The sequence below is a fragment of the Apium graveolens genome, chromosome 9 (genome assembly GCF_009905375.1).
Source record: "Apium graveolens cultivar Ventura chromosome 9, ASM990537v1, whole genome shotgun sequence".
Taxonomy (NCBI): Eukaryota; Viridiplantae; Streptophyta; class Magnoliopsida; order Apiales; family Apiaceae; genus Apium; species Apium graveolens.
Window position 1 is genome coordinate 195,190,558 of NC_133655.1, and position 72,089 is coordinate 195,262,646.

General features: G+C 35.3%; 4 protein-coding genes across 5 annotated transcripts; 2 read left to right on the plus strand and 2 right to left on the minus strand.

The window, feature by feature from the left end:
• Positions 1-24,501: 24,501 nt before the first annotated feature.
• Positions 24,502-25,305, plus strand: LOC141685821 (uncharacterized). The gene has a single exon (XM_074490901.1). It carries the CDS (start codon positions 24,502-24,504, stop codon positions 25,303-25,305), a length of 804 nt encoding a protein of 267 aa, XP_074347002.1.
• Positions 25,306-37,738: 12,433 nt separating this feature from the next.
• Positions 37,739-41,452, minus strand: LOC141685822 (uncharacterized). Its single transcript, XM_074490902.1, has 6 exons — positions 40,723-41,452; positions 40,501-40,621; positions 39,147-40,434; positions 38,619-38,760; positions 38,306-38,565; positions 37,739-38,140 (listed from the first exon to the last, which is right to left on the minus strand). Exons 1-6 carry the CDS (start codon positions 41,450-41,452, stop codon positions 37,739-37,741), a joined length of 2,943 nt encoding a protein of 980 aa, XP_074347003.1.
• Positions 41,453-44,404: 2,952 nt separating this feature from the next.
• Positions 44,405-50,057, plus strand: LOC141682557 (serine carboxypeptidase 1-like). Its single transcript, XM_074487249.1, has 15 exons — positions 44,405-44,509; positions 44,631-44,830; positions 44,980-45,125; positions 46,272-46,342; positions 46,466-46,588; positions 46,745-46,847; positions 46,920-46,957; positions 47,051-47,152; positions 47,545-47,625; positions 47,724-47,969; positions 48,349-48,414; positions 48,581-48,696; positions 49,024-49,137; positions 49,302-49,347; positions 49,803-50,057. Exons 2-15 carry the CDS (start codon positions 44,691-44,693, stop codon positions 49,884-49,886), a joined length of 1,476 nt encoding a protein of 491 aa, XP_074343350.1. The 5' UTR covers positions 44,405-44,509; positions 44,631-44,690; the 3' UTR covers positions 49,887-50,057.
• Positions 50,058-53,140: 3,083 nt separating this feature from the next.
• LOC141683428 (putative protein phosphatase 2C 33) lies at positions 53,141-57,094 on the minus strand. Of its 2 annotated transcripts, none has more exons than XM_074488146.1 (6): positions 56,801-57,094; positions 56,151-56,560; positions 55,179-55,568; positions 54,974-55,091; positions 54,005-54,249; positions 53,141-53,929 (listed from the first exon to the last, which is right to left on the minus strand). In XM_074488146.1, exons 2-6 carry the CDS (start codon positions 56,385-56,387, stop codon positions 53,453-53,455), a joined length of 1,467 nt encoding a protein of 488 aa, XP_074344247.1. In that variant the 5' UTR covers positions 56,388-56,560; positions 56,801-57,094; the 3' UTR covers positions 53,141-53,452. The 2 variants fall into 2 exon arrangements, with proteins under 2 accessions (XP_074344247.1, XP_074344248.1); XM_074488147.1 differs by having other exon boundaries at positions 54,005-54,228; positions 56,801-57,090.
• Between the last annotated feature and the right edge of the window lie 14,995 nt (positions 57,095-72,089).

The following is a 72,089-nucleotide window of genomic DNA, read 5'->3' on the forward strand; positions in this document are numbered from 1 at the left end:
ACAGATGTAGACTCGACGGATGATGAGGACTATCCGTCAGATAACAAAAAGTGTTATCCGTCGAATGATAAAAAATCCTCATTCGTCGGCTGTAAGAAAACCCACTAGCAAAGCCAAATTAATCAAGCTAAATGATAAGTATGGGTCTGTTTCCAAGAACTTTGTTTCAGGAGAGTCAAGTCAAGCTAAGAAAGGGAAAAAGGCTAATGTTGGTCACATGACTGTCAAACAGTTAAGTGACAGACTTGAGAAAATAGAGGTAAAAACAGAGACTAAAAAGAAAAACAATAGGAATGGTAAAGTAGGGATTAACAAACACAATAACTACACACCTGATAAATATGCTCCTAGAAAAATCTGTGTCAAGTGTGGTAGTGTAAATCATTTATCTGTTAATTACAAATCTGCCATGCCTACTCCCATATCTGTACAGCCCAATTTTCTAACATGAATGACATGCCTCCCATGCCTGTTAATGCTATGCCTACATAAAATATCAATGCACGGTTTGCTAATATGCCATTTGCACCTAATCCATATTATGCTGCATACAATATGCCTCAAATGCCATTTAGCATGCCTTACTGGAATAACATGTTTGCACAAGCATGTCATTTCCTAATAGCCATAATATGCATGATAATTATGTTGCATTAAATGGTTTCAAAGGCCCAACCCAAATGACTAAGGAAGAATCTGAAATTCCTAAGTCAAATGAGTTAAGACCTAAGAAACAGAAGAAGAAAGCTAATAAGGCAGGACCCAAGGAAACTTGGGTAGCAAAATCAACTTGATTTGATTTTGATGTGTGCAGGGAAACAGAAGGAATCTTTGGTACTTGGATAGTGGTTGTTCAAGACACATGACTGGTGATTCTACCCTGCTCACAGAGTTTAAGGAGAGAGCTGGCCCAAGTATTACTTTTGGAGATGACAGCAAGGGTTATACTGTGGGATATGGCTTGATTTCAAAGGATAATGTCATCATTGAAGAGGTTGCCTTAGTGGATGGTCTCAAACATAATCTGTTGAGTATCATCCAGCTTTGTGATAAAGGCAACTCAGTAACCTTCAATAAAGAAGCCTGTGTTGTGACTAATAATCAAAACAACAAATTGGTTCTCACTGGTGTGAGAAGAGGAAATGTGTACCTAGCTGACTTCAACTCAACTAAAGCAGAATATGTAACTTGTCTTCTCAGTAAAGTAAGTCAAGATGAAAGTTGGCAATGGCACAAGAAGCTATCCCATTTAAACTTCAAGACCATGAAGGAGCTGGTAAAGAAAGAACTAGTAAGAGGCATTCCTCTAGTGGAGTTTACTAAGGATGGACTGTGTGATGCCTGCCTAAAGGGGAAGCAGATCAAAGCATCATTCAGGAAGAAACTTAATTCAGCAATTGAAGAGCCTCTGCAATTGCTTCATATGGATCTGTTTGGACCAGTCAATGTATTGTCAATTTTAAAGAAAAGATTTTTCCTAGTAATTGTAGATGATTTTTCAAAGTTCTCTTGGACATATTTCTTAAAGTCTAAAGATGAGGCTAGTGAAATCATCATCAATCACATAAGGCAAGTTAACAATCATCCTGATTTCAAAGTTAGAAGAATCAGGAGTGACAATGAAACTGAGTTCAAGAACTATGTCATGAGAGCATTTTGTGAGGAAAATGGAATCTTACATGAGTTCTCAGCAGCAAGGACTCCACAACAAAATGGAGTAGTGGAAAGGAAGAACAAATCACTTATTGAAGCTGCAAGGACAATTCTTGAAGAATCAAAATTACCAACATATTTCTAGGCTGAAGCTGTAAACACTGCATGCTACACTCAGAACATCTCTCTGATTAATCAAGCAAGATGCATGACTCCTTATCAATTGTTCAAGAACAAGAAGCCAACTCTAAACTTTCTCCATGTCTTTGGCTACAAATGCTATATTCTGAGAAATCAAACTGATCAAAATGGGAAGTTTGATGCTAAAGCAGATGAAGGAATTTTTGTTGGATATGTTGTTGGTAAAGCATATAGAGTCTACAATCTAAGAACCAACATTGTTGTGGAATCTATACATGTTGTGTTTGATGATAAAAAGATTGAAGGACTGAAAGATGGAGATTATCATGAGAGCCTCAAATTCGACAATGTTGAGATGGTCAGTGATGAAAGTGATGATGAGAGTGATCAAGAAACAGTGTCTAAGGATAATGCAGACAAATCTACCACCAATGAAGCACAAAACTCAACATCCGTCGAATTGCATAATGCTTCATCCGTCGGAAGGCAATCTGTGTTATCCGTCGGAAGACAACCTACCTCATCCGTCGGTACTCAAAATTCACCATCCGTCGGGTTATCAAAAGGAGCAGGAAGTCAAGGTAGATCACCCATAGAAAGTACCCCTTTCTCAAATTAAAGATCCACAAACTCAGGGGGAGTTTCTAGCAATCAAAACTCAATCACACATCAAGACAACATTGAGGTATCTTCATCTAGAGCTAATCTACCTCAACCAAGGAAATGGACAAAAGATCACCCCTTTGAACTGATTATTGGTGATGTTTCTTCTAGAGTTCAAACAAGGAGAGCAACTCAGGAAGAATGTCTATACAGCAGCTTTCTGTCAAAGGAAGAACCAAAGAAGGTAGAAGAAGCCTTGTTAGATCCTGATTGGATTTTAGCTATGCAGGAGGAGCTAAACCAATTTGAAAGGAATAAAGTATGGAAGCTGGTACCCAAGCCTAAAGGAAAGAATCCAATAGACACCAAATGGGTATACAGAAACAAGATGGATGAAAATGGCATAGTAGTAAGGAACAAAGCCAGATTGGTTGTTAAAGGCTATTGCCAGCAAGAAGGAATAGATTTTGATGAAACATTTGCTCCTGTTACAAGACTTGAAGCCATCAGAATCTTCTTAGCCTATGCAGCCCATGCCAATTTTAAGGTCTATCAAATGGATGTCAAAAGTGCCTTTCTGAATGGAGATTTGGAGGAAGAAGTGTATGTTAGTCAACCTCCTGGATTTGAAGATCCAAATTTTCCAGAGTATGTCTATTATCTACTGAAAGCACTTTATGGACTGAAGCAAGCACCTAGAGCCTGGTATGACACTTTATCAAAGTTCCTTTTGGAAAATCACTTCACAAGAGGTACTGCAGATAAAACTTTATTTTTCAGAAATGTTAATGGCTCTAGCATACTTGTTCAAATTTATGTAGATGATATTATTTTTGGCTCTACAGATGAGAAACTTTGTAAAAAGTTTGCCAAACTGATGCAAAGTAAGTATGAAATGAGTATGATGGGAGAACTAACTTACTTTCTTGGTTTACAAGTTAAACAAGTTAGTGATGGAATATTCATTAGTCAAACTAAATATATTTTTGATCTTTTAAAGAAGTTTGATCTAATGGATTGCACATCTGCAAAAACTCCCATGGCCACTGCAACTAAGCTTGAATTAAACACTACTGAAAAGTCTGTGGATATTTCAAGCTATAGAGGCATGGTTGGCTCACTTCTATACTTAACAGCTAGTAGGCCAGATATAATGTTTGCTACATGTTTATGTGCTAGATTTCAGGCTGATCCTAGAGAATCTCACTTGATAGCTATTAAGAGAATTTTCAGATATCTCAAGGGAACACCAAAACTTGGCATTTGGTATCCTAAATATTCTGGTTTTGATCTAACTGGTTATTCAGATGCAGATTATGCAGGTTGCAGAATTGACAGAAAGAGCACAACAGGTACTAGTCAATTTCTAGGAAACAAGCTTGTGTCCTGGTTCAGTAAAAAGCAAAATTCAGTTTCTACTTCTATAGCTGAAGCTGAATATATTGCTGCTAGCAGTTGCTGTGCACAGATTTTATGGATGAAAAATCAATTGCTAGACTATGGTTTGCAAGTTGAGAGGATTCCTATTTTCTGTGATAACACAAGTGCAATTGCCATCACTGAAAATCCAGTACAACATTCAAGGACAAAGCACATAGACATCAAGTACCATTTCATAAGGGAACATGTAATGAATGGTACTGTAGAGTTATATTTTGTTCCAAGTGAGAAGCAACTTGCAGATATCTTTACCAAGCCACTGGATGAATCCACCTTTTCAAGGTTGGTAAGTGAGTTAGGTATGCTTAATTACTCTTGAATTTATCTGAGTTATTTTGCAAGTTGAAATGTAGCCAGAAATTTAGCTGATTTTTAGTCATGGATGAAATTTTGGCTAAGTCAAAATTTGCATCTCGACGGATGACCATTATCCATCGAGTTGAGTCATCCGTCGATATACTATTTGCAAATAAAAATCAATTACTTTTCTGGAATCTTTTAAAACTCGACGGATAACAGTTTATCCTCATCCGTCGAATTGTCTAAATCTTAACCGTTAATTCCCTGAACATTATCCATCGAGTATACTTACAGTTTATAAGCATTACACGACAGATAATGGGTGGAATTTTTACAGTTTATTTTTAAAACGGCTATTTTAGGCAATTTCTATTGGTTAGTTTACTCTTCTTTATTATTTTTATCCGTTGTTTTTGAGACAGTATAAAAGCTTATTTCATTTCAATTATTTTCTTTTATCATTCTCAAATTCAACTGCTTTTATTTCATTCTCTCTCAAGCAGATATTCTCTTTCTCTTCAAGCTTTCAGTCTCTAACAATGGCACCTGTAGTAAAGATTATGTCTCAGACTGGGTTCATTTATGAGAAGAACAACTTCACTGCTTTGGTCAATAAGGGTATTCAGCAATCAGAAGACTATCACAAGATGATGGACTTTGTGAAGAACTGCAAGTTAAGTTATGCCATGCTTGAATCACCCACAATTTTCTGTGAAGTTGTTGAAGAGATGTGGACCACTGCAATCTACAACTCTACTGATAAAACCATCACTCTAACTATCAAAGGTAATGAGTTCTGTATCAATAGTGATGTAATAAAAGCATGTTTCAAAATTCCTGATGATAATGTAACTTCACCACACAATGACACTGATATTATCAATATGATTAATTCCATGCATTATGCACTTCCTACTACTAAGCTAAGTGATATTAGAAGATTAGGTCTTAGGAAGGAATGGAATTTTATGTGTGATGTTGTGACTAAAGTTTTCTCTGGAAAAATCAGTAATTTTGATTATGTGAACATTTCCATGCTTAACATGCTATACATGCTAGTTACAGATAAATTTTACAATTTCAGTGACCTTGTCTTGTATGAGTTAGGTTTTAAACTAGGTGAATTAGCCAAAAGGGGAAAGAATGTATATTATGCTAGATTTTTCATGCTATTGGCTAACCATCTTTGTCAAGAGATTGTACTTGAGAACCCAAACAACAAATTGGCTTGTTGGGTTCAAGAGAGAAGAATCATTGCAGATTTGAACAGAGCCAACCATCATAGGGATGTGCCAATGTTCTACTTTCCTGTAATGCAGACACCTCAGGTAAGTGAGGTAAGTTCATCCATACCCTCAACTATTCCAATCTCCTCAATTTCTTTGAGTTCAGGAGTAGCTATGGCAACTGTGACAATGACCAAATAGTTGCCTACCAAAGCTGCCAAAACAACTGTAATTTCTAAATCCAAGTCAAAGAAAACCCCCTCTGGTATCTCTTAAAAGGTACCAGTTGAAAAATCCACCAAAGCCAAAGAGGGGAGTGTGAAGGAGGGTCAGTTAGGTGAGGGAAGGGGTGAACATCAAAGAAACCCCAAGGATAAGGTTGGAGAGTTAAGTGAATCCCAGCCTAGCCACACTGCAGTTTCCCAACAAACTGTAGTGCTTAAAAAGGACAAAAGCTCACTTCTAGCTGCATCCTCCCAAAAGGATGTGGCTATTGAACATAGCTCTCATCCAAGAGCACAAGCCAAAAGGGTTAGGGACACAAGCTCACCCCAAACTTACACAAGAAAGAAGAAATCCAAAACCATTGGGGATGCACAGGGCACACACACAGTGCAAACTGGTGCTAAAGACACAGTCCCTGCACTTTCTCAAATTCAGTTTGATGTGGCTCCAATAAATGTGGAGTCACAGCCAAAATCTCTTATAATAGAAGCCTCTTAAACACCATGCTCGCCAACAAACTCTCTGGAAGTGGATATAATAAACACTTTAATTCCTGATTCCCCTTCTTTTACTTTGTTGGGGAAGCCAAAATCTAGTGCAAGTGAGCATCATCTTTTAGATGATTTGTTGGCTCACTTGCCAATTCTTTCAGATACTATTGTGACATCTGTGCCTCAAATAACTTCAATCAACACAGAGTCAACAATAGTTTCTCTTCCCACCTCATTCATTTCTAGTCTCTCGATGGATATTGCTCATCCGTCGAGTAGTGATTGTATCCAGGCGGATAAGCTTAACAGCAGTTATCCGTCGGATAGCTTTACCACTCACCCGATGGATATCACTTATCCGTCGAGTGTCTCTGCACAACTTCAAACTTCAATTATTTCTAGTGTAGAAGATTTAGTGGTAATACAGTCACTCTTAGGACTGAGAGAGGAGAGTGCATTGAGTGAGAAGCTGGGTTGCTCCCAGGCAAAAGGAGAGGAAAAGAGTGAATCTCAGCAATCCATTTATTCAGGATTGGCAAAAGTGAGTGAGAGGAGTCCCACCTTAGTAGGTGAAGGTGAGGGTGTGAGGGTGGGGAGCTAGGGTGAGACCCTGATGCAACAAAAGAGAGATTATGAGAGAAAGGCAGGTACAGGAGAAATAAGGGTGGATCCAGTCATTGCTAGTGAGTCAATGATTGTGGATGATGCTGAAAAGGGAAGACAATTTCAGCAACATTACAAAGCTGAAATTGATAACATTTGCTTGGATGCTGACACTTTTACTCATCCTGTGTCAGCCTATCAATTGTTGGCTGCTCAGGGCAATGTGGAGGCAGAACAGACTTTGAATTTAGTACACACCTCAGAATCTCTTCAAAGAGATAAAGTTGCTGTCAATAGGATGCCTTCTCAAGCTGGTGAGCCTGAAGAATTTGGAGTAAATTCTAATGATGATGACTCTGTTTCTTTGGATGGAAGCATGAACGTAGGGGGAGATGAAGGCCCAAGTTCTGTTTCAAATTTACCTGGATGGGCATGGATAAAGGAATCTACACCAGGACAATTTGGTGTATCTTTGGTCAAGCATGTGATGGTTATTCAAAAGGCCCTTCAGGAAACTTCAGATGCTGGTACCAAGGCTATTCTTCAAGCTCACCTAGACTCTCTACATCTCATGAAGATCCAGCACTTAAGACAGAATCTGAGTGTGGATGAACTAAAAAGAGATATAGCTGACTTGAAAACTTATAATTCTGAGAAGCTGGATTCAGTAATGCCATATGGTACCATGCAAGATCTATTACCGAGACTGAGGAGAGAATCAGATTTTGAAAAGAAGCTAGCCAAGCTGGAAGACAGAGTTCAAGTTATTGAGAATTCAGTGGCTATCCTTCTTCAAAATCAACAGACTCAGACAAATCTTCTCATGCAACTGGCTAAAGCACAAGGTCTAACTCCTCAACTTGATGATAACAAAAGGGGGAGAGAGAATCAAGTAAGGGGGAGAAAGGACCAACTGAGGGGGAGAAACTTCAAGTACAAATCAGCAAAGTAATTGTACCTTCAATTACTGTCTCCAAGCCAACAGTTGCAGATGGTATAGATCTAATTAAAGCAGCAGCAGCAAATTTGAAAGTTGCTGAAAAAGGAAAAATGAGTTTGATCAACTGGAATAAGATTGATGAGGAGATACAGAAAAAGTTTGAACTAGTCAAGGAGCCAGTTAAGTCAGCCATCCATCACTCTCATGTCAAGCCAATCAGTGTGAATGAGATGAGCATGAACTATCTGGAAAAAGGACAATCTTCCTACATCAAGTCTCCAAAGGCTGAAATAATTCTTAAACCAAGGGAAAATTATCCTAAATCATCTGGGAAGAACCCTATGGACACTGTACCCAAGCCTGATGAAAAGAAACTTCTATCAAGATCTATTGTCTTCTATAAAGATCCAGCTGATTCAGCTTCAAAAAGGAGAATTGCTAAGATATTCAGAAATGGAAAGGAAATTTGTGTGGTAGCTGGACATCCACAATTTGCTCAAGCAAAGAAAGAAGAAAAAGCCAGATTAAAGCAAGAAAAGAGGCAAGCTGCTCTAGATGCAAAGAAGTATAAACAAAAGAAAGAACGGATTGCTATCTAGCCAAGCTACAGGCTGTAAACTCTTCTAAACAAATTCCCTCTCAACCATCTGAAGCTGCTGAATCAAAGAAGAAAATTGAAGAACAGAAGAAATCCCCAAGGAAGAAAGAATTGGTTAGAAGAACAAAAAGGAAACTGGATATTGTTGATAAGGAATTGGAAGATCAATTTCCTAAGGAATCCACACCAGCTACAACTCAAGCATCAAAGACCTCTGTGGTATTTGAAGACATAAGGGTGGTGGATCCCTACAGGAACATACATGGTGAACCTATTGTGCCAAAGGATGAGCCAATAGAGTGGGATAACCTACCAATTCCTGACTTCAGCTTACCAATCCTTAGCAAGCCAAAAAGGACAAAGTCAAGGGCAGTCAAGAAAGTGAAGCTGTCACCTCTCAAATCCAAGTCAGAAGTTAAAGCTCAACCCAAGGTCAACAGGGGAGACTACTTGTACTTGTGTGACATCAAAGAATTTTCAGATCTAAATCTTTATCTGGATGAACTGGATGAAGTAAGGGCAATTGATGCATACAGAAACCTACCTGAAAGGTTGGTGTTCAAGTACAAAGGAGGAAGGGAGATTCAGTGGCCACTTCACAGGATTCTTCAAGAAAGCCAAGCTGTGCTGATTAAAGTCTATTCATCCTTCAAGAAAAACTTTGGGTTCAATGTAACTGCAAGAAGACTAGTATTGAAGAAGATTAAAGAGCTGAGGAGTGTTAGAGCTAAATATGCACTCCCAAAGACACTAATCATCCCATATACAGGGAGAAGAGTGCATCTAAGGCCTTACTAGCTGATGGAATTCATGGATGACAAGGGTGTGAGAAGATTCTTCAGATTAGAAGACCAACTGAGTATCTCTAGCAATGAGACTCTCTTGGAAATGCAAGAAAAGCTAGATCTCTCAGAATCTGATGAACTGGAATTCCACAGGCAGCTCCAGAATCAAATTGAGGAAAATAACAGAAAGCTTGGAAGAAGATCCAGACCTTCAAGGAACTAGAAAAATCTGCTCATGCTAGAGGAGCATCTTGAATTGATTGTGAGCCAAACCTTGTACATTTTGTTTAATTGAAGCACTTTCAGTTTATCTACTTATCTTTAAAGATGTATGTTCAGGATGTTTTGTTATCATCAAGTATCTCTTAATTTATGGATACAATTCCAGTAGACATAAATTGGGGGAGATTGTTGTGCATATGTTGTGTACTTGATGATTTCATAAACAAAACATCTAAGTAGATTTTACTTAGCGAAATTATGTAGCACTCGACGGATAAGAATTATAGTCCCGACGGATAACTTATTATAGTCCCGACGGATGATTAACTTATTATCCATTGAGTGAGTAGCTTATGTAATAATAAGTTTGTAGCACAGTTATGTATGCACCTTTATATAAAATCTGTAGTAGCATATAAGTCATGTTGACTTTAACTAGATATGCAGAATAGGTTGATTAATTGTACATAAATGATGTCTTGTAATTCTGCATAAGTGAAATAGAGTCAACTGCCAAAATAGCTACCGACAGATGATTAACAAAGCCATCGACGGATGATCAAATGACTATCAACAGATGTTTAATATAGCAGTCGACGGATGATCAATTAAACCATCAACGGATGTTCTGAAAGTCGACGGATGATCATATGAAGAATTCAAACAGCAGTTGAACAGTGAAAGCTGACACACATCCGTCGAGATGTATACATACACACTGTGGAAGCCCATTAACTGGGTAATAGAGGATGAAAAGCAGCAAAGCTTAAGACTGATAGTTTTTATATTTGTTCAGTCTTTTTGACTTTGTAATCTTGGTATTATATAAACCAAGAGAGTAGCAAATAGAAAAACTGAGATAGCTGAGAAACAAAAACGGAGAAATCTTTGTAAGCAGAATTATTAGCATTTCCTGTATTCTCAGTAGTTCCATTTTGTAAGCAGCTGTGAGCATTCCTGCATACAGAGTCCTCTCGATATATTATATATATCTCTGGTGGAATTGTTTAAATCCACCAGAAAGTTTTTAAAGACTCTTGTTTTAATTACTTATGTTTTGATTCAATTAAGTTTCTATTCCGCATTGTGCTAATCAAAAGATTATATCTATATTCGAGTTGAACATTTTTATTTCGAGAAAAAGGTTCAAGAATTTCATTCAACCCCCTTCTATAATTCTTGCTATATTGTTAAGGGACTAATAGTGGATTTTAATCTTTTGAAGAAAACGAAGACCATGTGCTACTCAGATAATGGTTTTCTTACTTTCCTCGGTGATTTTAAGATAACTCTATGATTCCAGATTATACAGTCACACAGTGGTTTGTACCAATGCTATATTAATCCGGGAATCAATGAGATCATACAGGCAGGAGTTGTGGAGGTCAGAGAGAATAGGAGTTGTGGAGGTCAAAGAGAACAGGAATTGTGGAGGTCAGACAGAATAGTGGGGACAAACAAATATCTCAGTTACATGCATTAAGGTTGGAACCTCGGGACAGAATGTAAGAGTTATTGATAGCTGAATCAGAAGAAACTCGGGTAGAAGTACTTGAGGGACTAGACGTCAGGGCAGTGCTTCACATGTCAGGGAAGTTTGGTCGTATCAGATTCACAAGAAATACATAAGCTATATCCAAGGATCAAGCTTATCTATTCAGAAGCAGAGATTCTTACAGATTCAGTTCAAGAGGTGGTTACAAGACTGAGATTGGGACACAAACAAGATTTGATAGCTACAGGTATGACAAGACATATGTGTCAAGTAACTATCAAGGGTTTTGCTACAACAGAACAAGAAGCTTGACAAACAAGGATGAGTAGGGATTCAGTTGAAGAGTTGAGACTAAGGTGGAATGTTTTCTTAGGGAAGCAGCCAGTCAAAACTTATAGTGCACAGGAAAGAGTTGGGATGGATCAGTTGACGAGAATCATGAATATCTTGCTTTCATAGCAATCTCTGAAGATGGTCCAACTCACATATCTCAGGTTTCAAATTCTTGAACCATTGCAATATTTTGCTCTCAATATGCAATACATGCTAAGATCATAGTGTTTAAATGTTTAACACTCGCACAAGCATGATAGCATCACATATAGATAATGTTGTACTAGTTCACTAGATTATCTTTCTGGGAACTAGGATTGATATTTAACTTGTGCATGTTACATTAGATGATCTTAAATAATTGTTTGAATATTTGTTGAACATGATTAATTGCTTTAGTGAGGTATATGTTTTTCCAGAATATAAGACCTTTATTAATGCTTACTCTCTGTATCCTATTACATTGTGAATTATTCATTTGATCTGAATTGTTTGTTAAGATGTATTACTTTATAATTAGATTGAGATAACTAGATGAGATTCTTCAACAGGATTGGACTAGATAGAATTAGTGATTTATTTGTTAATTCTGTTTGTTCCATATCATGCCTATATTGCTTAATTCTTATGTATAATATTTCTGAATGAATGCCATATATTGTTAACACAATGCTTGCTTATGCTTATGCCATGAATGCATCTCGTAGTACTTGCATTAATTATAGAAAAAGCATGTTTAGGATTACTATAGGGCAAAGACTGCTAGTCCTCCTTTTGTAAGGTTGGAACCAATTTTCCCCTAACCTAGAGACAAATTTGCCAAGGGTATTAAAATGGAGAAAATGGTCAGTCAAAGATAAGAATTAGCATGATAAGGTTGTAGCTGTTATTATCTCTGTCTATAATTAAATCTCTTATCCAACTGGACCCAAACTGATAAGTTGGGTACCAAGAACTGTTAATCCATTTGTGAGTGCAGGACATAACAGGTTAATTGAATCATATGTATTTTTGGTAATTCATACTCAAGGCATATGATCAAAGAAAGAGCCTCACAATCAAATGTGATCAACAAAAGCTATTCCGTCAGTAATCTTTGGAGATGACAACAAAGGTTTTCATTACGGGACAAGCTATACAGAAAAGGGATGTCATCATGGATTCAACAATTGCTATCACTGATAACAACTGATCATTGGAGTCACTGATAACAGTTGAAGCAACTTCTTGCTGGAGAATCAAGGCACAAATCCTCTTATCAGACAGTTCTGCATCAAGGGACAAAATGTCAATTCAATGAAGGATTAGTGTCTCATCTGAAGCAGGAAGATTGAGAATCTTGCTCTGATTAAGAGTAAGTTAGAAGCTCTCATCCTTGAACATCAACACAAGGAACTCTTTTGTAAAAAGGGTTTAGTGAGAGGACTTCCTCATCTGGAATTTAGAAGGATGATAAATGTGAGGCATGTCAAAAAGAGGAGTCAAAGACAACATCACATCAAAGTAAAGATATACCTCAGTGATGGTGGTTGACTACTCTTATCAAACAAAGTTGTTGTTCATGCGTTCTCAAGACAAGAAATCACAGATGGTGATTGATCACATCAAAGAAGATCAAGCTGAAAGCAACTGTAAAAGAAATAATCTTGTGGTCAGATAATGGGACTGAATTTAAGAAGCAGTTCTGATTAATATCTGTAATATCAAGAATATTCTGAGACATATTCAGCACTGGGAGCTCCATATCATAATGGAGTGGTACAAAGGAAGAACCGGAACTTGATTAAAGCTACAAGGGAATGACAAGCTAATCAAGACTTTCTAAATACCAAAGGGCTGGAGCAGTCAAAACAGTTTGCAATAAGTAAGATCAAACCTTGATCTGGATGTATACATGAAGACCACTAATGAGTTAATGGCCAACAGAAGCAAACACTGGATAACCTCAAAGTGTTTGGAGAGAATGTTCTACAATATGAGGATATTCTTCGTGGCTACTCAGTGAAGTCTACGACCTACAGGGCATTTGTGGTTGATCAACAGAAGGTGATAGAATGTCTAAGTACACAGTTCAACAACTCCATGCTCCAAGCTGTTAAAGAAGAAATTAATGGTATTGAATATTCATATCCCAGCAGTGGAATGGCAGTGCATCAACACAACTCATTATTTCAATGAAGCCGGTCAGCAAGGGTAAGGATTTTCAGGAAATCCCAGCAACAGCTTAGGGGGAGCAAAAGAAGGATCAACTAGTCAGACACAACACCACATTGAATATTAGAGGACACTAAAAAACATATCTGCTGAGACAAAGGGTTTGATGTCAATATTATTCCCAGAGTCTAGTTCTTTAAGTGATCCAGATGGTGGAGTAATGATTAGCAGGGCTACTGAGTGCGAATGATTATTTCTCTAGTTTTTTTTGAAGAAACTAAGAAAGTTACAGAAGCTTTGATAGATCCAGATTGATTGGGTGATTGCAAAACAAGATGACCTCAATCAGTCAGCAAGTAGATTATAGGGAAGCTGGTATCCAAACCAAATGACAGTATTGTAATTGGTACAAGGATAACCAGAAGTCAAACTGGATGACAATGGCATTGCTACGAGGGACAAGGCCAAACTGGATGCTAGGTTATTGTCAGGAAGTAGTATCTAACAGATAGCACCAGTGACGAGACTTGAGGATATTACGACATATCAGGCACCCGATGCACATTACACTTGGAATTGGACTATAGTAGATGTGTACAAGTGCACTCCTGTTTGGTGAGTCAAAAGAGGAAGTCAATGTATATCTCTTCTTCACAAGCTCACTTCAGGTTGGTATGAACTAGTATACTACTCAAGCAATCATCAAGGATATGGTATGGCACTCTAACTGAAGCTACAGTCTAATATGAACTAGTAGAGTCGTCATATTAATAACTCTCTTATCACTAGGCACAAACATAATGTTATATATGTGCTCTGATATAATGATAATGTTATATGTTGGTCTACTAACAAAAAATTGTGCAAGATTATTTGCTAAGTAATTGCAGAGTAGGTATGGAGGAGCATGTTGGAAAGGTTACAATTCTTTTTGGAATTACTTCAAGCAGGCCATTAGAATAATTCTTTAGGAGCTCAAGCAAGCCAAAAGAACAATTCTTTTAGGAGCACGAGTAAACCAAAAGGATGATGGCAATATAAGTAAGTATAAGGATCTTCTGAAGATGTAAAATTTAGAAGATTCTGAACATGCCAAGACTACTTACCAACAGAATCCACTAAAGCTTGATCAGTGCAACTCAGGTATATTGACAAGCTATAGAGGTATGACAAGCTCACTCTTTTACTCAAATGCTAATAGACAACATGTAATATTCTCAAGATGCCAAAGTGCAAGGTTCCAAGTGGAACCTAGAGAATCCAAGTGGATCTTAGAGAATCCAATCTTATAGCTATTAACAAGATTATTAGATATCTTAAGGGACTATCAACTCTTGGAGTAAAGTAACCTAAAGATATTATGCTTAACATGTTTGGCTATATAGATACAGATTATGCAGGTTGTAAGAAAGATAGGAGAAGCATCTCTGAAGAAGACAACTTAAGTGACAGGAGAAGCATCTCGAGAAGCTGTCAACTTCGTAGAAGAAGATTAATTTCTTGTTATGATAAGAAACAACTTTAAATCCAACAACTCCGTGGAACACTCTATGACAAAGCACCTTGACACCAGGTATCATTTATTTCGAGAGCATGTCTTTTAGTCAAAGAGTCACTTGCAGAAACATTTATTAAATCACTTGATAAAGTTAATTTTTCAAGACTGGTTTGTAAGTAAGGGATATCATTCATTGCCTATTAGTTGGAAATCCCATATGTAAGGAATTCTTAATATAAGTTCACAAGTATTAAATCTTCAATATTTAAAGGACTTGTGAATTTATTAGTAATCCAGTACCTCGTACTTAGTGCTACTATCTTGATTATCATGATTACAATGTCATATATATTTGTGGTAGTTAAGTATTATAGCATTAAGTTTGAATATTATTTTAATTGATTTAAATTATGATTGTAGACAATTCCATTCTATATCAGTCTCATAATTTAAATTATATTAAAATAATATGCAGCATAGTTATCTGTATCATGTACGAATAATTGTGATACTTTTAGTATTAGTGATATTATTTAGAATTTTTGTTCTAAGTAATCAATGCTTATTTCTAAAATCACTGATATTGAAAGTTAAAGTATTTTCTAGGTTATGTGTATAAAACTCTCAACATTTTATATGCTTAGAAAGTATTTCTAAAATTTCTAATTATCCAGAGAATGATTGCCATGTATATAAGTCATGTATCATATTGGTGATTTTTTAAAGGATGATTATGAAAATATTTAAGTGCTAGTATCTAACTCATAGATATCTAGTATTTATTTATTTAATATTTATTTTGGGTAGTTTGGATTATGGAAATTGAAGCAATTCAATGATTTTATTTGCTCCATAATTCAAACTAACTTAAAATAAATAAGAAGCATGATTGATTATAACCAAATCTGTTAACAATTGATATCTAGTATATTGATTGTAACTTATGTATTATAAGTTAATTATGAGATTTTGATTTTAGTAAATTTAGCAATACTTATATCTCAAGAATTCACTGAAATCAGAATATGATTGTAGCATGATTAGTTGTATGTTAATTTTTTGACTTATTTCAGTTAATGATATTTAGTTAAGAGTTCAAGTATGAACTAATTTTGAAGTATTAGTATTTGTGACATTACTTAGAACTCCTCTAAGTAAACAATGTTTATCCTCAGTCACTTATACTAATATAAAAAGTGTAAAAATATCTCTTGAAGTACAACTATGGTCAATGAAGATTTTGCTTTATTAGAAGTAACCATATGTTGTTCACCTAGAATAATTTTTATATTTATTTGCAAATTCCTAAACACTTTGATAATAGATGCAATACTTAATGGATCAAAGTATATGGAACTTAGAATATTTTTCTAAGATTGCAAACAAGTCAATGTTGGTTAATGTTGTTTTATTTATCGAACCAATATTGTTTGAGATATTACAGTTGTTAGGAGTTAACAATTTTATGATATATGAAATTGAATGTTGATGTCTTTTTGATAGAGAATTGGTATTTAATTCATTAATATCTTATTTTAATATTTAAAATAGGATGCAACATAATTATTGGTATCTAAAGTACTTGACAAGTATCAGTCAATGATATATTGTTAATATTTTGTTGCAGATAATTTTGAGATTTTAAGTTCTTCATGTAGAGATCTAGAGATATCGACAAGTCAAAATTTTCATATAGAAAACTCAAGATGTCGAGAAATCAAAATCCCATGTAGAGAACTGGAGATGTCGACAAGTCATTCTACATGTATAGAACTGGAGATCTCAACAAGTCAAAGACTTATGTAGAGAACTCAAGATATTGATAAGTCATTATACTTATCGATATGTGACATTTCTATAGAACAAAAGAGATCTCGACAAGCTATCTCATAATTCATAATACATACAAGTTCAAGGTTCAAGATTACCCGTCAACAAATAATTCATTCACTGAATTGTAAAGACTACAAAAGCAGCTTGAAGAATACAAGATCAAGGGCCAAGATTTAGTGGACAAAGGATGGTCACATACCTACAAAATTCTGCACAGATTTGCTAAAAGCAGAAAATGAAATGTATAAGATAGTTTTTGAAAGTGTTTTAATACATTTTAGTGCAATTTTGTAACCCCGTGATGTTGGTCTATAGAATGCATGGGTCGTTGTATTCTCTCTCAAGATTTGTAGATGAGTTCTCAATTCTAAGAACACATATTTGTAGCAAAACAAATTTGATTAATACAATCAAGTGAGTTTTTGGTATTTTTTTATATGTTTACTATCAAACAATTTATATGTACAAGTTCATATTTTCTTTGTTCAATTTAAGACAAATACTTTCAAAAGAGAATTAAAATCCAAAAAAACACATTCACCCCCTCTGTCTTATATTTTATTGCACTCAATATCTAACAATCCCCCTTTTTATTTGTTTCATATAATATAGCAGCTCGAAAGCAATAATGACATTGTCCGTAATGCTACGTTCAGGAACAAAAGCAGATTGGTTTTTAGTGATGATACCTGAAATTAAAACTCGAAAATGATTCGATAACACTTTGGCCACAATTTTATAGAGGACATTGAATATGGCAAAAAAACGTAAGTACTTCATTGAATCTGCATTATCTTTTTTAGGGGATCAGGACTATTGTAGTGTCATTCAAATTGGAAGGAAAAGACACCCCATTTAAGCATTTAAGACAACACTAGAAAACTTCTCTGCCCAACAAGTTCCAGAAATTCTGGAAGAAGGCTGGGTTAAGACCATCATGGCATGCACTCTTATCCGGATGCATATGCTTCATCGCAACAGAAAATTCTTCAAATATGAACTCTTCCACCAATTTTAATTTATGTGCCTCTATGATTATAGCTTCAAAATTATCTAGGCTTTCCTTCAAATTGTTATCATCATGATTGAATAACTTAACAAAATATTCCCTTAATACATTACACATACTTTCCTGATCGGTTACTAGATCACCATTATCATACTCCAGCCAAGTGATATTGCTTTTTACTTTTCTCGAGGTAGCAAATGCGTGAAAATACTTATAATTTGAATCCCTCTCCATAAGCCAAAAAGATTTTTCTCTCTGCTTCCAATACGCCTCCTCATGGATTAACAACCTTCTCATGGATTAACAGATCCTCTAATTTGCTTCTTTTCTCAAAATACTGTTTCTGTTTTTTCAGACTAGCAGATCATCTAATTTGCTTTTCTTTCATATAAGCTCCGTTTTTCTCAAAGTTTTTTAATGTTAATGCACAAGAGATACATATTTAATTTTACCTTTTAAATAAAAATTTATTAATTTTATTACTAAATTATATTATGTACTCATATAACTGTCTACGTACTTAAGTGCATTTTTCTCAATAACGAAATGCACTCTAAAGTAGCTCCATATAAGATGCCTAGTCCTGCGCAATTATATTTCTTACAATTTTGAGATCTCCAAATGCTTTGGCACCAATATGTAGTGGTGAGCAACATGTCAGAATTAAACTGAACTTGAACCGTAAGAACCGAGATTCGAAATAGGAAAATTTTAAGAACCGAATCGTACCTGTTTATGAAAGAATCAAATCGGAACCAAATCGTAAACCCTGGAACTGAAAGAACCAAATTACTATTTTATTTTAAATTTGTTTGTTTTGTATATTATTTTTATTCTAATTTTTTAAGTTTGAGTAATTTTGATTATATATTAAAGGTAACTTAGTTTAATAGAAATAATATTTTTATTAGGAATACATCATTTTGCATTTGATTACTTTCTCAAATTTAATATAAATATACATTTGTAATAAAAATTGCAATATTATGTACATTAAGAAAAATGAATGATATAATATTACATCATTTTCGTCTTGAAATTTATTATAATACTATATATGATACATAAATAAAATACATAATATTAATATATATTTATATGTTTTATAATATATTCGGTTCAGTTCGGTTCTTACGGTTCTAGCATGTTAAGAACAGAACCTAACCGGGAACCAAAATATTGAAAAAAATGAGAACCGAAACGAATCCTAGGACCCGGACTAGAACCGAAACTTCGGTTTAGTTCGGTTCCTGATTCTGAACTGGAAAATTCTCACTCCTACCAATATGCATCTAACTTAGTTATGTGGCAGCGTAATTGTGTATTTGTGTATTGATTCATCGAGCTAATTATATATTTATTATAAGTCATATAAATATATATACAAAAATATAATAACTATAGTGGGATATAATTTAATTCAACCGTTATTCCCTTATTTTGATTATTAAAAATAAAAATGAATTTTACTTCCTCCGTCCCGTTTATATTGCCCACATATCTTTTTTCTTCTATCCCGAAAATATTGACCACATTTTCTGATTAAAGCAAATTAAGTATTAAATAAGTTAAGTTTTTCACAATATGTTAACCATTCAGATCAAATTAGGTAACTTTTAGGTGATTTCTAAATACATATTTTTTGATTAATGGCGAATATTAATAGGAAAGAGGGAGTACTGAATTAAATCAATCACTTATTAAACTACTAAATGGCTAAGCTCTAATATCCTCCAAACTACAACCATACCTTACTGTACCGTAATGAACTCCAAACACAGATTCTTCATAATTATTTTTTATTTTTTTTATAATTCTATAATTATTATATATTTATATAAATATATTAAAGATAAAATTATTATATGATTGTATGAGTGTAATATCCAGGGATTTCGAGACTTGTATTCTCGAATATTATATATGAATGTGTGATTTTGTATGAAATTATAAAATAAAAATATATTATGTTATATTTCCGTATGGCGTGCTACTAATTGTTAATGATTTGGAGTTAGCGAGCAAGGAAATGAAAGATGATAATTTATGAGAATTAAAAGAGAAATTAGTGATTTATGATTTTTACGGGTATATATGTGAGTACATGATTAAGTGACTCGTATGTGTTGATGCAATTAAATGAATAAAGTGAAGATGTGACCGATAAAAGATATTGGATTCTTGTATATATAACAAAAATGAAAAAGTGAGAATATTCACTATTTAATATGAAAATTAAATGGAAACATGAAGCTTCTATTGAGGAATGTGTGACTACGTGAGGTTTGACTCGGTTGTGTTCGAGAATTATTTATCTCATTAATTGTTGAGCCGTATTATTTTATATTTCTGCTTTAAAAGGGATTTAATTAAAGATTTATTTTCATAAATATTTATATTATCTTTAAAATTATTTTCATCGTCTTATAATTTCAATAAATATTTATAGGAATTTATAAAATTTAGAAAATAATATTTTGTCAATTAGTTAGCCCTAAATGATTTTCTGATTGTATTTAATTGCAGGTCCAGTGTTAAATTCAAAAATGTTTTGAAAATTATGAAAAATTAATTTTATTAGTTCTTAATTATTTCGAGAATTTTAAAATTAGTTTGGTAATTTTTTGAGTTTTATTTATCTGTAAGTTTGTTCGTTAAAGCACGGAATGCGGGACAGATCAGGGCTTGCAATCGCAAGAATAGACAAGTGGCAGCACCCTTTTATTCTAGTAATATGTGTTAAAATTTTGTATTACCCCATGGTTACGTGGCTTGAGCTGAGAGTTTATAAAAAAAAGCAAAATATATATATATATATATAAATATACTTATCCTCTCCCGTGTCCTTCATCCCTCATCCTCACTCAACCTCTCTCTCTCGACTTGTCTCTCTCTCTCTCTCTCTCTCTCTCTCTCTCTCTCTCTCGCGCGTCTCTCTCCTCTGCCCTGTGTTCCCTTCCCGAGATTGCTTCTATTCCTGGTAATTCTCCTCTGTCGCCGCCATTGTTTTTCAATCGCCATCGTCTGTTTTATTTTGGTTTTCCGTGTGTGTATACGCGCATGTATGTATACACACGTGTTTGTATACACATGTGTGTGTATGTTGCTGTGCGTGTTGTGTGTGTGAGTTGCGTGCGTGTGTTTCAAAATATGAGGTGGTACTACTGTGTGGCAAATCGAATTTTTGGTTTGATTTTGTAAATAAATTCGATGAGACTTTCGTGATTATCAAATTAATTACTTGGTTTTACAGAAATATCGGTGAAATTCGCGTTGGACACCCGTAATAAACGGGCACCACCGAATTTTGCAGCTGTCGACGATGATTTTCGGCGAGCCGACAGTGGACCGTGATGTATTAGATGAATCCTACAATTATAAAAAAAATCATTTCTGGCAATTATTTTTGAAACGTAAATTAGTCGGGTGTAGTAATTAAAATCGTTTTGAATGATTAGTTTTTGGATTGTGATTGGTTGTGTCGATATGAGACTGGTAGTCCGATAAGAGGAAACGCTGCTCGATTTTTGAAAAATTAATTTTGATAATACGGGAATGTATCCTCTAATTATTAGGAATACCAATCGAATATATAATCTTATATTTACAAATATTTTACGAAAATTACTTTCTTATCGTGGTGAAATATTTTGCAAAAAGATTCTGATGACCCTATTTTCTATAAAGACGGTTATACGTATTTCTGAAAATAATTACCGAATCGAATTTCAAAGTACGTGAGCCCTATCTGTTTTGTACGTTAAGATAGTACGTTTAAATACGAGTCGGGGTTTGATATCGTATGGGTAGAATAGTTTAGACGTTCAAGGTGAACGATGACTGACTATAAAGATACTAACATAGTGTCTTCATACGTGTAGATTTGGAAAGTGAGAACGCTAAATTTAGCAAAGGAAAGGCCCCACTAGGTGAAGGGAAAGTAGGTTCCGTGGTCAAGAAAGGAAGCGAATAAGGCAAGTAACATTTCAACCCTTGCCTCATATGTTGTGATTTTATGTTATGATTGAATACCTACTGTCACCCTTTAACTAGCCTTATATATTGATGTAGCCTGTTTCTTTCCTTCCTTTTGAATATTATACCTTATTTCCAATGCAAATGCTTTCAAGTTGATAATACCTTTGATTCTCTGAATGATGATTCTTATGGTATACCCTACCCTTGCAATGTAACAAAGTTTTATGAAATTGAAATTAAGAATGATTTTAGACTTGAAAGAGTCTTAATATTTTCAAAGGAATGGTAAAAATTTTAAAATGAAAAGCATTTTGGAAATGAAGGATTTATATTCATTGATTTTTTTATGTACTTCCAATAATTGAAAGTGTAAGTGGTCGAGTGACATCGCTCCATTATGAAGATCAGTGAGGGCTGATACATTATGAAGACCAGTGAGGGCTGGCATTTGAAAGGATGAATATATAGCCTTATGGGTATCCTATTCACGTCCAAAGGGGCTATAAAGTCCGGTATGGGGATTGTACGTGGTTGATCACCCGTGCAGTCCAGAGGGTCATGCACTCTAATTGAGTAAAAATGTTTTATATAAAGCAATGTTCAGATGATTGAACCATTTTCTTGAAAATAAAATGATTTCATGAATGAAAGAAAAGTGTTGACGAAAAGAACTGTTTTGAAAAGTTTTGCTTTGATAAAGGAAAGTTTATGAAAGTTTTGAGAAAGGAAATGTTTTTATAAAGTAATGGTTGTAGAACGACTAACTTGGAATGAACCCGATCTTGAAACCTCTTTTAAGACCCTTATGACCTTGGCCTTTATCTTATTCAGTTAAATAATTTAGCCTTTTTCTTTAATTTAGTTACTTGCTGAGATTTTGTAGCTCACTTTGTTATTTATCTAACCCTGACAGTTAAGCATGAGGAAGATGGCCAGGCTTAGGCAAGGTTGCTAAAAATATTGATAGTGTTCCTCTTCATACTGTTAGAATCGCTATACCAACTCAGGTAGGGGACATGCATGAATAATAGTGGGGAGTAAGCTATGTTGAATTAGAACGTTATTATCGGTACCTTTGGGTTTGTTTTGTGTAATTACAAACCGGAGTTATAACCATGGCTATTTATTAAGGGTTTGTAATAATTTAATATTGTTCGTTAGTAGTTGTAACTTATTTCATACCATGACATGTTTAAGATCCTTGTGGTATAAAGGGGTTGAATAATTATATTATTATAACGTTATGAATGGTGAGAAGTGACTCTCCAATCTAAACCCCGGATTAGGAGGGCGTCACAGGTTTGTATCAGAGCTACATGTTTTGGTCCCTGAAACAAGTTAGGATAAGATAATTTTAGGGAGACCCCTAAGTGAAGTGCACATTTTCAACTCATATAGAGTTTAGTTGAGATTATCGGATATAGTGTTGACTAGGTTAGTTTACAAGTTTAGTGTGGTGTGATTGGGTAACCTCGAAAATGTTTGGATGAGGATCCGTCGACTAGTTACACGATGACCGAGATTTATAAAGTCTTTAAGTTGAAAAGATGAATATTGATTGTATCTATAAAAAAGATTCGGACCGCCAGTGATCTGATGAAGTTTATACTGGGGCTAAGAAAGTTGGTGAAATTTATGACATATAGTTATTTTATCTTAGTACTAGCAAGATGGGAAAGACTTGGATGGATGCCAAGTCATCATGATGACCTTAGTTGTTTTAAATTTATTATAGTTATGGTGGTAGTTGGTTTGCAGGTGGTGGAACTTAAGGGGATATTTTCCCAAAATTCTTTCCCTTGTTTGATCATGTAGCCACATTATCGTTTTTCTTTATCTTTCATTTCGAACTTGGTTTTGAAAACTTGACCATCATTTTATTCTTCTACGTATTTCTTTCTCATAACATTACTGCACCTTAATGTTCACTTCATACATGTTTACATATCATTTCAAATAATCTTTATGCTTAATACCTATGCTTCACAATAATCCCCTGAGCTCTTACCCTACAATCCCAATGATATGACGAGCAACTTATGTAGCAATAGGGCTGCATGTGCTAAACATTTTAGATATTGGATTCTAAAAATTTTAAGAAGTGAATAAGCTATGCTTAACAGTTACTAATGAGGAAGAAGAAAGTCTATAAGATATTATTTTATGATGTAGTGCCATACTAGCATATTTCTTAATAAGTTGTTTGTCTATTCATCAGAAAAAGATGTCAACTCCATCAACCAACCCAGATAAGGGTAACCAGACTCAAAGTCAGGATCATGAGAATCCTTCCATGACTCAGATTCTCCATCTTCTTCAGCTGCAAACCGCTGATTTACACCAGTAGCCCCAAAATCCTCGAGTCGGAAGCTTTAAAGCTTTCCGGTCCCTTCACCCACCAGAATTTATGGGAACAACAGATCCAATTAAAGAGAAGTATTGGATAAAGGAGATAGAAAAGGCCTTTGCTTTGGCAGAGGTTGGTGAAAATAAAAAGACTGAATATGCAAGTTTCTATTTGAAAGATGAGGCAAATTTCTGGTAAGAATCTGCTAAGACTCTAGAAGAAGATGGTGTAATCACGTGGCAAAGGTTTACTGAACTATTTATGGAAAAGTATCTACCTCAATATTTACAAGATCAGTTGGAAGTCACATTCTTAGAATTGAAGCAAGAAGGTATGACTGTAGCAGAGAACGAGGCAAAATTTTCAGAACTGGCAAAGTTTGTGCCAGAATATGTGGATACGGAACGTAAGAAGGTAAAACGGTTTTAAGTCCAAAACGGTTTTAACAAGGACTTAAAACATGGATACGTAGACAGGTGGAAGTTTTCGAACTCCAAACATATGTTGCAGTGGTTCAGAAGGATATGATTATAGAAGGTGAATGTGAAATGTCAAAGAGGGAGAATGATAACAAGAAAAGAAAATTTCAGGTCCGAAGAAAGTCAAGGGAAAGGAAGTGGAAAGTCGATGGGAAAGTTCAAGAAGGGTTCTGAAAACCTGAGAAATAAGAGATTCCAAGGGTTGAAACTCAGAAATGTTGGACAGGGTAATCATTTTTCCACTCAGAATCAGCAACAGAAAGACAATAGACTCCCGGCCCCAGAATGTAAGACGTGTAGAAAGAAGCATTCTGGAATCTGTAACAAGCGTAACATCACATGCTTCAAGTGTAACAAGAAGGGCCATTATTCTTCAGAATGCACCAGTTCTTCGGACAAGAAAGGTGTGACATGTTTTGAGTGTGGCAAGTTGGGACGTATGTCTAGAGATTGCAAGGAACATATTCAACAAGCAAATGTTCTCAGGATAACTAGACCACCACCACCAGCACCTCCAGTGCAATCAAGGGCTCAAACTTTTAACATGCTGATGAAAGATGATGTTCTGGACTCAGATGTGATTGCAGGTATACTTATTGTGAATTCTTTAGAAGCAAAAGTATTAATGGATTCAGGTGCTACCAAGTGTTTTATATCCAAGAACTTCATTGATACATTGAATTATGTTACTCAACCTTTAGAACCCAACTTGGTTATAGAAGTGGCTAATCAGGAGAGAGTCTCTGTCGATAGAATTTGTCCTAGTTGCGATATAGAGATCGAAGGTCATCATTTCTTCATGAACTTGATACCTTTCAAATTAGAAGAATTTTATATCATCCTAGGAATGGATTGGCTAGAGGATCATGATGCTCAAATTGAGTGCAAAATCAAGAAAGTGAGGTTGAATTACAAGGACGATAATGAAGTCATCTTTCAAAGGCAGAAATAAGAGAATAAGTTTCTGACGATGATTCAAGAAAAAAGATTATTAAGACAAGGATGTGAAGCCTATTTAGCACATGTAATGGATTCTAGTAAAGAACCACCTAAGATAGAGGAAATTCTAATTGTTAATGAGTTCCCCGACGTTTTCCCAGACGAATTACCATGATTGCCCCTGGATTGAGAGATAGAATTTGTGATTGATTTAGCACCCGACACTGAACCAGTATCGAAAGCTCCTTACCGGATGGCACCTGTAGAAATGAAAGAGTTAGCTACGCAATTGCAGGAATTATTGGACAGAGGGGTGATTCGACCAAGCGTATCCCCATGGGGCACACCGATTTTATTCATCAAGGAAAAGGATGGAAGCATGAGGTTGTGAATTGACTATCTTTAACTTAATAAGCTGACCATTAAGAATAAATATCCATTTCCATTGATCGATGATTTTTTTGACCAATTAAAAGGAGTGCTATGTTTTTCTAAGATTGACTTAAAAAATGGTTATTAATAGTTGAAGATCAAAGCGGAAAATATACCTAAAACGGTGTTTCGTACGAGATATGGGCACCACGAGTTCTTAGTGATGGCTTTTGGGCTGACCAATGCACCTGCCACATTCATGGATTTGATGAATAGAGTTTTTAAGAAATATTTGGACAAGTTCATGATCGTGTTTATCGACGATATTTTGATTAATTCTAAAATGGAAGCAGAACATGCCGAGCATTTGAGAATAGCTTTGGGAATTTTAAGAAAAGAAAAGTTATATGCCAAATTCTCTAAGTGCGAGTTCAGGCTAAAGGAAGTTCAATTTCTTGGGCACGTGGTAAGCAGTGAAGGCATCAAAGTGGACCCTGCAAAGATCAAGGCAGTAATGAATTGGTAAAGTCTAGGAGGCCAATAAAAAGTTAGAAGTTTTCTGGGACTAGATGGATATTATCGAAGATTTGTACAAGACGTTTCAAAGATAGCGGTTCCATTGACAAAGTTGACCAGAAAGAACGAGAAATTCGTATGGACGGACAAGTGTGAAGAGAGTTTCCAAGAACTAAAGAAGAGGTTAGTTTCATCACCCGTGTTAGTTCTACCAGATAAAGGAGGTGATTTCGTGATCTACAGTGATGCGTCTCACAAAGGATTAGGATGCGTGTTAATGCAGTATGGAAAAGTGCCTGCGTATGCTTCTCGGCAATTGAAGCCTCACGAGCAGAAATATCCAACTCATGACCTAGAGTTAGCGGCAATCATATTTGCGCTTAAGATTTGGAGACATTAATTATATGGAAAAAAGTGTGAAATCTATACGGATCATAAAAACTTGAAGTACATCTTTACCCAAAAGGGGCTGAACATGAGACAAAGGCGATGGCTGGAATTGATCAAAGGCTATGAGCCAATTTATTGATGTGTATTTTTAGAAGTTCGTTCTCAGGGAAGGACTAATATTAACACCAATTTCAAGTCTTTTATCTCTTACAATTCAGAAGTGTGGAGAATAATTTTATGGGTATTTTTAATTATCCACTAATTTAATCTAATAAAAAAATAAAAGTTATATAATATATATAAGAGAAACAATCCAAGAATAAGGGTTCTTCAACGGCTATCATGAATGTCTAGTTTGTGCCCCTTGTTTTGTTAAAAATTATCCTTCTAATGTTTATAAAATCCTCTCCCAAGGTAGATTATAGTGCCTACAATTATCCCTTGAAAGCCACTCCCATGGTCCTACAAAGTACAATTATAGACTATTAAAAACCAAGGATTACATATTTCACAATTTGCATATTAATCTCCCGATCTAATACTTAAATTGTGTCTATCATATCATGTACTAGAATTACAACTCCTCTCCCGATTCGTTATAATTCCTATAGATACAATCAAAGGTTCGCGACTCCCTCAATTGTATTAAGCCCTCAATGACAGATTAACAATCACAAGAAAATTACAATACAACTAAAGAAACACAACAAGCCAAAGAATACTACCCAACTCTTGGATTAAGGGATTAGATACTCATGATATATGAAGAAAACAAATATATATTAAAACCACAAATCATGAGTTAAGAATTTGAATACAGAGAATACAACTGGAAGAGTTCCTTTGAAATCTGGACGAATCTCTTCGCTACTTCTCCCAATCTCGCTCTCTAGATGCCTCTCTCCCTTCTCTCTCAAGAATAATGGATATCTCTATTCTATTCTACAATACAATATGTTATGGTTCTCTCTATACAATATATAAAACCTAATATATATAATAAAGAGTTTTAATGCTTTTTCCAAAATTAATTGGATTCTGATGTAAAATTCGCAGGCTGTCTTTCAGGCCTGATTCTTGGCTTCTCCAGTTGGATTCTTGATGTTGGACCACTTCTAAACCGTAGATAATTCTGTTAGCTTTGCATGGCCTGTAAGACCACCCAAATCTGATGTCTAGAACTCAAGTTACGGCCCAAACAGTGACGTATGCGCATGCAGCCCAATAAATCCGAATTTCCTTATGATTTAAGTCCAAATAAGCCCAATTCCATCTAAAGTTGGGAATTCTTTATTTCCTGTCATTAAACAATAAACTCTAATTAATAATATCCAATTAATAATATAATATTATAAATATGAGAATAAAATCCTTTAAAATATATATAAATTTATACTCTATCAAATATCTCCACACTTAGTATTTTGCACGTCCTCGTGCAAACTAATATAGTATACTAATAACTACTACCACTTTCGTAAGGTGATCACGGTTGCATTTGGCATATGCAACAAGCCCTTTAAACTCCAAGGCAGCCCTAGTGGACGAGTTAGGTCTCGTGAGGGCCTATAGTGAATGTACCCACAAAATCCATCTAACCCATGTAATATGTGACTATATGAATGCAACTAAATGATTGACAATACAAAAGATCTCAAATATAACAGTTTATGCCAAGTCAGATAGAACCCTCAGCTCATGCACCAAGTTTAGACATATCAAGCTCACACACGATATCACAACATAGTTAACACAAGTCCAGAGTGTTCGTATGTGCTTAGCTTAACAAAACGCTCTCTAATGAACCAAGAACAAAGACATAAAAGTTTCAACATGACAAGTCATGCAAGTTAATAGCCCCAAGTTGAGTATTAGAATAGATCTTAAATACTTCGTTACTTAGAACTAGCCATCGTTCAAGTTTAGCAAGGGATTTTCATGTCTTTCTTTATTACTATAACACTACAACTATATGTACATATGATTTTTTTTACTGCTCGGTCTAAAGTTGGGTGGCTCCTCAGTGTAAGTGAGTTACGACCGCCATAAGACTTCACAAGCTCGGTCTAAGGTTAGGTGGCTCCTCAGTGTAAGTGAGTTACGATCTCCATAAGACCTTGCCATCCATATTATACACGCATATATATAATGATTTATTAACTGTGCAATGGTCGAGATCCCTAAAGATTTATGCACTAATACCCATGTAGCGAGTGTTGGGTCAGCAATCCCAAACCACAAAAGGCTTTAGGTTACTAGGCACAAAGTCCCCTCAGACTTAATTACTCGAGTATTAATGAGCTCAACCTAGTCAATTATAACACTTTTTTTTGCGTGTTATTTATTACTACTATCATACATATATTTTTTTGTTATTTTTTTAAAGACTTGTACACCCCACTGCTTCCCTCAAACTTAAGTGTTTACGTACTAAGCTCAAAAGGGAATAGTCAAAATTCTAATCATCAACAAGAGGATACCCCTCAAGAAACAAGCATATCTAAGTCTCAGTTTAAGAGCACAATAAGTGTGTGTTAAAAAATAAGTTCTGCACTAGTGACACTACGCATGTAACATCTTTAGCATGTGATCATAGCAAGACAGTCAAATATAAGGTACACAAAGTATCATCATAGGTCACCAACTTGAGCTACTACTAATTTGAGATCATGCTATGATATGAAATACAATGCAATGCAACTAGCATACAATGTCACTATATGATATAATGCAATCTATATGATTTTTTTTATTTTTTTATATATAATGCAACTACTGAAAACATATCCCCACACTTAAATGAGTCAATGTCTTCATGACACGCTACACTAATAATTCTACAATATAAGAGAATGAAAGAAATACTCCCCTATGTATATGCTTGAAGTGTTTGATCCATGTCCATCTCGATTGAGTCTATGCAAACTCGTAGCGCTTCTTTTGTTGGTGTAGTTATGTTGCATGAGCATGCTAATAAACTGCACGAGCATGCCAATCCCGCGCATGATCATGCCAATGGCATGCATGACCACGCTAAACCCTTAAAAACAAGTCATGGGTTTTTTGTCCAGCTGCATGGTCATACTGATGAAGTTGCGTGAGCATGCCAAACCACTAAAAAGAAGCCGATTGTGTTTTTTTCTACTGCATGAACATGCCAAAAATCTGCATGATCATGCCATTTTCTTAAAAATTAGCCGAGAGGTATAAGTTGTGATGCATGACCATGTTGACACCCTGCATGATCATGTTGTTTCTCCATTCTTGTCCAAAATCATTCTAAACGCCTGAATCACTTCAAACAAACACATCAAGGCAACACGTGGGAGTAAAAAAAACAAAAAACAAAATCTAACTAGTGTTATAATCTTGGGTTGCCTCCCAAGCAGCACTTCTTTAATGTCATAAGCTTGATGTGTACATACAACTAGCATCATCAATATGGTAAAAAATCAAATAAATGCACATATCTACGAATCAGTATTAGAAATACGATGTGCAAATATACCTTTGAACCATAAAAATATAAGAAGATTTTTATGATCCTCATTTGTATAAGAGACCTCGCAAAATCAAAATAGCTAGAAAAGTCGTCAGAATAATCATCATAACTATGATTCATAAACTCCTCCCAAATTGGATCTTTATATCATAAGCAAGACTTTTAATTTCATCAATCTTAAATCCCTCCTCAATTATAATTGAACACTCATCAATTTTTATCTCGTCTACCAATTTATTAAGCTCAACAATATTCTCTAAATTTGGTAGAATTTTAATTGCATCCAAATTATCGTGATCATGCATGGGACTATCATTAACTAAATAAGTAGATTCATCAGAAACAAAATTATCATCAATTGCTAAACAGAAATCATGGATCGTTGGAAAATTGACACAAGGTGGAACTTGAAGACAACCATCATGCATCACAAATTGAACTTCCTTAATAAAACTATTCCTTTTAGCATTTTCCTCGTACCAACCTATTGATTCTACTTCAAATGGAATATCACCTTTATTAGCAATCTTAAAATTTTGAGACATCAAAGTGTTTAAGAAGTCCCAAAGAAAGTAAAGAAGGATTCGAATGACTCAAACTGTTATCAACACCATTGCATACATATGAATCATCATGGTATTTATTATCAAAAGAATATGAAAAATCTGTGCTAGGAGGGTATGGAGCATAATATGAGTTGTAACAATCAAACGAGTTCACCTGATACGCATTAAAATTTTGAAAAGAATCAAAATTTTGATATCGTTCTTGATTGCTGATAAAATCTTGAGCATTATCTCAACCCAAAATTGTTGTACATGTTGTCTCCCAAACTCAAAACTGTACGTTGTCTACCTCAAAGAAACATCTAGACACACCAAAGAAAACCAAAAAGAAGGAAAAAAACAATATACAAAGATAAAATCCAAACTTCAAGAAATAACTGACTCAAAATCAATATTGCTTCCTTCCCCAGAAGCAACGCTAATTTGTTGATGTGTATTTTTAGAAGTTCATTCTCAGGGAAGGACTAATATCAACACCAATTTCAAGTCTTTTATCTCTTACAATTCAGAAGTGTGGAGAATAATTTTATGGGTGTTTTTAACTATCCACTAATTTTATCTAATAAATAAATAAAAGTTATATATGATATATGAGAGAAACAATCCAAAAATAAGGGTTCTTTAATGGCTATCATGAATGTCTAGTTTGTGCCTCTTATTTTGTTAAAAATAATCCTTCTAATATTTATAAAATCCTCTCCCAAGGTAGATTATAGTGCCTATAATTATCCCTTGAAAGCCACTCCCATGGTCCTACAAAGTACAATTATAGACTATTAAAAACCAAGGATTACATATTTCATAATTTGCATATTAATCTCCCGATCCAATACTTAAATTGTGTCTATTATATCATGTACTAGAATTACAACTCCTCTTCCGATTCGTTATAATTCCTATAGATACAATCAAAGGTTCGCGACTCCCTCAATTGTATTAAGCCCTCAATGACAGCTTAACAATCACAAGAAAATCACAATACAATTAAAGAAACACAACAAGCCAAAGAATACTACCCAACTCTTGGATTAAGGGATTAGCTACTCATGATATATGAAGAAAATAAATATATATTAAAACTACAAATCATGAGTTAAGAATTTGAATTTAGAGAATACAACTTGAAGAGTTCCTTTGAAATTTGCACGAATCCCTCCGCTCCTTCTCCCAATCTTGCTCTCTAGCTGCCTCTCTCCCTTCTCTCTCAAGAATAATGGATATCTCTATTCTATTCTATTCTACAATACAATATGTTATGGTTCTCTCTATACAATATATAAAACCTAATATATAATAAAGAGTTTTAATGCTTTTCTCAAAATTAATTGGATTCTGATGTAAAATTCGTAGGCTGTCTTTCAGGCCTGATTCTGAGCTTCTCCAGTTAGATTCTTGATGTTGGACCACTTCTAAACCGTAGTTAATTCTGTTAGCTTCGCATGGGTTGTAAGATCGCCCAATCCTGATGTCTAGAACTCAAGTTACGGCCCAAACAGTGATGTATGCGCGTGCAGCCCAATAAATCCGAATTTCCTTATTATTTAAGTCCAAATAAGCCAAATTCCATCTAAAGTTGGGAATTCTTTATTTCCTGTCATTAAACAATAAACTCTAATTAATAATATACAATTAATAATATAATATTATAAATATGAGAATAAAATCCTTTAAAATATATATAAATATATACTCTATCAATTGTACGATAAATTATCATCGTGAAAAGGTGAATGTCGTGGCAGATGTCTTGACCAAAAGGAAAGATTGAACATTTTAACATCATCAGAAGAGTTAATGAAAGAATTTGAAAGGTTGGAAATTGACGTACGAATCCCCGAGTCAAGCGATAGCGTAATGTATGCAATGATGTTTCGGCCTGAGTTGTTAGAAAAGATTCGACGATGTCAAGAGCAGGTGATGATTCAAGAAAGAGATAAGTTGACCGGAGAAGAGATAAAGAGTCAAAAGGATAGTGAAGGTATACTGAGATTTTCTTCTCCTATTTGGATTCCTAATGTTACAGAATTAAAGCACGAAATTCTATACGAAGCTCAAAATTCAAAGTATTCCGTCCATCCCAGGAGTACCAAAATGTATAGAGATATAAAGAAAAACTTTTGGTGGCCAAATATGAAGAAAGAGATCGCATAATGGGTAAGAAAATGTTACACGTGTCAAAGAGTCAAAGCATAAAATCAAAGACCAAGTGGATTGCTTTAACCATTGGAGATTTTATGGTGGGACTACCAAGAACTAGAGCTAATCATGATGCTATCTAGGTGATTGTCGATTGACCAAATCGGCACATTTTCTACCGATCAAAGAAATATTTTCGTTAAACAAGCTTATTAAGTTATATTTGGATGAGATCATTATGTGACATGGTGTACCAGTGTCTATTGTGTCGGATAGAGACCCCAAATTTAATTCGAGGTTTTGGCGACAATTCCAAGAGCATTTGAAAACAAAGTTGAATATGAGTTCTGCTTATCTTCCGCAAACAGACGGGTAAAGCAAAAGAACTATCCAGATAATTGAAGACATGTTAAGAGTTTGTGCGTTAGATTTTAAAGAAAATTGGGACGAACATTTGCCTCTGTTGGAATTCTCTTACAACAACAGTTACCACGCGAGCATTAGCATGCCTCCATACAAAGCTCTTTATGGGAGAAAGTGCAGATCTCCCGTGTATTGGGACGAAGTTGGTGAACATAAACTTTCGGGTCCAGAATTGATTCAACAAACCAGAGAAAAGGTGGAACTGATTCGTAAAAGATTGATCGCCGCTCAAGATCGACAAAGAAAGTATGCTGATCGAAACCGAAAAGATATGGAATTCGAGCCTGGAGAGAAGGCATTACTAAAGATGTCACCATGGAAATGATTGTCTAGATTCAGAAAGAAAGGAAAACTGAATCCAAGATACATCGGACCTTTTGAGATATTAAAGAGAGTTGGAATGGTTGCGTATGAGTTGGCTCTACCGCCGCAGATACATCACATTCATAACATCTTTCATGTATCTATGCTTAAAAAGTACAACCCAGATTCAAGTCATGTAATAGAATATGAACCTTTAGAGATTCAGCCAGATCTGTCTTATGTAGAACAAGCGGTAGAATTACTAGACCGGAAAGAGAGGGTGCTTAGAAATAAGATAGTGCTATTAATGAAAATTCAATGGAGGAATCCCAGAGTTGAGGAAGTAACTTGGGAGCTTGAAAGCGAAATGCTTGATAAGTATCCTCATTTATTTACTAATGTGTGATTCTGGGGACAGAATCCTTTTAACGGGGGAAGGATGTAATATCCAGGGATTTTGAGACTTATATTCTCGAACATTATATATGAATGTGTGATTTTGTATGAAATTAGAAAATAAAAATATATTATGTTATATTTTTGTACGGTGTGCTACTAATTGTTAATGATTTGGAGTTAGCGAGCAAAGAATTGAAAGATGATAATTTATGAGAATTAAAAGAGAAATTAGTGATTTATGATTTTTATGGGTATATATGCGAGTACATGATTAAGTGACCCGTATGTATTGATACGATTAAATGAATAAAGTGAAGATGTGACCGATAAAAGATATCGGATTCTTGTATATATAACAAAAATGGAAAAGTGAGAATATTTATGATTTAATATGGAAATTAAATGGAAGCATGAAGCTTCTATTGAGGAATGTGTGACTACGTGAGGTTTGACTCAGTTGTGTTCGAGAATTATTTATCTCATTAATTGGTGACCCGTATTATTTTATGTTTCTGGTTTAAAAAGGAATTTTATTAAAGATTTATCTTCCTAAATATTGAAATTATCTTTAAAATTATTTTAGGCCTTACAACTTCAATAAATATTTATAAGAATTTATAAAATTTAGAAAATAATATTTCGTCAATTAGTTTGCCCTAAATAATTTTCTGATTGCATTTTATTGCGGGTCCAGTGTTAAATTCAAAAATATTTTAAAAATTATGAAATTTTTATTTGACTAGTTTTTAATTATTTCAAGAATTTTAAAATTAGTTTGGTAATTTTTCAAATTTTATTTACCTGTAAGTTTGTTCGTTAAAGGACAGATCTGGGCTTCCAATCGCAAGAATAGACACGTGGCAGCACCCTGTTATTCCAGTAATACGTGTTCAAATTTTGTATTACCCCATGTTTATGTGGCTTGATCTTAGATTTTATAAAAATAAAAATAATAATAAAAGAAAAACAAATATATACAAAAATACTTATCCTCTCCTCTGTTCTTCATCCCTATCCTCACTCAACCTCTCTCTCCCGACTTGTCTCTCTCCCTCTCGCGTCTCTCTCCTCTTCCCTGTGTTCCCTTTCCGCGATTGCTTCTGTTCCTGGTAATTCTCCTTCGTCGCCGCCTTTATTTTCCAATCGCCTCCGTCTGTTTTTTTTGTCCGTGTGTGTATACGCGTGTGTGTGTGTATACACGTGTGTGTGTGTGTTCCTGTGTATGCGTGTTGTGTGTGTGCGTGTGTGTTGCAGAATCCGTGGACAATTATTTCGAAACATAAATTAGTCGGGTGTAGTTATTAAAATCGTTGTGAATGACTGGTTTGTGGATTATGATTGGTTGTGTCGATATGATATCGGCTGGTAGTCCGATAAATAGAGGAAACGCTGCTCGATTTCCGAGAAATTAATTTCGGAAATACGGGAACGTATCGTGTAATTATCGGGAATACCAATCGAATATATAATTATATATTTATAAATATTTTACGAAAACTACTTTCATATCGTGGTGAACATTTTTCAAAAAGAGTGTGATGACCCTATTTTCTGTAATGACGGTTATACGTATTTTTAAAAATAATTACCGAACCGAATTTTAAAGTATGTGAGCCCTATCTGTTTTGTATATTGAGATAGTACGTATAAATACGAGTCGGGATTTGATATCGTATGGGTAGAATAGTTTTAGACGTTCAAGGTGAACGACGATTGACTACAAAGATACTAATATAATGTCTTAATACGTGTAGATTTGGAAAGTGAGAACGCTAGGTTTAGGAAAGGAAAGGCCCCACTAGGTGATGGGAAAGTAGGTTTTGTGGTCAAGAGAGGAAGCGAATAAGGAAAGTAACATTTTAACTCTTGCCTCCTATGTTATGATTTTATGTTATGATTGAATACCTACTGCCACCCTTTAATTAGCCTTATATATTGATGTAGCCTATTTATTTCCTTCCTTTTTAATATTATACTTTATTTCAAATGCAAATGCTTTCAAGTTGATGATACCTTTGATTCTCTGAATGATGTTTTTTATGGTATACCCTACCCTTGCAATGTAACAATATTTTATGAAATTGAAATTAAGAATGATTTTAGACTTGAAAGAGTCTCAATGTTTTCAAAGGTATAGTAAAGATTTTAAAATGAAAAGTATTTTGGAAATGAAGGATTTATATTAATTGATTTTTTACGGACTTCCAATAATTGGAAGTGTAAGTGGTCGAGTGACGCAGGTCCATTATGAAGACCACTGAGAGCTGGCACATTATGAAGACCAGTGAAAGGATGAATACATAGCCTTATGGGTACCCTATTCACGTCCAGAGGGGCTAGAAAGTCTGGCATGGGGATTGTACGTGGCTGATCACCCGTGCAGTCCATAGCTTCATGCACTCCAATTGAGTAAAAATATTTTATGTAAATCAATGTTCAGATGATTGAACCATTTTCTTGAAAATAAAATAATTTCATGAATGAACGAAAAGTGTTGACGAAAAGAACTATTTTGAAAAGTATTGCTTTGATAGAGGAAAGTTTATCAAATTTTTGAAAAAGGAAATGTTTTAATTAAGGAATGGTTGTAGAACGACTACCTTGGAATGAACCCGATCTGGAAACCTCTTTTAAGACCCTTGTGACCTTGGCCTTTATCTCATTCAGTTAAATAATTTAGCATTTTTCTTTAATTTAGTTACTTGCTGAACTTTTGTAGCTCGCTTTGTTATTTATCTAACCCTGACAGTTAAGTATGAGGAAGATGGCCAGGGTTAGGCAAGGTTGCTAAGAATATTGAAAGTTGTCCTTTTCGTACTGTTAGAATCGTTATACCAGCTCAGGTAGAGGACACACATGAATAATAATAGGGAGTAAGCTATGTTGAATTAGAACGTTATTATCGGTACCTTCGGGTTTTTTTGTATAATTCCAAACCGGAGTTATAACTATGGGTATTTATTTAGGGTTTGTAATAATTTTATATTGTTTGTTAGTAGTTGTACTTGTTTCATACCATGACCTGTTTAAGATACTTGTGGTGTAAGGGGGTTGAATAATTATATTGTGATAATGTTATGAATGGTGAGAAGTGACTCCCCAATTTAAACTCCGGACTGGGAGGGCGTCACAATAAGTAAAATCTTAAAATATTTAAATATCAATAAAAACTAGTGTGTCGCACTGATTTAAGCTAATGTATATATATATATATATGTATAATAGATATTGGAAATCACCATCATCTCGAGAAATAATTTCACGGGAATCATTTTTACAAGTTCAACATGAGATTAAGACTTAAGATTAATATGTGACATTTAATTCGGTAGATATTTAAAAAGTCACACTACGGCTAAAATTGATGGTGTACCTTTATAGTCCAGTTAATGCCACAAGCAAAAAAAATATAATTTGATAACTATAATTTACAAACCTGTGTGTAAGTTATTTTTTTTGATGTAAAATGAATTTCATTAAAAGAAAGCATCATACAGTAAAGTCTCCAGCAACATACTTGGAGGAGACGTAAAAATGCTTTGGCAATCTAGCAAACAAGGTAATTTAGCCAACAAATGGGCTGCTTTGTTTGCTTGCCTTTTAGCAAAACTAACCGACAGATCCGGCCTAGACTGAATATTATTATGGCAATCATCTAGGTTAAATCCAACTTCTAAAGAAATATTATGAGGACGGTTGCAGGCCTGGACGGAAAGGAGGGAATCTGACTCTACCTCGACTTGTTGGTACGGTAGAGAAGTGATCCAACGAAGGCCTTCACTGATTGCAACAACTTTAGCCTCGAACACCGAACTCACCATCAACGGCTTCCTGACTTTTCACAGAATAAATTTGCCCTCATGATCACGAAGGATAAGGCCAACAATAAAAGTAGCCTCTCCTAGCTTGAGTGTTGCATCTACATTCAACTTTAAGGAACCCATCACTGGAGGCTTCCATTTATGAGCAGAAACTCTACTTATTTTCGTGCTGGTAGTTGGCGTGGTTACTCTACTCGCCTTTGCTGCATTCCAGTCAGTAAAATATTTCATACTCCATTCTATAGCAAACCTTCCAGTAACCAGCTTTTCGTCCCATACTTTCTTATTACGAAAGAACCATATCCCCCATAATACCCTAGCTATCTGAATTAATTCATCTTGACATGATGTGTTTAGCATTTGGAGCAACCACTCATGAGCATATTCCACTGTGCTCATATCAAACAAAACTCCAACATGCTGCCAACAACTAGTTGCAAAAGGACAAATAAAGAACACATGCAACAAATATTATGTGTCTGAGTTACACATAGGACAAGTGATTGGAAGAGCCACACCTCGGGCTTGCAGATTGTTCCTAACAGGAACATTATTGCGACAGAATCTCCACAAAAAAGTTCTAACTTTATGAGGGACATTTAGCCTCCAAAGAACACCCCAGCCACTGCATTGCACAACTCTCGTGTTACTCATATTGACATCACGCCAGTACTGGTATCCCGCTTTTACAGTATAATTACCATCTGTTGAATGTGTCCACGCAATACGATCTTTAGCAGACCCATATGGAATCCGAGTTTCCAAGATTAGTTTCGCATCATTTTCTGAAAATAAATCCATTACCTTCGGTTCATCCCATTCTCTACCATGAGTCATGATGAAATCTGAAACAGGGATATAGCAACTCCATAGTTAATCATTTGATCAACACAGAAACCTTCCTTCTTTCTTAGCCAAGGATCTTTGATAGTGTTAATGTCCAAGCCATCACCTAGAACCCATCTGAATCCATTACACAATGAATCCTTCGCAGCCATTAAACCCGACCAAATGAAAATTGCTCCTGCCTGTTGGGTTGCCTGTAACAAATGACAATTAGGGAAATATCGAGCCTTATAGATACGAGCCACAAGCGAGTGAGGGTCTTTGATAAACTTTCAACACTGTTTACCAATCAATGCAATGTTGAACCCGTACAAACTTCTAAAACCCAAACCACCTCTATACTTTGAAATGCTCATGTCACCCCAACCAAGCCAATTGATGCCTTTATTTTGTCCTGGGTTGGAGTTCCACCAGTACTTATTCATAATTATCTCAATCTTCTGGCAAAGAGTTTTAGGCAACAGGAAACACGACATGCAGTAGTATGGAATAGATTGAGCTCCATTTTTTATCAAAACAGTTTCCCTGCCTACGAGATAGATTTTATGCGCCAACCTTGGACTCTTTTCCACACTTTAACCTTGACAAAACCAAAAACTTTATTTTTTGATCTCCCCACTAAAGAGGGCAGTCCAAGGTATTTGCTATCATACAGGTTGTTAGTCACCCCTAGAATAGTAGAGAGCTCCATTCTAAGATGTTGTTGGATATTAGAGCTGAAATGAATGCCGGATTTTTGAAAGTTCACAGGTTTCCCTGACCAATTCTTGTAAGTGTTGAGCAACTCTTTAATGGTTTCTGCTTCACCTCGATCAGCACAGAAGAACAAGAAACTATCATCCGCAAACAGGAGATGTGTGACTACTGGAGCTGCTGGACAGATTTGAGACCCATGGATAATCCCCTCCCTTGCTGCGTTACTCAAGCTGTTAGACAGTCCCTCCACACACAGAAGGAAAAGATACGGGGACAAAGGGTCCCCCTGACGAAGCCCCCTAGTAGGTTGAATTGGACCAACAGAAGAGCCATTAAAAGAGAACTCGTATGAAACCGTGGTAATGCAGAGCATCATCCAGTCTATCCATTTTTGACTAAAACCCATTCCTCTCATGCTTACCTTAAGAAAATCCCAATCGACTCTGTCATAAGCCTTGCTAATGTCCAACTTTAAAGCTATTTCCCCATCCTCTCTTGTCTTTTTCCTTTGCATATGATGAATAATTTCAAATGCAACCAAGACATTATCAGTTATACTTCTTCCAGGAACAAAAGCGGATTGGTGTTCAGAAATTAGAGTAGGAAGAATTAATTTTAACCTGTTGGATAGCACTTTTGCCACAATCTTGTAGAGAACATTACATAAAGCTATCGGTCGCAGGTCTTTCATACAGCTTGCATTTTCTTTCTTGGGTATGAGCACCACGTTTGTGTCATTAAGATTAGCTGAAAAAGAGCAATTAGTTAACCATTCCTTACAACAATGAAAAGCTTCGTGGCCTAAAATGGACCAGAGTTGCTGGAAGAAGGCAGGGTTCAACCCATCAGGCCCCGATGCCTTGTCTGGGTGCATCTGTTTAACTGTAATTGTGAATTCATCAAAAGTGAGATCAGCTACCAGATCTGCATTCTGGGTCATGGTGGCACCCCTATTTGATATCAACTCGGGAATATCACTGTGATCACGCTTAGATGTAAATACCTCTGTGAAATAGTCTTTAACCATATGACACATCTTCTCATGCACCTGAATCTGCTCGCCCAGATCATTCTCCAAAAAAGCTATATGATTCGTCTTCTTCCTTACTGATGCAGTAGCATGGAAAAACTTTATGTTTGCATCACCCTCCGTAAGCCAATAATTTTTTGCTCTTTATTTCCAGTAAACTTCCTCGTGAAGCAGCAATGTATTAAGCTTCTCTCTTTCAGTGAAGTACCGCTCCACCCCTATCATATCAGCGCGATCAGAAAGACTAGCTACCATGTCTTTTTGTTTCTTTACTTTATCCCGGAATTTATGAAAAAAATTCCTGCCCCAACGAGCCATGAAGCCAGACACTGAAATAAGCTTTGGTAAAATATTTATAGCAGGCATATTTAACCAAAATTCTGAAACATCCTTTAGAAAATTAGGCTCTCTCAGCCAGGTATTCTCAAACCTGAAGCGAAAAACTTCCTCGAGAAAGAGACATTAACAAGATCTAAGAATAACGGATCATGATCAGAAGCTGAATCATGGTCAACAAATAACTTACAGAGCTGGAAAAGATTCCACCAGGTCTGAGTAGCAAAACACCTATCAAGTCTTTTCTTCACCCACTCTGGTTTACCTTGACACTTCTCCTGCGTGAATTTACCTTCATGAAGATGAAGCTCGGCTAGTAGACTATCATCGATAGCTTTCCGAAACCCCTCCAAAAGACTTCTAGGATGAGGCAAGCGACCCCATTTGTCGGATTCATATAAGAGATCGTTGAAGTCTCCCATAATGTACCAAGGGAGATCAGACTTACCAGCTAACACACGAATAAGATCCCACGAGTTCTGTCTCCTGGTACGTTCAGAAAAACCATAAAAGCAAGAAAGACGCCAAACAGCCACATTATTATGCATAAAATTAATATCTACATGGTTCTGGGAATACCCAGTTATTTCACAGGCTGCATTGTTCCTCCAAAACACCCCAAGACCACCACTGCGACCAATACGATCTACTGTAAAACAATGAGAAAAACCAAACTTTACGCGAAGGTGCTCTATTTTATCTGCTGTTGAAATAGTTTCTGAAAGAAAAAGAACGTCGGGTTTGCGTGATTTGATTAAATCACTAAGGACACGAACTGTACGAGGGCTCCCCAACCCTCGACAGTTCCAGCTTAAGACATTCATTTTGTCTAGCTAGCTTGCTCTGCAAGCTTAGCCAATAATTCGGGTGAAGAAGCTGCAAAATCCCTAAGAGAAAGAACAGATTCAGAGATAGTTGTACTGTGACCACCTTCTACGTCCATAAACTCATTTGCTTCAGCCTCACGACGTCTTTTTCTTTCATCCATATTAAGCCCAATCATTTCCTGAGCAGACGACCCACATCCAGATTTGGCTAAATTTTTTCCCGCCAGCCCATTTGAAAAACCTAGTTGGCAATCTGATCCCGATAGAATAGCTTTGTTGATAGGTTGTTTCCTTATTCCACTCCATGTTTGTTCTTTGACCCCGTCTTTCATGTGAAAGTAGTTGTCATTCCCGGAATTAGCGCCCCACACTTCATCCTTCTCATCACGAAGCCACTTGCTCCGTTGCTGCCCCGCCATGCACCGTGGCGGTGCTCTCAGCCAAACTCCCCACTCCCTGAGAGAATCATTTGGATCCATCCCCATTCTTTGGTTACAGAACCTCTCTGTGTGCATTACCATACCGCACGTGAAACAAAAATCACCTAGCCTCTCGTACTTACATTGCACAATACTTTCAGCACCATTCTTCCTACATATCTTTTTCTTCCTCTTCAGGGGTCGTCTCACATCAACCTTGATTCGAATCCTCATGCACTCACGCCAGATGCTGGTATTGTTATGTGGATCATAGCTCTGAAAAGAACCAAAGAAGTCCCAAATTGTTTGCCATCAGCTTCAGTCATGAAACCATTTGGCAGACCATGCAATTGAATCCAAAATGATAACTCAAATAGAGGAACTTCCAAAGGATCAGCTCCCTTACTAATTATGTTAACAACAAGCATCGCTCCATTATAGGACCAAGGGCCACCAGATAAAACCCATTGTATATCATCATTATGGTAAAATTGAAATAAAAAGATACCCGGTTTCAGATCTTTGATATTGATCCCACGAACAGGACGCCATATGTCAGCAAGCTTCGATTTCATTGCCCTATTGTTGATGTTCTTTTCAGTCAAAAAATGACCTACTAAGCATAAATGATACTTGTTTGATACCTCCTCAACCTCGTCGTCAAAACATAATCCCACATTCTCCTCGTCTTCAATACACATAGTCGCCATACGTACATCTATGTCATCCACCCTGGCCATGCGTGCAAAAAAAACAAAACCCAGGAGAGAAAACTAGACTCTCACAGGGAGAGAAAAAAGTTTTGATTTTTTTTTGAATTTTTTTAAGATGCGAGGACCAGTGTGTAAGTTATTAAAATAATAATTTCTTTGAACTTTTATTTATTAAATAAAGTTCGACTAGTTGTTATTTAATATATTTTTTGGTTTATAGAAAGTACTAATTTTATTTTAGTTTGGAGTTATATAGTATTACTAAATTATTAAATTATGAAAGTTAGGGGTAAAAGTATCTTTAAAATATGTGTAGTAGTAAATTAATCTTGATTAGCTTTAAATTAAAAGAAATAACTGATTTGGGATTTTTTTTAATCGTAGGTATCCGCAGCCACCACCCTTCGGGTGCACATTGGGTAAATCCTATGGGCTCACATAATAGCTTGCAAATCACGTGAATCAAGATAAACCGCATTTAATCTACATGTTCTAGCTCAGAGTCATCATCATAAATGATTTGGAATATATTTATAATTACAACAAAAAATAGAACATATTTATAAATCATTTTTTAAAATGGGACATATTAGAAAAAAATCGAAAAAATATTATAAATAACTTATGTAACCACGTGGTCTATGTAATTAAGTTACATATCCACAGGAATAAATATGCATTTTGGAATGAATTAGTATCTTATTAATTTCAAGATCGAAAATAAAATTAATTTTATTTGTCAAAATAAGAAACGGTTTTTAGTGTGTACATATACATATACTAAATGTGGAATCTCATAAATTTAATTTATTTTAACTATTAGAGTTTTTTATATACAAAAGGTTTATTATTATTAATTAATATGAATTCATTATAATAAACTAAATTTAAAAATTATGAAATTCAGCTATTACTACGTGCCATTGGCACAGACCTAAAAATTAGAATAAGAAAGTATATCATTTATTATAAAGGATATTCTGTTATCAAAAAAAAACCCCAATACAAACTTGTTTCCTTTTTCCTACTGCCGAACAAAATCACAAACGTACGAGCACGAGAATCATTGCCATTCCTACTTCCATTTATATAAAAACTTTCAAGAGTATCAATTAGGCTGGTAAATGACCAAACGAGTTGACTCATTACAACCGGCATGAAATCCAATCATATAAATTAATTTATTCAATATGTTCCCTATATTTCCTAATTAAATTAAAACCCAATAATCTTGAAAGATACGTTATGCCTTCTTTTTTTATCTATCTTAATAATACGTACATATCACTCTAATCACATAAGTCAAATTTATACTCTTTGTCTATGATTACTATAAACTTTCTTGTTTAAACCCTTAATTATTTTGCCCTCAAATTTCCCATCCATATAAGAGATGAGTCAAAATAAATATTGTCTTTTCTGTTTGTATAATATATGATTGAAGAATGAATTTTGTGATGAACAAAAATAGATGCAAGTTACATTGGAAGATAATCAATTATATTATAAACTTTTAATCTATTTTATTAGGCTTATTTTTTGATTAATATGACTTATAACCTTAATATCTGTTCTCGGAATAAAATTTTCAAGACGAGAAAGGAATGGAATTTAATAAATAGTAAATTACTAAATATTTGAATTATCCAAAAATGTTCAATCTTAGTAATACATTAATAATAACATTTCATGTACTTGTTTATTTAGATGGAATATAAAATAATAATTAAAGAAATTACAAAATGATGATGATGCAAGTCCCTTTTATATCTTTGTCAATTTGTATCTTTTTGCCAACTTAATTATTCCCTACTTCTCTGGTCTTCCCGCTATTTATTTCCTTCTCATCTACTATATACCAAACTACTATATACATATCATGTCATATGATATGATATCTTCTCTCTCTTTCCATTTATAAGGTTTTCACCTTTTTCACAATTATTTTTTTATTTTTACATATTTTCTTTCCATTTTTTATGATATTTTCTTGATTCACATGCTGAATTTTCGTGATATACTTGATATATATTCATTTTTCAGGAGGAATATATATTCAAAGGGAAAAAAAGAATTGTACAGTACAATTTTTTGAGCTCTTCAATGGAGAAATTCATATTTTTTACTGTATTATCACTTTTCTTAGTTCTTGATTTTCATCATGTTAGAGCAGCTCCAAGAGGCTCTCGTGTAACAAGTGTCCCTGGCTTTGTTGGCTCCTTCCCTTCAAATCATCATGCAGGGTATGTTATATGTTATACATTGTTGTACATGTAGGCTTTAGTTCCAACTGTTTTGAAATCCTGGTTCCGTCACTAATGTAAGGATGTTTATGTATGCGTCCATGTAAAATATATTAATTGTTTTGGAATGTTGGATCATGGATGAACAGATATGTGACACTAGATGGGAAGCCAGAGAAGAACCTTTACTATTACTTGGTTACATCAGAAAGGAATCCATCAAAGGATCCTGTTGTGTTGTGGCTCAATGGAGGACCAGGTTGCTCAAGCTTTGATGGTTTTGTCTATGAACATGGTACTTCTACATCTATTTAAATTATTATATTATATTTGTGCATATTTAGTAGTATATTCTAATCTTATCATCACTTTGAATACTGGGGTTTTTATTCCAGATTCTCTGTTTTTTTTCCAGTTTTGTTTCTTTACCTTTTTGTACTCTTTACTTTACATTCTCTGTGAAGATTCTGTCAACCAACCAGTTTTTAGTTTTTCATTAGGAAATGCATTGAAAAATCAACAAAAACATTTGTTAACAGCACTGACAAATGTTGTACATCATTTGTACATTTGGCCAATTGGGTTTTGTAGGATACTTTTAAGTAGATGGTTATAACAGCATGTTGAAAAGTTCAGCTCAAATTATGGATCTTAAAAACTTTTGACTGTTTATACTCCTTTACGTATATCATTTAGGATTATACAGTGGCAGAGCCAGAATTCCGAGAAATTCAGGTCTAACAGACATGTACAGTTAATTTTTCGTAGTCATAGGCTGTAAAAACTATACCCTCCTCTGGTTCTGTCACCGGAAATATATAACAATGGTGAATGTAATGTAAGACAGAAGACAAAAACCCTGAACCTGTTTGGTGTCTTTCAGTGATCCCACCTTGTTAAAATTTAAAATTTGACACTATCAAAGCAATGTTGAAGAGGTGGGGATAGTCAAGAGAAGTAAAGTACACATGGGTGGGTGTGTGGGACTTGTAAATGTACATATTAACATGCTAAAAAAGTAAAGAAAATTATAATTGGATATGATTTATGAGAAGAGCATTTGGGGAAAGAGGAACTTGTAATAAATAAATGTCACCTTTACGCAACATGGTTGGTTTCACCATGAAAAAGTCAGTTAGTCATGTGGTGCACCCCCTGGTCGCTGGCCTAAAAGGAAGATCAACTGCACACACAACTGGACACAATATCTACATAAGAATATACTCCTGTAAAATTTTAATGTAACAGACCACAGCATGAACAGATTTTTTAAACAAGGTTCCGGTATATAGTCATACGATGCTAAATTCCGTCTAGATTCTGTTTTTCCGCGACATAACATTAGCTAATCCAGAAAACTAATTTTGTTTGCATGACATAACATTAGCTATTTGATTCAAGAATGTAGAGGAGGTTGATTATGTTACATTACTACTTGCAGGTCCCTTCAATTTTGAGGCTGGAAAAAAGGGCCTCCCTACTCTGCACTTAAATCCATATAGCTGGTCCAAGGTGTTTATATATACTATTATTAATCAGTTTATCTTTTGATCTGATGTTCGTTTTCTCCATTTTATCTAAAGAACTTTAGTTTAATTTGCAACAAAATAAATTAAACATTGACAAAATGTGCAGGTTTCAAATATCATCTACTTGGATTCACCTGCTGGTGTTGGCTTCTCCTACTCGGACAATTCATCTGCTTATGAAACAGGGGACATACAAACAGCTAAAGACACTCATAGTTTTCTACTCAAGGTTTGTATACTGTGTTGATTTCGTTTATTTGACTGTACTAACAAGCATGTGTTGCACAGTACAGAGAACTGTCTTAAAAGAAGTCAATTATTTGCCTACCTTAGTCTATAATATAAACTTAAATGATTCTTACTATAAATTATATGTCGAATTCAGTGGTTTGAGCAATACCCGGAGTTTGTGAATAATCCATTTTACGTTGCTGGCGAGTCATATGCTGGCGTTTACGTTCCAACGCTTGCCTCGAATGTGGTCCAAGGTATGGCATTCTGTTATATCTCTAAAATTCATGAGTGTTGACAATCAAGTAATTAACTGTTCTATATTTCAGGAATTAAGAACGGTGCAAAGCCTGTTATAAAGTTCGAGGTGGATATTGTTATTAGTTTATTTATATTGGTAGTAATTAATCGGAATAGAAAGCTAACCATTTCTATTTGTCTTTAAAATTGGGAAATGCAGGGCTATATGATTGGAAATGGAGTCACAGACAACAAATTTGATGGCAATGCTCTTGTCCCATTTGCACATGGAATGGGCCTCATCTCCAACAAAATGTTCGAGGTATATATTCATAAACCTGGGATTTTTCACAATAAGTAAACTCCGAATGCCTGTGGAATGTATAGATAATTATACAAAATTTTCTTTAAGATCAGAAACTGGTTAAGTGTTCAATGTTCATCATCTCTGCCAACTTAAAGATGCTCTCTTATGACACATTTAATCATATAATATATGTCGACTTCAATTAGGAACCTATAAAGATAATATAAAATTGTAAAAAGATAATGTGGAATTATGTAGATGAATGCCAGACTATAGACTACTTTGGTGTCCTTCTAGTCGTATACTTTGTGCTATTACATTGAAATTATGGCTTTCAAGAATTAATTATTATTCATCTACAATGTTTTCGGCTCCCTTTGTTATATTCTTGTTTTCATCTGTTATAGGACGCTAGAATCAACTGCAAAGAGAATTACAACGATCCAACTACTGATAAATGCTACCAAGCTCTTGATAGCATTGATGTGGTGAGTATTACTTATATGTTAAATTATTTAGCAGGCTTTGGTCACGTATGTGATTTTTTTTCACAGTTGTGTGATGTATTTCATTTGCCTTTTTCTAGGCTGTTGAAGGTTTAAACATTTATGACATTCTTGAGCCATGCTACCATAGTCCCACAACAGAAACAGCGAAAAATTCAAGCGTACCGATAAGCTTTAAACAATTAGGGCAGACAGATCGTCCCCTCACGGTGAGGAAAAGAATTTTTGGGCGAGCATGGCCTTTCCGTGCACCAGTTAAAGATGGACTTATTCCGTCGTGGCCCCAAATAATGGCTGAATCAAAGGCACTTGGAGTTCCCTGCATTGTAAGTAGTTAACAGTTTCCCAGTATGTTTTTGTGTAAAATTGCAGGTGAATTTATTTTACTTGGCAGTTACAAACACAAATATGAATTATATTTTTTCATCAAAATAAAAGCATACAAAAGATTATAAAAGTACACAAGGCTCCTAACAGTAGGCTGGCGAGAGGTCCCTTGTACTGAAGATTGGCCTTATTTCACAAAAAGAAGCACCTTTGTTCTTTTATAGTAAAAAGACTGTTTCTCGTATTCGAATCACTGACTTAGGAGATAACAAGTAGACCCATGACAACCAAACACGATCTTCTAAAATTAAATTGAATTTAAGAGAAAAAAATTGTTCTTTTCTTGATTCTTCTAAATGTTGATATATGCTTGTGCAGAATGATGAGGTGGCAACTACATGGCTCAACAATGATGCAGTTAGAAAAGCACTCCATGCCAGACCAGTATGTCATCTACTTATTTGCATTTATCTTATTATTTTGATAATTAGATGTTGCAAAATGGCATTTTCTGCACAAAATTCAGAAGCATGCATTTTCATGATCTAGTTGTATTGATTTGCGTTCAGAATGTGTTATTATCTTAACATTACGAAAAATATAAATGTAGCAAGCTGGACCATGGGACTTATGCACTAGTAGATTATCTTACAACCATGATGCTGGAAGCATGATTCCCTACCATGTAAACCTTACAAGCCAGGGATATCGTGCTCTTATTTTCAGGTACACGCCTAAACATTTTTAAATTCAGTTTGTGTCTGTTTAAACAGGGTAACACCCAGGAGGGACGATAAGAAATGAGTTTTCATGCTAACCGCCTTTAGTTTCAATTCCATAAATGTAGGATACTCGTTAATTTGCTTCATCTAAGCTTGTGTATGGATCATGTTCACAGACACACACGTTTGGTGATTAGTAGCTTAACGTGTCACTCTCTAACAAATAAATTGGGTGTTGATATAAGCTTTAGCAACTGCATGTTTTCAATTAGAGTTTGTGTTAAATTAAAACAAAAATGTATGTATTTACAAATGACAATATATATTCCAGTGGAGACCATGATATGTGCGTGCCATATACTGGAAGCCAAGCATGGACCAGTTCACTTAAATACAAGATTGTTGATTCATGGAGGCCATGGATATCTAAAGGACAAGTTGCCGGGTATGATATGTATCTTTCAAAGCACAAATTTGGAATCATATTAGGGATGGCATGATTCGAGATTTTTGTTTCAGAAATAAAGAATCCGAATGCAACAATTACAATTCCATTACTCACATATCTGCTTTAAAGTCGAAGATTGACAATAAAAATTGTTTCTGCAGGTATTTAGAAGGATACACAAACAAACTCACTTTTCTAACCGTAAAGGTATGGAAAAACACACTGTTTGTTATTTATTTTTAGAAATGATCTACTGCAAATTAGATACGTACTAGCTAAAATATATTAGTAAGACTTAAAATCTCGGGCTCTTATTACAGAGAGAACAAGGTTATCTTACAGGGTAAAACAAATGCACAAGTACACTATTTTTCTGCAGAAAAGCTTCTGATCTGATCTGCGATCCCAGAAATTATATTATGTAGAAGTGTTTTTTGAGAAACTAAAAGCTACATCATATTAAAAATGAATATTTTTTTTACCTTGGTACGCCTAATAAAGAACACAATCAGTTTCAGAACTTAGAATCTGTTTTTAGAAGTTGTTACAAGTAGTACCTTATGCTTAAATTTCACCGAAGAAGTACAAGTTTAGAGTCAACTAACGGAATTGCATTCGCCTTTCACATTCTGATGTGTATTTTGTTTCATTATCTCCTGCAGGGGTCGGGGCACACTGTGCCAGAGTATAAGCCACAAGAAGCCTTGGACTTTTATAGCCGTTGGTTGGCGGGAATTAAAATATAACTATACTAGTACCCAGAACCACATTCTTCACTTGTCAATTCTATGTAATTCAACAACTTGGCAAATTCCAAAAGCAAGAGAGGAAATAGTCAAAGGAAATAATAATGATATCAAGAATCATTATCAACATCAAATTTCATCACATGTTATCAATGCGATGCTTTTTATCAAGTTATAATTTCCCAGTAATCTATCAATATCAAAAATTTACAAATGATTGTGTTCAAATACAAATCCTGCCAAGCACATCAACAATCCTGATAAAAATTAACGTGAGGGTAATTTAGTATTTTCCCAACTCTTTTGTTCTCCGACTTAAACAAGATTTAACATTTGCCTAAATTATTTTCTAATAACAAACAGAGATTAACTGTTCAGGAAATTCAAGCATATATCTCAACTATATTAGCAACAGTGCAGGTCGACGTTCATGATGGTCGATTAGTTGTCCAATCGACAATGGTGAACCGTTAGACAATTCGTCATTTGATGATAAGTCTCTGTCTTATACATAATGTGTGGTATCTGTGGCTGTTATTGGATGCTTTATCAAGTTACAAGAGAATCTCCAACCTTCTCACCCCTTATGTATAAAAGACTTTACAATCCATATTTACAAAATATAAATAAGAATGGACACTCCAACGCAAACAACTCATTAACTAAAATTTTACAATTCTTTATCCGGCTTCTCCATATTTGTTAGTCATCTTCATTCTTCAAAATTGTCCACCTAGACTTCTATTTTAAAATTTTTAATTTTAATTTCAATTTCAAAGTTACCTCCTTCAGTAATGTCATTGTAAATATTATTATTATTATATTATAGCTAATCATTATAAAGAATACCATTGGAACAAAATACCTTTTTATTCTCTACAATTTACAAAACTATTATTATATAATGTAATAGCTAATCAATTTAGAGAATGGTCTTGGAGATGCTATAATTGCTTATAAATGTATCAGAAATTGGAAGCAAGGTATCCCAGTTGAGGATAATTCAAGGAATGTGAAACCAAGTAAAGGTGTGGACTCAACTCAATGCAGGGTGGTCCTGTAGACTTCATACTTGGTGGTCACGACCAGTAGTTGGATGGTGTGCACAAAACTAATTCCAAATTTCTCCATATGTGACATCTTGTCAATCTATGTTATTTGCTATCACTCCTGTCCGCGATACCAGTGTTGTCAAACCATCTTCAGCAATTGTTGGAGACGTTTTTCCAATTGACGACACTTGCATTGTGTGAGTTTTTTCTGATTTCTTGTCTGTTTTTTCAAGGCCCTCAGGCCCCTCTCTTCTACCATTTCAAATTTTCATTCCTTGCATAAATTGGTCAGAAGGCCACAATTCAAACTCTGTTTGTTTCGGCATTATTGGAATGTTCTCAACTAAAAACTAAGCTTCTTTTCGTTAAGCATAATCAAATACTCCTTCTGTCCCATTGGATTACTAACATTATTCATAATTTGAACAAAGTTAACAATCCGATAAGACAAAGAGAGTATAAGATTATCTAACAATCTCCACAAGTCAAAATTCATTGAATAAAATATGCCTACCCAAATTAAAACTCAAAACTTCCTTTTGGCTACCAAAATGGTCCCGTACGACTTTCATAGTCGAATTAAATTATAGGTCTCGTCTACAAGAACAAATGTATGCATCAAATTGCAAAATGTATATAAAAGAGTTACAAGTATGTTTCTGCTTTAAGTGTGGGTGAACGTGTCGTACCCGTATTTACACATAGCCTGAACTGAACTTCAGATGAACACATACTACAAATGATCCATCAATCACCAAGAAAGCAAAACAAAGCACACTTTACATCACAACAAAGTCAACCACGTTTATTAATTTCTCACAATTGATGTGGAAGAAAAACAAGTGGGTGGACTGAAGTTTGGTCCAAGAAGAGACTGATTGGTTGGGTGGTTTTAATTGGCATTTAAGTAACCCCTTTGGGTGATAGTGAGGACAGGGAAGCCCACACTTTAGGTACTTTATTGTTTGATTTAAATTCATGGAGAGGTAGTCTCAATCTCTATGGCCGGTGACAAATTTAATCAATAAGTTTGAATATTACATCTTAAATTTTATTCTATTTATTCAGGTATGATAAATCAGTCGGCCTTGAAAATTTTAACACTCAACCAGTTATATCTCGGAATTTCTCCTTATTTTTCAAGTAAAATACTATTCGTTGTCCAGTAGTACTAACAAACAAACAAATTTTTTTTTAACATGATCGGTGTATATTACTATGTCATGTTTTAATTGTGCATAATATCAAATCTAAACCGAAAAATGCCCTATTTTGTTACTTGATGAAGGACGATTAGGACCTTAACGATTGTGGAAGTACGATAATTGTGCTTGACCAGCAAATATTATCATGTCATGTTTCAATTTTACATAATGTCCAAATCTAAATCGAAAAATATTCTATTTTGCAGCTTGATGAAGGACAATTATACATCCTCGACGGATGTGAAGGTACGATAAATACGATCAGACTTCTTTATAGGAAAAACTCCGAGTGCAAGAATTTGATAATCTAGCCCACAGGTTTTCCTGAAAGATGATACAGACTGAAAGTAAACAAACGTAGTTGTGCACAACAAAAAAAGTAGGATCTAGGGTTAGAAATTTACAATCGACAGGAGAAAAGAGATTCTTTAGAGATCGATCGAATTTCCTACTGTATTGTTTTCATAATTTTGGTATATTATGTGTTCAGAAGTATGTATTATATACAAATAAATTTATAAAAATATTATAATTATAAATTTAACAATACCTGTACTTTTTCAGTTCAACCATCAAACTCATTGCATGGCAAAAAAAGTGCAACTAACTTGGAATAAACATCTAAACCAACCTCGCTTTGTTTAGAAAATCATTTTAACAAAGTGAAAATGGGGAATGACAATGACATCGACCCTCAAAACAATGCAATTGTGATAGAATAATACTAAAACTAAGCTTTTTGAAATTATCCGGAGAATAAAAGCACCCTCAATTGATAATAGTATTTGTGCTGCGGCACGGACTGGGGGAGGGCAAGAATTTATTAAATATTCCAAGATTATGAGACCTTGAAAATAACTAAGACCACATGAAACATGCCGAATTTGACACTGAAAATAATTGAAACCACAAAAAAGAGGTCCAAGAGGTGGGGAAAGGGGAAGATCAAATCATTATGCAACTAGAAGCTGAAAGGGACTGCATTACCACAAACTAATTATCAACATCAAACAATAATGAACATATTTTTCACACATTTTGGAAAAAAAAATAAACAATATACGGAGAGCTGGATTTTACAAAATTCCGATTCTACCCACACTAGAGAGAGAAAGGACAATTCCCAGACACTCTAATATAGCCGGGCCCACCTCTCCGGTCCAGAATAAACATCAATGACACTAAAACACCTTTTTAATTTATTTTTTGTTTGTAAAAAAAACCTTAACAGAGACTTATCGAAAATGTTTACCAGCAAGAAAAAAAATAAGACGAGCTCTAAAATAAAATATAAACCTTTTGCTCTTCCTCAATTGCGAGCCTTTGCCTCTCCGGAGGCTGACTTTTCTTCTGTTCCGGGTGTAAACCTTGGTAGTGTCAGTAATGTATTTACCCGAGAGACGCCTTCAAGGGCAGACCAGTCTTTCTCTGGGTCTGCATATAGTAAAGGATCGTCTTCGTCAGCTTCAACTTCTTCCTCCTTACATTCTTCACCAAGTTTCTCCTCTCCATTACTTACATTACCGGAAGAATCCTTTCTACTATTATTTAATATGTGCTCTTCCACTGGTACTATCTTCTCATTTGATTCAATGACAGAAGCAGAAGATATATCATTGGAGTTTAAGAAGAGGCAAACCACTGCACAGTCATCAACCTTAGAGGTGGGATATTTTCCCTTCCATGCTCGAACTGCCGACTCAACTAATGCTCTAGCAGCATAGGAACGTGCTGGAGCTGCAGCAACAATGTCTACAACTTCCTTGTTTGAGAGAACATCCCAAATCTGTGGTAAGAAAAACAGAAGTTTGAGAGGAAGATATATACTTCATGAGAAATTGTCCTACAAAATAACTCATACCCCGTCTGTTGCCAGCACTACAAACTCATCCTTTTCGGTGAGGCGACGATGAGAAATTTCAGGCACAGATATTAGACCGAAATCTTTAAGACAGAAGTCCCCAAACGCACGGGCCATGGCAAGGCCAGGAGAGTCGTTGTTAGGCAACCAAACTCTGGCAACCTCAGGTTCATCCCGAAGAGCAAAAACTCGCCCCTTACATTTACGAATTCTCTCTGCTTCGGCTGTAAATTTAGACAAAAGGTCTAGGATACTTTATAACTTATTAATAGAATCCTACACCATTCATGTAAGTAATTTCTTTTCTTTATTTGGCAAAATAGTTCACATACGTAATTTTTAATGTATAGTCGCGCTTAAGGAAGACGGTGGTTACCAAATAATGAGAATCATTTATTGAAAAGGGTCAGATAAGCACATGTCCTTATAAGCCTAATACCTATCTTTTGTTTTCTGCAGTTGGAAATAAAAAAGGACAAAACATCTTAGCTGTCTTCCCTACTATCACCTAGAGATCCTACCTTCTGATTTTATCTTTTATTCATGGGATCATGTGGACCTGCATGTTCATACACTATCTGCCAAACTTGCCTGCCTTGCACAATGTTGTCAACAATCAATTTTTTTTCATCATTAATGTCTAGAATTCTGTACCCATAAATTTGCCAACATATCAAGATAAAGAAGTGTTGGGTTTTTTAATTATTAACTTGTGTTAAAAGAATTCAAGATTACTGTCCAGAAAACAATATGCCATCCAAGGACCTACAAGTTATTTCCTATATTCCTATAGATTTCTTCTGATGTCTTTATATTATAAGCACAATAACGTGTATAACATTGATACAAATATATATGAAAATATCTATAGCATTAATACGGTCTGCCTGTAAGCTTCGTAGGAATCATTATGTATCAAATTTGCAAGAGCCTGGGAAAGACGCACATTAAAAGAGGGGGCTTTTATACCTGGAAGATTTGGTTTCAAATCAACAGTTAGCTGTATTGCAGTAAGATGATCGTCCTTATCTCTTGTACCCATTACAGCTCTGGAGTCTCCGACATTACTAATCACAAGATCTTGGCCCTACAAGAAACCATAAAGAAATTCATGTTGAGAATGAATTTTATATAGTTTAGAGGGAACCAATTTCAATTGAATTCAGTCTGGGACCTGCTTAATCAGGGTTACAGCTGTTGTTCCACTGCAGAAGCAATCAATGTTAGTGTACATCTTAAGTTCTCTATCCATGACTTTGTAAGCTTTAAGAAAGGACTCTTTTAGGGTCTGAAACATATTTGTGTGCTTTTCAGTTTCTTCAACGACGACCGATGCCCTTGGTTCTTCATCAGCATTTAAAAAGGATGTGCTTTCAGAGTTCAAGCTACCTGTGCCATTAAGACTAATCTCTCTAAGAACGTCATCAGTTTTCGTATGAACTTCCCAGTGCGTACTCAGTTTTAATGGGAGAGAATCTCTGACTCTCTTAGCAACCATGTGACCATAAGGCCCATGTCCATCAAAAACACCACAAAATATCGTGTCCGCTCTTGACGCAAAGTTCTGAAAGAAAATCCACTCTAAATTAGCCGCATAGCAGTGTGAGATACAAGGAAAATGCTCTTACAATTCTAAGCACATAAACTATTGTTCTTTACTTTTGCATTCAACATGAAGATGTGATTTGAGCATACAAAAATAAAGTTTGTCGAATATTAAAATGATCCAATACCTAATGTGATTTTTCAGCAATAGCATTTTCATTTATGTCAGAATTAGCCTTTGTGTTTCCCAATGCTACATTTTACGTTTATCAACACATACAAGAGCAGAGAGATTAGATGTCACTGCACTAGAACCATGACCGAAATCTGAATCATGATTCAATTCAACGCTCAAGGTATACAATTTAGCGGTTAGAAATTTAAACACTGTTTACATTGCAGCACTTGATTCAACTTCCAAACATGCCTTGGTTAATATATATATACATAACTTTGCAGGCAGGGAAAAAATTACGTCTGCCCAACAAAATTATAACCACCAAAAGTACCAATAAAATTAACTCAAAGCTAAGTATAAGAACTCATAAAAGAATATAAAGCTTAAAATTATAATATTAAGAAGAGTATCAAAACAGCTAACCTCCCATACAATCATGGCATCTTGATTAGTCCCTTTCTTGCCTTGTTGAGTAAACATTGAAGCAACATAACTAGAGCCATTTAAGAACATCCGTCCCGGAATCCTATGAAGCTCTTCTTCCCTCGATTCAAAGGAAGAATTTCTCGACCCTAATTTTTTCCTCGAATTCTTCCTTTTTCTAACCCCCGGGGAATTCGGGACAGGGCTCCTGCTTTCAGTAGATAAGCAGGACCCCATCCTAAGGGCCCTGATAATATCTAGTATGCAATCCAGACCAGCGACGCAATCACACCACCTAGTTTCAGTTGAAGACTCCGTCACAACGACTTATAGAAACCCTGCTATAAATTTGATCACCCCTCCCCCTTAATCACAAAATCAACAAAATCTAACCCTCAAGCTTCAAGTACCTAAAGTATCAAATCAAGTAAATACCAATTACTTTCCGAAAACACAACAAGTTATAACAAACTTCTCACAAATTTCAACTTTCTACACAAACTAACAATCAAACACACAATCTAAACAATTTAACAAAGACTATACATAAAAACAGATCTTTAACTAAAACCAACAATAAATCAACAAAAATATCCATAAAAATCACAGTTTTATTTAACAATTCAACCCAACAAATTCATTTGTCTTACCTCTTGAAAAATTCTGTATCTATAACACCACAGAAGGGCCGAAAGATCAAATCTTGAAAACCCCACCAAGCAATCTTCAAGTTTTCACATAAAAATCAAAACTTGCAGCACCAAACAGCAAAATAAATCATACCCACATCACAAAACAGATCAAACTCCAATCTAAATCACACAAAAAATCAAAAACATGAAAAACAAGGAAAAGGGGTGTGAAAAGAGTGTGGGAGAGAGAGAGAGAATAGCACAATGAGATCACAAGAAACACGGTATATATATATATTACATATATAGGGTGGGAGAGAGGAGAAATAAATGAAAAGTCTGGAGGTATGTATGATGTCTGTCTGTCTGTTATATGTAAAAGATGTGTGTGTATATATACTTACCATTCTTGAGACTGTTATTATTAAGTCGCTGTTTATAATTAAGCGGATAAGACTCGATTAGTAAATTATAAATTTTTCCATTCACCACATTTGCATGTTTTAGAGCTCCTTTCACTTCTTTTCTACCTAATTTTTTTGGTAGCTTACTGAATTATTTAATACTCCCTCCGTTCCTAAAAAGTTTTCTGTTTGTGTTAAACACGTTTGTCACTCCACACTTTTAATTGTTAATATTTTTAATTTCGTATTATTATTAAATATAAAAATTTCATTATATTAAAGTACTTATAAATACGAATCCAACAAAATCGTTCATGACTATACTTGGTTTTATAAATTAAACGTAAATTAGTAGTCAAACGTTTATCATGAACAGTACAAAAAGTCAAAATGGGAAATATATTTTGGGACGGAGGAAGTAGTTTTATGGTTGTTTATTTACCTATTTCATATCATTATACATTTAATTAAGATTTGAAGTAATCATGCGGAGCTTTGCGGACCCAAAATTGGGACAGAAAATTGTTTGTAATATGATTAATATGTCATTTTAGATTATTTTAATTAATAAGATTAAGATGAATGTATGATTCATCTTATTAATTGTATGATTATTAATTAAAAACAAATATTTATATTTGTGATCTATTTTTTTAAGAATGAGACCCTGTTATTCCCAAGGAACTAACAATGAGATTTACAGAAGGGGGGTTGAATGTAAATCTCAAAACTTTTTCAAGTTTTGAGCAGTTTCAAAGGCTAAGTGTTTTGATGAACAGTCGTGTGTGAATTGCTTTGAGCAGGTGCAGACAGATATATATTCAAAATACAAATGCAAAGAACACAAAGGCTTTAAAAACTTTTCTGGTGGATTTGTTGTTCCACCAGAGATGTGTATTTCAGAAAATCTGTGATTCAAATGAATTGATCACAGCTGCGTCCTAGTACAAACTAGATGATTTTCTCTCTATGTTTTTCTAAACAGCTCTGGAAAATTTACATTCTAATTACTAACTGCAACTTGGTTTATATATCACCAAGATTACAAGTGAAGACAAAAGTAAAAATACGATTAAAAAGGTTCTTCACATGTTTCTTCTTCATTTCTCTATCCAATGCAATCTAGGATAATCTGTGAATTTTTGAATACTTCCTTGTTTGCACCAGAATGGAAATGCTGCATTTTCTTGATTCCTCCAAGAGGCTACCACATTCCAATTGTCTCTGTCAACCCATGTGCCTCTGTCAGCTTATGAATTGTCACTGTCAACTGCTATTGAACTTAGCATCCGTTGAAACTTTCATCCGTTGATGGCTTTATCCGTTGATGCATTAGCAATTGAAGCTTTATCCGTTGATGCACTCATCCGTTGATGGATGTTATCCGTTGAAGCTTTAGAGACATCCGTTGAAGCTTTGTTTCTCATCCGTTGAAGGCCTTTAATCTATCAGTTGATACTACTTCATTTATACAGAATTACAAGGCATGAAATATTTACAATTAGCCCTCCTATTTGCATATCCACTAGTAGTCAACATGACTTATAATTTCTCACAACATCTAAGAGTTATAGCTTAAATACAGAAACTAAAATTTGCTACAATACTAAACTTATTTCTAAGTAAAGCTACTCCATCAACGGATAGCCAGAGTGGTCTTATCCGTTGAGGCTACAAACACTAGATTTCTACTTAAGTGTTTTGTTTAACTTATCATCAAACTAATACACATATTCCTAACAATCTCCCCCTATTTATGTCTACTAGAATTTTAGGCATAAATTTGGGTTTTAACTTGATGATAACAAAACACTTAACAAATATATGAACTGAAATCAAGTAGAAATTCAAAAGTGCTACAAAAGTGTATGTACTGAGATAGAATTGAAGAATTACATTATTTCTAAGGATGCTCCTTTAGACTGAGCAAATTATTTTCTCTTCCTTTGATCCCTTGTTTTCTTCCCTAGCCTCCTGTCATTTTTCTCTACTTGGAGTTGGAGTTGTCTGTAGAATTCAGCTTCATCTTCTTCACTGATATCCAACTTAGATTGCATGTCCTTGAGAGTTTCATTACTGGCAATTTTAAGCTGGTCTTCAAGTCTGAAAAATCTTCTGACTCCTTTATTGTCTCTGAACTCCATCAACCAATGAGGTGATTTATGAATTGTAATGCCATGCTCAGGGATGAGTAGTGTTCTAGGCAAGGAATTAGACTCCCACCAAGTTTTCCTTACGTTGGCAATCTTGTTGAGAATCTCAATTTTGGCAGTCCTGGTAAAGCCAGAATCCCTTTTGATAGCTGAGTAGACTCTAACCAAGGTAGAATAGCCTTCATTCAGAATTCTTTGAAGAGGCCAAGTCATTTCCTCATTTCCTTTATACTTGAATACTAGCCTTTCTGGGAGCTGTTTGTATGCACTTACTGAAAGGAATATGTCCTAAGTTCAATCATGTATTAGGATTTAGGAATAACTTTTATGTAATCTGTTTTGATTTCATTGATATTAATAAAGACTTGTTTTGTTTTTATTACGGGCTTTATCTATTTAAGTGTTTAAATAAGATATACCATAGTTTAGAGTAAAGCTTTTTATGGATTATGATGAGATCATAATAGTGAGACCTAAAAAGATGATAACTCTAAACTTAAATAGTTCCTGATCATAGGATTACTAACTGGTAATTAATAATCCGCAAAGATCGGTACATACTATGCTTGCTTCATTATGAAGGATGTCTGTTCTCATAGACATTTGTGTGGTGACACTATAGCTAGTATGTAGGTGCTTATTATAGAATAAGTTCACTGAACATGACTCGCACAGCTGAACAACTGATGGAGTTCACTCACGTGTCAGCGGTTGTTCGCAGAGTGATAGTTGTACAAGTATCCTTAGACTTGAGGTCATCATAGTCATCTTGTGTACACTGAACTATGCTTTGATTTAGTTCTTAGTCTCCAGGGACAATTATTAGGGCTCTTCTGGGTATAAGAATTTGTACTCGAAGATAGTGTATGATCAATAAAGGATCTACCCCTTCCAGTAAAGGAAGCGAATGTTCAAGGCTGATCCACTTATGCTAGTTCAGGAATCTCTGGCCAGAGTGAATGAAATTAGAAAAGAGTTTCTAATTTGCATAGAACTACGCATAGTAAATGGTAAGCAAGTGATTGAATTAGATAGACTTGACACGAGATCCATGCCTTGTATTTAATCGGGACATTGTAGGGTAGAAGGAGTTTATTGTACGGTAACTATTCACTGAATAGGTTCTTGGTATTCTAAGCAGTGAATTCATATTATCCGGATAGTCGCGATATGCTGAGAAGTATCCCTCACGATGTAGAATAAATGTGATTAATTAATTAATCATATTTAATAAATTAGAGAATTTATATAAATAATGATAAAATAGTTTTATTATTATTTATTTCTACTACCGGCTTAATATTGAACCTACAGGGTCGCACCATAAAAAGAGAATGATTTAATGGTGGAGGAATTAATTAATAATGGCTAATAATTATTTATTTATGAAATAAATAATTAATTTGCAAATTTAATAATTGATTAAATGAGATTTAATTGATTATAAATTAATTAAGAAGAGTTCTTAATATTATTAATTAAAGAATTTAATTTTTGGAAATTAAATCAAGAGAGAGAATTATTTCTAAAGTGTTTAGAAAAAGGATTAATGATTAAAAGGTGTTTTAATTATTAATGAGAATAATAAATGGGATAATAATAATAATATTTATGGGAAAATTTCAGCTGAAAATTTTGCCTATAAATACACTATTATAGACCCTATTTTATTCCAACCCCATCGAACCCGAAAACCCAAAAAGTTTGGAAACCCCAATTCTCTCCACCTCCTTCCTCCTCCTTAACATCGTTTTCTTGGTGGATACCGGTGGAGTGCTTCACACTTGAGGAGCAACTGCTAAGGATCTCTGATCGTTGTCTCCGAATTAATTTAAAAGGTTAGATTCGATCCCTCGAATTTTTATTCATGATCTGTATGCATTATTTGGATTTTATATGTGTAAAAGTGTTTTGCCATGACCCCGCTGCGTTAAAAATCCAACAATGGTATCAGAGCATTGGTTGTATGCATATAGATCTGTGGTAAAAATTTCAGAATTTTATGTGCTTGTATGAATTAATTATGATTTTTACAAGTTATATTATGGATTAATTATGTCTGATGAGAAATCGTTTCTCAGAATAATCTTGAATGTTGATCTGGGTTGTACAAGTGTTGTAGATCGTCTGGGTATTTTTCTTATAATTTTATGATGTATAGATTTTTTATTATGAATTTTTGAAGTTGTTACAATTAAAATTCGTAATTAAATAAGTAAATATATGTATATAAAGTATATATATGTTTATATCTGTAATGCTGTGCTTGTCTGCTACATCTGTTGTGCACGGAAAAAAAAGTGACAGAGCACAGTACGGCGGCACGGAATTCGAGGAGAGAGAAGACGGCGGTGGCTGAAAAAAAAAATAGGGGTGTAACGCATTCTGGGAATGCGTTACACACCTGTAACGCATCACGGGAATGCGTTACAGGTCCTGTAACGCGTTCCTATACAGCCCGTCTGTTGATTTTTAAATTGATTTTCTGGGAGTTTCGTAACTCCGTTTTGGGCGTGCAATATATCGTTGGATTCGTTTTTCCAAGACAGATCTAATGGAGTGATCAATTTTAGTTTATATAAAAGTTTTGAACTGTTTATATTTCCATGAAGTGTTTTAAAGTTGTTTTTGACTGTTTTTAATTGCTTTTAAATGCTTCATGTGATACATAGAGATGTAAAATGCTTAGACTAATGTGCTAGATGATATAACATGCCTACCTTGATGTTTATTCATGTTGATATATGTGATATATGCTTAGTTTATCATGCGATGATAGATTTAGGTGAACTTAAATGAACATAAGGCGTTTGTTAGACAACCTAGTATAGTGAAATTGTTTCATAACCTTAATAACAATATTATGAATACAATCGTGAGATTCTTGTGTTTGTGAAACACGTAATTGAATATGAATTTTCGATATGAGAGAAAGGATGATTCTGTCAACAACAGATTTCTATCTGTAAGAAAGGGTTATTAAGTGAAGCCTCTTGACAATGCTCCACCCGATCTGGGAATCATCATTGATTATTGATTTGAAATATTTAATTTAAAAGGAATAATTTCTTTATAATATGATTATGATTGTAACGTAATATAATCCCTCTAAAATTAAATAATATTAAGTAATAATTGGTCAATGACACAACGGGCTTGTGTCGGTCATAGCCTTCCAACATGGTAGAAAGTAGTTTTTATTTTTGAATCATTGTCGTTTCGTGCCACAGCCGAGGGCTTTGATTTCGAAATAAGAAATACTTGTCTATTACATAGAGATGTGTACATTGAATAAGAATCTAAAGATCGTTATGTGCCACAGCCGTGGGCCTTTGGGGACTGATTCAATTGTACGGAATGTTGGGTTAGACTTGACTTAGAATATTGAGTTTATCGTGCCACAGCCGTGACTCAATTATTCAAGAGACTTTATTAGGGAATAACATTAGATGTAATTGACAAGAGTTTTCTGCCTATTGAACATTACATGGCGTTTCGTGCCACAGCCGGGGTTGTGTAATGGAATGTAGGATCCCTATTCCCACTAGCATTATGAATGCTTAATTTTTCATGTAGGGGGTTGAATAAATTAGGAAAACTAGTGGGAGCCACTTATGAATAAAGACCCGATTCATATAGTGTTTTGAAATGAAATCGAATATTTGTTAAGTGTTGTTATGTGTTTATCATTTACAGATTTACAATATACATTATATCTTCTGCACTATCATTCAGGAGCATACTGGATGCTCACAAATTTACTGGTCCTAATTATGCTGACTGGCTTCGAAACTTGAGAATTGTTCTCAGGATTGAGAAGCTGGAATACGTGATTGACTCACCTAAGCCTACTGAACCTGCTAGCGATGTGCATAATGATGAACATGTTGTGTATCGTAAGTGGATAGATGATGCAAATGTTGCTCAATGCATCATGCTAGCTTTCATGAACATTGAGCTAAAGAAGCAACATGAGCATATGGATGCTCACACCATCCTCATGCATCTACAAGAGTTGTATGATGTGGCGGGGAGGACAGCTCGATATGTGATATCGAAGGAGTTGTTCGGTTGCAGGATGTCTGAGGGATCATCTGTGAATGACCATGTACTTAAGATGATCAATTTGATTGAACATCTTGGACAACTTGTTTTTGCCATGGATGGGGAGCTGAGCCAAGACTTGGTCTTGCAATCGCTTCCGAGTTCGTTCTCGCAGTTTGTTGTGAACTTTCACATGAATAAGTTGGATGTCAGCCTGCCTGAACTCCACAACATGTTGAAGACTGCGGAATCGAATTTTCCCCCTAAGAAGAGTTCTGTTCTTCTAATTGGTGAAGGTTCCAATCCTAAGAAAAGGAAGAGGAACTCTTCCAAGAAGAAGAAAGTAGGTGAAGAAAAGCCGGTTCCACCAAAAGCTGAAGACCCCAAGAGCAAAGTTGTTTGCTTTCACTGTAACAAGGTGGGGCACTGGAAGAGGAACTGCAAGGTTTACCTTGCAGAAATGAAGAAGAAGAAGGGTAGTGAGACTACCGCTTCTGATTCAGGTATGTTCATGAAAGAAGTGAATATGTCATTAAATCAAATTTCTACTTGGGTATTAGATACCGCCTGTGGTTCTCAAATCTGCAATTTGTTGCAGGGACCAAGGAGAAGTAGGACTCTTGAGGAAGAGGAGGTGATTCTACTGATGGAAATGGAGCAAGAGTTGCTGCTGAAGATGTAGAATCATTTCATTTACATAGGCCTACGGGCAAGACTATTGTTTGAAATAATTGTTATTTTGTTCCCTCGATTGTGAGGAATATTATTCCCATGTTAGACTTGGCTGGATTTTCATTTATTATTGAGAATAATGAATGTTCTATTCTTAGAGATAATATTCTTTATGGACGTGGTGCTTTAAATAATGGTCTGTATGTATGTGACATAATTTATTTCAGATTGAACAAACTAATAAAAGAAAAGGGATGTTGAAAATCTCACTTTATAGTGGCATTGCAGTCTCCATTTAGTAGACATGGAGAGAGGGCTGCAAATTTGCTAGGAATGGTACACACAGATGTATGTGGACCAATGTCTACGCAAGCCATGGGTGGATTTTTATACTTCATTACTTTTATAGATGATAGATCTGGATTCGGATATGTGTTTGATGAAACACAAGTCTGAGGCCTTTGAAAAGTTCAAAGAATATAAGTATGAAGTGGAGAAACAACTAAACATAGTATTATAACTCTTCGATTAGATCGAGGTGGTGAATACTTGAACGGAGAGTTTCTGGATTATCTCAAAGTAAATGGTATAGTCTCCCAATGGACTCCTCCAGATTAGTATCTGAAAGGAGAAATCGAACTTTGTTAGACATAGTTCGGTCCATGATGAGCTATGCAAATCTTCTAGTATTCCTATGGGGTTATGCATTGGAAACCTCAGCATATTTACTGAATAAGGTGCCTTCCAAAACCTGTTCCTCAAACTTCGTATGAGATATGGAAAGAAAGGAAACCGAGTCTTAAACACGTTAAGATTTGGGGATGTCCAGCTCATGTCAAGAAAGTTGACCCAGATAAGCTGGAATATCGATCCGTAAAATGTAGTTTTGTGGGATATCCTAAAGAGACTTTAGGGTATTACTTTTACACCGATCATCGGGTGTTTGTATCCAGACATGCTACCTTCTTGGAAAAGGAGTTTATCCTTGAAGGAAACAGTGGGAGAAAAATTGAACTTGATGAAGTTCAAGAAGCACAAACTACTACAGATCAAGTGGAAACACCTGTTCTGACTGAACAACCTTTTATGGAACAGCCCATTCGTAGGTCAGGGAGAGTGTCTCGCCAACCTGAGAAGTAAAATGGCCTTGTCATTGAGAATGACAATGAGTTGTCGATCATTGATGATGACGACCCTGTAACCTATAATGAGGCTATGAGTAGTGTTGACTCAGAGAAATGGCATAGTGCCATGAAATCCAGAATGAAATCTATGTATACGGTATACAAAAGATAGATTATAGCAGATGGCCAGGTGGAGACCTATAAGGCAAGGCTTGTGGCAAAAGGATTCAAACAAAGGCAATGGATTGACTTTGATGAAACCTTTTACCTGTAGCCCTGTTAAAATCAATTCAGATTTTGCTTGCGAATGCTGCTTACTACGACTATGAAATCTGGCAGATGGCCAGATGGTTTTCTTTCCAAGGAAAATGAAAACCTAGTGTGTAAGCTACTGCGAACCATATGTGGTTTAAAGCAAGCTTCTCGAAAGATGGAACATTCGTTTTGATGAGACAATCAAAGAGTTTGATTTTATCAAAAACGTAGATGAACCATGCGTCTACAAAAGGGTTAGTGGGAGCGCGGTAACATTTCTTGTATTGTATTGAATTAGAATTGACACACATAACAATATAGCAGACCCACTCACAAAGCTACTTTATGAAAGTCACTTTGATCGTCATAAAGACAAGATGGGTAATAGATACCAGAGTGATTGGCTTTAGTACAAGTGGGAGATTGAAAGGAATATGTCCTAAGTCCAATCATGTATTAGGATTTAGGAATAACTTTTATGTAATCTGTTTTGATTTCATTGATATTAATAAAGACTTGTTTTGTTTTTATTACGGGCTTTATCTATTTAAGTATTTAAATAAGATATACCATAGTTTAGAGTAAAGTTTTTTATGGATTATGATGAGATCATAATAGTGAGACCTAAAAAGATGATAACTCTAAACTTAAATAGTTCCTGGTCATAGGATTACTAACTGGTAATTAATAATCCGCAAAGATCGGTATATACTATGCTTGCTTCATTATGAAGGATGTCTGTTCTCATAGACATTTGTGTGGTGACACTATAGCTAGTATGTAGGTGCTTATTATAGAATAAGTTCACTGAACATGACTCGCACAGCTGAACAACTGATGGAGTTCACTCACGTGTCAGCGGTTGTTCGCAGAGTGATAGTTGTACAAGTATCCTTAGACTTGAGGTCATCATAGTCATCTTGTGTACACTGAACTATGCTTTGGTTTAGTTCTTAGTCTCCAGGGACAATTATTAGGGCTCTTCTGGGTATAGGAATTTGTACACGAAGATAGTGTATGATCAATAAAGGATCTACCCCTTCCAGTGAAGGAAGCGAATGTTCAAGGCTGATCCACTTATGCTAGTTCAGGAATCTCTGGCCAGAGTGAATGAAATTAGAAAAGAGTTTCTAATTTGCATAGAACTACGCATAGTAAATGGTAAGCAAGTGATTGAATTAGATAGACTTGACACGAGATCCATGCCTTGTATTTAATCGGGACATTGTAGGGTAGAAGGAGTTTATTGTACGGTAACTATTCACTGAATAGGTTCTTTGTATTCTAAGCAGTGAATTCATATTATCCGGATAGTCGCGATATGCTGAGAAGTATCCCTCACGATGTAGAATAAATGTGATTAACTAATTAATCATATTTAATAAATTAGAGAATTTATATAAATAATGATAAAATAGTTTTATTATTATTTATTTCTACTACCGGCTTAATATTGAACCTACAGGGTCACATCATAAAAAGAGAATGATTTAATGGTGGAGGAATTAATTAATAATGGCTAATAATTATTTATTTATGAAATAAATAATTAATTGGCAAATTTAATAATTGATTAAATGAGATTTAATTGATTATAAATTAATTAAGAAGAGTTCTTAATATTATTAATTAAAGGATTTAATTTTTGGAAATTAAATCAAGAGAGAGAATTATTTCTAAAGTGTTTAGAAAAAGGATTAAAGATTAAAAGGTGTTTTAATTATTAATGAGAATAATAAATGGGATAATAATAATAATATTTATGGGAAAATTTTAGCTGAAAATTTTGCCTATAAATACACTATTATAGACCCTATTTTATTCCAACCCCATCGAACCCGAAAACCCAAAAAGTTTGGAAAACCCAATTCTCTCCACCTCCTTCCTCCTCCTTAACATCGTTTTCTTGGTGGATACCGGTGGAGTGCTTCACACTTGAGGAGCAACTGCTAAGGATCTCTGATCGTTGTCTCCGAATTAATTTAAAAGGTTAGATTCGATCCCTCGAATTTTTATTCATGATCTGTATGCATTATTTGGATTTTATATGTGTAAAAGTGTTTTGCCATGACCCCGCTGCGTTAAAAATCCAATACTTATTCCCATTACTTCCTCCAGCTCATCCAGACATAGTTCAATATCTGTAAATTCTTTTATGTCACAAATGTGAACATAATCATCCTTTGAGGCTTGTGCCTTAGGCTTAGGTTTATATTTCTGAGTGAATTTACTTGAGGTTAGGGGAGGTGTAGATTTGGATTTTCTTTTCAGTTTCTTTGGTGGTGGAGAGGTAGTTAGGAAGGTAGGCAAGTTGATGGTGTCCCAATCAATAGGTTCCTTTTTAGGGATGATTGGTTCACCATGGACATTTATACTAGGATCAGCAACAAAAGGTTCAGGAATGGAAGGTAGTGGTTTAGATTGTGATTGGGCTTCCACAGTGTCATCTCCACTCTTCCTTTTTGCATTGGCCTTCTTTCTGTTCCCTTTCTGCCATTCCTTTCTTTCCTCCCTTCTTTCCTCCACACTCTCACCAGCCACATTCCCCATATCCACATTTCTGCTTTCAATCTTGTCTTCTTCACTCTTGTCTTCAATCTGCTTCCTTTCTTCAGTCTGACTTGACTCTAGCTGTTTTTCAAGCTTTGTTTGTGCTCTTTTGTTAGCCTTCAGCCTTTTAGCTTATTCCTTTAACCTCATAATTTCTTCCCTCTTGGCTTTTGAGAATTTGGGATGTCCTTGCATCACACAGATACTCTTTCCCTCTCTATAAATGATAGCCATATTCATTCTTTCCACTACATCATTGGTCTCTTTGTGCTTTATGATACTACCACCCAAAACTTTGTCCTCATCAGGTTTTGGAAGAGGAAAATCTACTTCTTTTGATTGACTAAAGTTTAGAGGGTTCTTTGTAGAGTCCCTGTTGAATCTAGTGGATGGCTTGAGTACCATGGGTTTCAAATTCCTGAAGGAAGTTTCTCCAACCTTATTCCTCCTTACTGGCTTGTGCTCCATAATGATTGGCTCAATCTTTGTGCTATGTTTCACAGATAATGATTTTGAAGTTGTAGAGCCAAACATCTGTTGCATCCTTTCCACAATTTTTCTCATTTGCTCTTTCACCTTCATCTCAGCTGCTGCTAGCTGGATTAGATCAATTCCATCAAGTTTTCCTTTGATTTGAAGTGTTGGAGAAGTAGTGATGGCAGGAACTAGCACTTTGGATATTTGAATGTTTGTTGATGGCTCCCCTCCCCCTTCCACTTTATTCTCCCCCTCTTTGTTATCATCAAGGAGAGGAGTCAAGCCTTGTGCTTTAGCCAGTTACATTAGAATACTTGTTTGAGACTGTTGATTTTGAAGAATGGTGACCACAGAGTTTTCAATGACTTGAACTCTGTCGTCCAACTTGGCCAACCTCTTTTCAGCATCTGATTCTCTTCTTAGTCTCAGTAACGAGTCCTGCATGGTACCATGGGGCAAGACTGAATCCAGCTTCTCAGAATTGTAGGACTTCAATTCAGCTATATCCTTCTTGAGTTCATCCACACTCAGATTCTGTCTTAATTGCTGTAGCTTCATGAGATGTAGAGAATCTAGGTGGGCTTGAAGAAGAGCCTTGGTACCAGCATTGGAGGTGTGCTGAATGGCTTTTTGGATAGACATGATTTGTTTGACTAAGGATACATTGAATTGTCCTGGTGCTGACTCCTTTGTCAATGCCCATTCAGGTAAATCTGGAATAGAACTTGGGCCTTCATCTCCCCTTAAGTTCATGCTTCCATCAAATGAAACAGAGTCATCATCATTAGAATTTACTCCAAATTCTTCAGATGGCTCACCAGCTGTAGAAGGCATCAAGTTGACAGCAGCTTTATCCCTTTGTAGAGATTCTGAAGTATGTATTAGATTTAAAGTCTTTTCTGCCTCTTCATTGCCCTGAGTAGCCAAAAATTGATAGGCTGACACAGGATGAGTAAAAGTGTCAGCATCCAAGGAAATGTTATCAATTACAGCTTTGTAATGTTATTGAAATTGTCTTTCCTTTTCAGCATCATCCACAATCATTGACTCATTAGCAATGGCTAGATCCACCCTTATACCTTCTGTACCTGCTTTTCTCTCAATTTCTCTCTTTTCTTGCATCAGGGGCTCCCCCTGGCTCACACTCCTCACACCCTCACCTTCACCTACTAAGGTGGCACTCCTCTCACTTTCTTTTGCCATGCTGGAAGAAATAGCATGCATATTTAGACTCTCAAGCTCTCCTTTTGCCTAGGAGCAACCCAGCCTCTCACTCAAATTTTCACTCCCTTCCCTCAATCCTAGAAGTAATTGTACAGTAACCATGTCTTCTACACTTGGAATTGATGCAGTTATTTGTGTAGAGACCATCAACGGATAGGGAGTATCCGTTGAAGTAGGAACTGATGGTATCAACGGATAACTGCTGTTAAGCTTATCCGTCGAAGAACAACCATTTGTCAACGGATGAGGAATATCCGTTGAAGAAGGAATAGAAGTAGAAATTGAAAGTGACATAATTGTTGAATCTGTGTGGATTGATTTTAATTTAGGTGACACAGATTCTTCAACTAAGTCTGAAAGAATTGGCTGATGATCCAACAAATCATCTAAAAGATGATGATCACCAGTATTTGAGTGGGGCTCCTCCCTAAGTTGTAAAGAGGGAGAATCAGGAATTGATGTGAATATCATGTCCACATCCAGAGATGGTGATGGAGAATTTGGTGATTGATGTGTGTCAATTTTGAGAGAATGGGGCTGTGACTCTACATTTGTTGAAGTCACATCAAGCCGAATTTGAGAAGGCATAGATACGGTGGGTGTATCTGTGCAGTGTGTGCACCCTGTGTGGAAACTAAGGTTTTGACCCTCTTTCTTCTTGTAAAGGCTTTTACAGGTGAGTGTGTGATTTCAGTGTCCCTCCCTCTTTTGTTCTGTGTCCCTGGTTGGGGACTATTTTCAATAGCTGCACCCTTTTGGGAGGATGCAACTAGGGATGAGTTTGAATCCTTTTCAACCACCACAGTCTTTTGAGAAACTGTGGCTTGGCTAGCTGGGGTATCACTCACCTCTCCTTCCTTATCCTGGGGGGTTTCTTGATGTTCACCCCTCCCCTCACCACTCACACCCTGTTCACTCCCCTCAGGGTTTATGGTAGTTGTTACAACTGTTGTCTTTTGAGAAACAACATAGGTGGCTTTCTTTGACTTTGGTTTTGAAACTTTAGGTTTTGTGGCCTTGGTAGGAATCTGTTGGGACAAAGACACAGATTCCATGACCACACTTGAAGGCAAAGAAATAATGGGGTTGGAAGTAGTAGGAGTTGAAGAAGTATTTACCTCACTTACCTGAGGTGCATTCATTATTGGTAAATATACCAATGGAACCTGATTGTTGAGGTTAATTCTCAATAGGTCTGCATGGACCCTTTTCTCTTGTGCCCAGCACTTGAGTTTATTACTCTCATTGGTTATGACCAAACCTTCAGCAACATGGTTAGCCAATAACATAAAGAATCTAGCATAGTAGATGTTATGAGGTCTATTAGCTTGTTAACTAACCTGGTACCCAATTCTAGCATAACATAGTTGCTAAAATTAAAATACCTATCAGAAACTAGCATATAGAGCATATTAACAAGAGATGAAGTTATTGCATCAAAATTACTAATTTTCCCAGAGAAAACCTTGATAAAGGCATCACCAAGAAAACTCCATTCTTTCCTAAGGCCTTTTCTCCTAATACTCCCTAAACTAGCATAATCAAAAGACTAGCCTATGGAATCTAACATGCTAGATACATCATTATCAGTGTGTGGTGTCATGGCATTGTTCTCAGGTAGTTTGAAACAGGACTGGATATCATCACAGTTAATAGAGTAATCTTTACCTTTGAGAGAGAAAGTGATGGTCATATCAGTGGGGTTGAACTCTGCAGTTGTCCAAATCTCCTCAATTACCTAACAGTAAATAGTTGGGGTTTCCAGCATTGCATAGCTTAGTTTGCAGTTTTTGATGAAGTCCATCATCTTGTGATAATCTGAGTGGGCTTCATTCTTTTCCACCAAAGCTATGAAATTGTATTTCTCATAGACAAATCCAGACTGGGACATTATCTTTACTACTGGTGCCATTGTAATGGGTAGAGGTTGCAGAGAAAAGTTGAGAGCTTTGGGAGAGAAAGAGAGTAAAAGCTTTTGAAAATTTGCAAGAAAGCGTAAAGTGAAAATAAGAATTCAAAGAGCTTTTATACTTTCTCAAATTAAAACATAAGGAGAATGAATAAACAATATTTTTTAAGTAAATTACAGCCGTTTGAGAATAAAGAAAACCGTATGAATTCTAAAAACTGCCTTTAATACAAATACTTACAATTGTGTATATATATATGTATCAACGGTTAAGTAAAAGAATCAACGGTTGTGACTTACTTAAAACAACTGATGTGACACTTCAACGGATGAGGTAAATAGTTATTCGTTGAAGATTAACACAGTTTTATCCGTTGAAGGATAAAATTACCAGAAATGTATTTGTCTTTCAACGGATAATGAACATCCGTTGATAGAACAATTTTGGCTTTCAACGGATAGGGAATATCTATTGATAGAATAAACTTTACTTAA

Excerpts from the sequence above, each read along its gene's own strand:
- LOC141685822 (XM_074490902.1), bottom strand. The coding sequence starts at position 41,452 with ATGAATGTCTTAAGCTGGAACTGTCGAGGGTTGGGGAGCCCTCGTACA. Across the intron at positions 38,566-38,618 it reads TTGGCTAAGAAAGAAGGAAG|ATTTCATCATGACTCATGGT; the intron begins GTTTCTGTGTTG and ends TCCCTGTTTCAG. Across the intron at positions 38,141-38,305 it reads GGCTAAATGTCCCTCATAAA|CATGTTGGAGTTTTGTTTGA; the intron begins GTTAGAACTTTT and ends AGTTGTTGGCAG.
- LOC141685821 (XM_074490901.1), top strand. The coding sequence starts at position 24,502 with ATGGGAAAGTTCAAGAAGGGTTCTGAAAACCTGAGAAATAAGAGATTC.
- LOC141683428 (XM_074488146.1), bottom strand. The coding sequence starts at position 56,387 with ATGGGGTCCTGCTTATCTACTGAAAGCAGGAGCCCTGTCCCGAATTCC. Across the intron at positions 55,569-56,150 it reads ATGCCATGATTGTATGGGAG|AACTTTGCGTCAAGAGCGGA; the intron begins GTTAGCTGTTTT and ends ATTTTCTTTCAG. Across the intron at positions 55,092-55,178 it reads CTGTAACCCTGATTAAGCAG|GGCCAAGATCTTGTGATTAG; the intron begins GTCCCAGACTGA and ends GGTTTCTTGTAG.
- LOC141682557 (XM_074487249.1), top strand. The coding sequence starts at position 44,691 with ATGGAGAAATTCATATTTTTTACTGTATTATCACTTTTCTTAGTTCTT. Across the intron at positions 46,343-46,465 it reads ATCCATATAGCTGGTCCAAG|GTTTCAAATATCATCTACTT; the intron begins GTGTTTATATAT and ends CAAAATGTGCAG. Across the intron at positions 47,153-47,544 it reads TCTCCAACAAAATGTTCGAG|GACGCTAGAATCAACTGCAA; the intron begins GTATATATTCAT and ends CATCTGTTATAG.